A 71,750-nucleotide genomic window follows, 5' to 3' on the forward strand; every position below is an offset into this window, starting at 1 on the left:
ATTGGAATTTTATGTGACAAGGTAGTACATAACAATGAAAGTGATCTTTTCACAAATTACAACTACAGAAATGTGGCATGCATATTAATCCAGTATCATTTGCTCCTATTAACTCTAAATAAAATCCCCAGCAGCCAGCTTCCTCACATATATTCAGCTAATTAGTAAAGCCAAAAGTAACACCAGCCATGTGAAAATAAAAATGTGAGCCAGGTTTTTGTCAAAAACCTCCCTGACCTCCTAAACTGCTACTAATACTAATCATTACATCAAAGGTTAAAAACTACTTTTTATTTAATTTACAAAGTAAAAAGCTTATAATTTTTATTATTTCACATTACATTACAATGCGGTCACAATATATTGTAGCAGCTGTCCTATTCTGTGATGTCTACATTTCTGTAATAAGTGTTGTGCAATTATACACTGTTTAAAGTTACTTAATGTTTATTAAATAACCCTCTGTCTGTTAAGTATTGTCTGGTGATGATCAGTTCTTAAGCTGATATCAAGACAATGATTGAAAGGGGCGAATTCGAGAACTAGCGATCTTTTAACAGCAAACTCTGCGCACACAGAATAAAAGAGTGACAACTTCTCAAGTTCAAGAATTTAATAACAGAAATAAAATTAACATCCAGAGAACATCACTATGTCATGTTGTTTAACAAATCCTCTCTACCAGGCTAGTTCCTTAGCTAAGCTAAGGAACTATGTACATGGAAAAACAAAACAAAAGTGGTTGATCATAATCAGAATAATTCAGTGAATCCTTGTTCACTGCAGATCTGATTCAAAGAGCATGGAATGGAGTTAAATTAGCTTAACTAATTTAGAAAAACATTTGGCATGTTTTCAATCCATTCGCAATGCGAATCCTGAGTTAAACAAAACGTTATTTGATTAAATAACATTTTGTTTAAGTTAAAGAACCAAAGTTCATCTTAAATAATATGGAATGAGCTTAAATCAGCTTCACTTTTTCAGAACAACATTTGGTATGTGTTTCAACCCATTCACAATGCAAATCCCAAATTACACAAAACATTGCTTTGAGGATATAATATTTTAAGAATGATTTGCTCAGTAAAATCATTTAAACTTTATCAACGGCCGATTTTGCGATTTTACCTCCAGGAGCTTTCGCTGCTAACTTTAAAAGCTTCGGCTTTTATTTTACTCATAAGGAGTGGCCGGATAACATAAACATTAATATCCCATCAGTGTATGAAACCTCTGTGGAGATAACGTTTGTTATAACCATAAAACACACTTGAATCATCATTGGCAATAAATGCTAGCAATGAGCTAATTCCGTTAGCCCTTTTGTTTAAAGACACCATGTGAAGGCGTTACACAAACATTTCCCAATGACCATGTAACCTTTCCCTTTGGGTCTCTCTGTCCAACCTGTTGGTGCCTCACGTGAGCTCGATCCACTTTAACCATCCACAGAAAAGAGCACTGAAAAGCAGGGGACACTGTTGGTCTTCCAGCAGCAAGCTAGCCTACGGCTCCGCAGCTATGAGCTAACCGATAGCGTGGTCGGGCAGCTTGGAGGCCCTGCAGAGTCTCTGATCTCTCAGCTTGTTGGGTGAGGGAAGGTGACAGATCCGCGCTGTCTCCAGTCCGCTTTCCTGCAACAGCTGACATAAATAAACAAAAGGTGTGTTGGCATTCTGTACTTCGCGGCTGGTTTGCGCAGAAGTCAGAGTGCAACTTAGCTTTTATCTGTGTGATGATTCTCTGGATTCAGTCAGGTCCTCTGCTCTGCAGAGGACGAGAATTCCTCTCTTTCCCTCTTTTCAATCCATCGAAGCAGGCAGATGAGTTTCACAGCACTTTCTGTGCAGCTTGGACTTTTGAAGCCCTTGAGGCCTCATGGTTCAGTTCTGCCTCGTTTGTCTCAGGCAGGAAGAAATGGTAAAGAAGCAGTTGAAGTGGGGAAGAAATGTGAAGACTGACTACCATGTGGCTTTCAGGGGTGGCTCGTTAGCCCCCATCTCCTCGGGAGCCCCATGGGAGAAGAAGTAGACACTACTGTTCCATGTAGCTTGCAGGAATAGACTGGGTCTTTAGCCCCATTTACACTACCGTTGTTAAACCGAGCCAAGCCGAGACCAGTCTGGGCTTGGATCAGTTAACCAAGCCGAGACGACCGTTTACACACCAAGCTTATCTCGGTTCCTTGGTTGCTCCTCGCCACCTAGTGGCGATCTGCGGTACTACCGCTCTCTGGGATTGAAGGCGGAACCAAGCAAATCAAAATGGCTGCGCCCGTAACATTCAGGATGTTATGGTTGCACAGAGTTGGCTTTTGGGAAGTGGATAAGACAAACGAACGTCTAGCAAGGATTTACAGATGCTGGAAAGAACGACAGACGCTGAGGTTCATCACACTGCTAAGCAGAATCATCTCTGGAAACCGTGTGGCACGGTAAGGAAGCTAGTATTATTATGAATGTCTGAAATTTGTCTGAATGGAGTGTGAATCGGGACGTGCAGCCAGACACGCCGGAAAAAACGCGGACAGTCAGCTGACTGTAAGTGGATGACGCGGTCTGCTCATGCGCTCTTCGTTATCAGATAACCGAGATAAAAAAAACCAGGCCGAGACCTACTCAGGAACTGGTCTGCAGTTAGCGCGGTCCGGTTATGTTTGGTGGGGTCCGGTTCAGTCTGCTGACCATTTACACACAAGAGTTATCTCAGTTACCGAGCTCGGACTGGTCTCAGCTCGGTTAAAAAAGTGTAGTGTAAACGGGCCTTCTGCTAGGAGTGCTCTGACCTTTGTATGTGGGCGAGTGCTTTGGGTTTACAGCAGGCACCCTGCTGAGAGGTGGCTCCTTGGTGGCTGTGAAATGTGAAATACCTTTTGGGTTCCTCCCCTATGGTACATGTTCAGAATTCAATCTGACTTCATTCATTCCCTCATCATGGCCTTAATATCCTGGCACAACATAGTCATAATGGCACACAAACCTTTTTTTGACAAAAACCTGGGACCGGACATTAATTAACAGTTTTGTGTTCGCACTGCTGGCGTAACTTTTGGTGTAACATATTCTACTTTAGGCCAAGGCTATGAAAACACAACAGCACCTCCCAGAGTCACAAAATATAATATGGTGTAACACCGCTATGCTTAATTAATAAATCAAAATCAAAGCCTGACCCTCTTCAATGCCTGGCAGTAAAACGGCAGCTCAGCGTGATCGAAGACCAACCATTATTGATTAAATAAACCGATCTACAGCAACTTTAAGAGCCTCATATCAGAACATTTAATCACCTCAATCAACTCTGCGCTCACATCTGAGCAATCGGCAGGTTTAGCATTCGTTTCTGTGAACACCAACAGTAATACTGTATTCCCAGTGACATTCCAGTCCTGGAGGATGGGATAATAATTAATAAAAAATATTGTATGCCACCACAGAGAGCTGCTGACTTATACATTAATGAAAAAGTAAAATAACGTGGCTATGCATCTTCAGGGGTTCACCGATTTCACGCGTTTTCATCACTACACCGAACTGTTCTGTGCAGAAACAGAATTCAGCTCCATGTGGATGTAGCCTTAATCTCAGTATTAATCCAGCTGCTCTGTGAAAGCTTCAGAAGACTGTTGGAGAACATTATTCTGAAACATGAACCCTGATAGATCACATCGTTGTGAAGAATGAATATTTTATATTTCAAATTCTTCAATCTTAACCTTTTTTGTTCTAATCAGCACCCTTCTCAGGCTCATCAGGGCCTTATGGTAAATAAAGTAACAAGCTCAGGAACTCATGAAGCATCCACTGGAAACTGTAGGATTTTATGTGAATACTTTTCGCAATCCTTTATGTCTGAAATCCAGGCTTGTTTTTGTTTGTTGCGTTGTTGCAAATTAATTCCCTGTTTACTTTTGCTTGGTCTTAATTACTGTTCAGTTTTATTTTGGATTTCTGTTTTTTCTTAATTGAAGGCCCCTTCTGGGAACAGTCCTATCAGCTTTGGTGTTCAGTGTTCCTTAATTCTAACCACTTGTCCCTGTGCACATAAGCAAATGAATAAATAATTAGCTCCAGCTTTTAGCTGCATTGATGGGAACGCAGAAAACAGCGATTGAGGATGTTCTGCTCAAGGCTGAACGAGTGATCACAGCTCAAACATTTTACATGGAAACACCTATTGACAGACTGTAATATATAACAGGAGGGCTCTAAGGTGGATGGAAACATTTTCTAATAGTGGAAAATAATCCTACCAGGTGTAGCTTTGAACAATGAATTCCACTTTCAAGTCAACAGGAATCAAAATGTTATTATGAAATAAAAATAAAAATACAAGTTTGAGTATACAATCTAGGAGAAACCCTTTATCTGGTTTTCATATCTGCCTAGTCTGTGCAGGGTTGTAGGGGATTGGCGCCTGTTTCCAGTAGCTGTCCCCAGATTGCCGACCCTGGGGACGAGTCAGCAATCAGTCACAGGGAAACAGAAACACGGCGGACAAACAGCCAACCACACACTCACTCTCTCCTAAGGGAAATTTGGAGTGACCAATTACATTTAGATGCAGGCTTAAGGACTGTGGGAAGGAGCCCACATGCCCGAAGAGAACTCACATATGCACAGGTAGAAAGGTCAGACTAAAAAAGGAAGTCCTACCTTATAGTCTCTTTAACATAACACGCTTCCTTTGCGTGTCTTGGGTAAAGCAGACCAACAAGTGGCAAAGGAAAGCCAAAGAAGTTTGAACCCTTAATGCAGGGTAACTGTGAAGCGCTTCACTCCCTGCAGGTGTTGGGGGAAATGAGGAAAAAGCGAACGGTTAAGTGAACTGTGTCATGAATGTTTTGTGATGCGTGCAGCAGCAGCTACAGGTAAACAACATGTCACCTCTGTGAGAACAACCAATAAACAAAAACGAAGACCAGTTCTTTCAAACCTGTTACACCTTAAATGGCAGATTAAGGCTTTCTGATCTCTATGTTTTTCTGATCAATAACGTGAGATGTCATGTGTGTCCCATTTTACATTTCTGTCCCACAACCTTTATTCATCTACTGAAGGAAAGAAAAAAGAAAGAAGAAAAAGGGTGTCACATTTTTCTTAGATGAAATATTTCCAATGGGGGAGCATACAACTCACACCACCCGTTCTCACCAACCCAAGTCATCCTTCCATGCAAAGAAGAAGAAGCAAAACACTCCATACATTAAGTTATGGGTGAAAAGACATGGGTGTGAACAAGTATTGAGCCCTCTTCCAGAAATGCATTACTTTATGACAACACTTTTTTTGTAATGAAAGCCTCAAGACGTCTTTTTTATTGAGAAACCAGTCACATGCGTTCCTCAGTTGTAAATTCGACCCATTCTTTCAGGCGAAGTGTCTTTAAATCTTGGAGGTTCTGGGTTTCCTTTCTATGCACACTGACCTTTAGTGTTTTCCTGTACATTTGTGATTGAATACACGTCAGTGAATCAGCCATTTTTTTAGCACGATGTGCACTCGGTCAGAAATCTTAAAGTGGGCACCTGGAAGCAGCTGTATCCATTGCCATTAGTATTTTTTGCAACAGTAAGATTATTTTGCCTTTTCTTTTGTCAATAATGCCAAGATGTGCAATTCTTTGGTCATGAGACCCCTTTTTTATAGACCCTTACTTAATATTAGATCTTGAGGCATTGATCTGTACATAGTAGCAGGAATGATTTCAAAACAATGAGACATTTCAGCTGATTTCATGGTTTTCTACGCGTTTCTGCTGCAGCGATGCACCGCAGCTTAAAAACTCACCTCAATTAAAAATGGGGTCCAAATGGGCAGCTTTTCAGACAAAAACTTCAAACTCATGTTGTTTTCTGACGAAGGAAAGCATCAACATAGAGAGGAGCTGTTTTTGGAAGTGGGCCATTATAAAACACAGTAAATGTGAAACAAACCCACAGGGGACAATAAAGCTGGCAAACAGCAGGTAATGACATAGTGGATGTGCTAATTGTGAATAACATCACGACTTGCACTCAAATTTTAACTTTCTTTTAGACTAATTATGATCAATGGATGAGAATTAGTTCATATGGTTCAGAATATTTTGGTGGAGGATTTTTAATGAGTGAATTTGTTTTCAGCCAAAATTCATTTTCAGCCAAAATTCATGGTGCATGTTTCACTCTGGCAAAGGTAATTTGCTCTGTTACTTTTTCCACACACGTAACTCTGCACGTAAGTCCAAAAACCTCAGTCTTCCTCCAATCTGAGCCCCTTCTCCCACATGCTTGCTGTGTTTTCTGCATGGCTTGCAGCAAAAAACAGTAAACTGGATTTCTTGTTTCTCGCTGGCACTCCTCCATAAAGGTCCGATTTGAGGGGCGCAGGATTAGTAGCTGTCCTGTCAACAGATTTTCCGCCATGACCCGTTGATCTCTGCAGCTCCTCCTGGGTCTGTGTTTGGTCGCATTAAATCCCAACAAAATACGCCGCTGGCTGTAACGTGATAAAATGTGAAACCGGGTTCCAGGGATATGGGGGCTTTTGTCAGACACTGCAAGTTGTGCTGTGGAGTCAGAAACTCCCCGTGTCAGAAAAGAGCTATACTCTGTTTAGTTTAAGCATATTACTGGACATTTGAGAAAGAAACAGACGCTGTAAAGCGTTTTCAGTTTGTTCCGTCAGGGAAACTGGATACCGGGAAACGTCCGCAGTGGTTGGACTGGATTCCAGCAGTGCCGTGCTTTCATGTGGGATACAGTTTAAAGCCCCCCTTACAGAATAATCCTCTCCTCTGTCAGTCAACTTTATCCTAATTAGGTTCAGAAAAGACTCTTATTTTTGCCAGGATTCGACTCGGCACACTTTGTTGGTGTCAGTTTACATGCGGGACCCCGCAGCTCGGTCCCTGATTGTTCTGTAAACCAGACAGAGACAGATGGAAATTGGCCTCGGAGACCGTGCGTGGCACCGGGGAACCCTTTTGAAACCAGCAAACATGACTGGTGTCTTGACCACAGAGCTAATCATAAATCACCACCAAAGCAACTGACGACACATAAATATTAGATCAGTTTTCAAACATTGGCAGAAAAAGCTCAGATAATTGCTTACTTAGAAAGTGGATTTGAAGTGTTTTCGGCAGCAAAAACCCGTCTGCTAAGATGGAAGGCGTCCAACACTGAATCTGGGCTCAAATCCAGCATGTTTATCCCTAATTTCTTCCTACATATTTATATTCAGAGACCTGCTGAAGTGTGCAAAAATAGTGCGCGACGCATGAAGCGTTTCCAACTCTGTGTATATTGTATTCTGACGTTCAGAAATAAATACAAACCTGTGCTGCGTGCACCCAAGGAGCATGGAGTTCTGTTCCTTTACCTCATATCTCTGGTAGAAACACCTGTGGGTGGGGGGGGGGGGGAGAATTTCAAGCTTTCATGCAAAGAAATATCACCTCCTCCACCACAGTACGAGGGATCTGTATGCAAAACGGTTCATTAATGTACAACAAATGGTGAAAACCAGAGTCTGAAGCCTTGAAATATTTAAGCCTGTTAGACGAAACTGGTAGTCTGGCCCGAGACGAATCAGACTCATGGTGTGTTTTCCGGGTGTAAATCCTGAGTTCAAGGCAGTTTATCAGAACAGAGTGTGAAGGATGAGGCCGAACGCCATGATGAGGAAACGTGGTGGCGCGTCGGATGAGGTGGGGAAAAAAAATCCCGAAGAAAGAAACCCGAGGCCAATGGGACCAGAGTGGAGGATTATCAACACAGATCTTCATTACCTCATGAGGGGAAAATAAAATGCTAAATTTAAGATATCTGAGGAAGATGTCAAAAGGCTCCTATACAAGAACTATCAACACTGGCATCCCCTCAGTGGGGGGTTCTCTCTCCACTCCTCTCTGTGAACAGATGAATGCACATCAGGGGAAACCTCCTGATGTTTGCGGACCACACCACTGTCACTGGTCTGAACCTGAGAGAAATATAAAAAATAATAAATAAATGAGAGCTAAAAAAAGCTGATACGGCCGCATCTTTGTCGCCATAACGACCATAATCAGATGTTATCTGCATGCCTGCTGATTGTATATGTAGGTTTAAGTTATTCAAGAAAAAACAATTATTTCCAACCATCACCAATATAAATGGGTCACAGGTTTCTAGGACTTTAACTGAGGTTGTGTACTTTGGTCAGATGAGACTAAAATGAAACTCTCAGCAACAAAAACCTGCGGATGGGTTTGGCATTACACATCAGGTTGAATGGAAAGGAAACTCATATCCGCTGTTGAGACCGTTGGAGGATCTGCAATGATGTGGGCCTGTTTCTCCTCCAAAGTTCTCTTTGGAGAGGGTTTTATCGGGGCAAGCGAGGCTTTTCTGAGAAAAAAGTTCAGAAAACTGAAAATGGGACATGATTAGACCGATTATCAGCACAATGGATCAAACAGATCTGGAAAAACCAATACAGGAAACAAAAGGGACCTTCTGCCACGTCCATTGTGTGTTGTACATTTTTCCTCAAATACCGTTTGCTAACCACAGCTAAATCTGGAGCGCAAATGGAGATAATTTACGCAAAAAAATCCTATGTTATTATTTCTTGTGGCTTTTTTTTAAGGCCAAAAAGTTGGAATGGAGCTGCTTTTTCTCTCTTTAAATGAAAGAATAAAAAATAAAAATTTCAACCAATTGTCTTTGTCCACATAGGCAGAAGAAAAATTGACTGTGTGTGTGTGTGTGTGTGTGTGTGTGTGTGTGTGTGTGTGTGTGTGAGCACAGAAGGGCAGGGTTTCCTGCAGTGCTGAACTGGCACACAGTCACAGCAAAGTGGTGGGAAATCACAGAGAACGTCTGCGTTTCTGTCACTTTTTATTCCGAGCAGTGAGCCGCTCCAGCTCAGTGGGGGTGTTTTCTCTCCTTCCTGGGGCCGGGATGGCTTTGTCATGTAAAGATGTAATGTACAGCGACTGTTTTGCACGTGCACGGCTTACAGACAGGGAGCCGGCGGCCGTCAGCCCAGTCTCTGCCCCCCCCCCCCCCCCCGAGGCGCCCAGAGAGCGGAGAGTGCCTCGGTGCTTTGACACCAGGAGTCCCGCTGATCCACTTTATGTGAACGAGATTAGACAGAAACTGGATCAACAGCAGAAAGGACATATTGCATAGGTTTTGATCAAATTTAAAGAGGACAAAATGGGCACCATATGCATGCATAAACCAGCTCACCCACTCACCGAATGCAATTAAAGTGAGTCAGAAAACAATCCTCTTTGTCTCCAGAGTCCAGATTATGAATCATCACCCAATCTGATTATTACCATGCAAAAATTACCAGCCTCCAGACACACTGCTTAATCTGACACTTCACATCCACGCTAACTTTTTAAATGCTTTTATAAGACCCTCCCTCCTAAAGATATCTTTGACCCACTTATTTTTTTTTTTCTCTTACATTTACTGTGGGGCCCCTAAATATACGCCTCCTGGTTTTTCCTGATTTGAAGAAGAAATGAGACGACGATTAACCTTCTCACAACTTTCTCCACTTTTAATGCTACATATATCACACACTTGAAGCCAAAGATTTGGGAGAGAACAAAGCGATGCAATAAGGCAGCAGAAGTGACTAAATTAGCGGTATGCAGGTTTTTGCCAAAGGGGCCAAATTTGTTAATTTTAAAGTGTAAGGGCCACAGCTTTTCCTTCAGTTAATAACTAATTCCTTTGTATCAGTTTAGCAATAAATTAAGCAAACACATTTTTTTCTGGAAAAAAACAAATTTTTTCTGCACTAAAACAATAACAACAGAGAGTAAAATTGTTATGCAAAAGCCTTGAGTGAAACCTTCTGGATCCAGAACCCTAACAACGGTGCCAAACCTTTGCTTCTTTAGAGTAAAAGCACGCAGTTTCCTAATTTTATTTTTCTATTACTATTTTCTTTTTTAGTAGCATGATATCTGTTTCACTGTGTTTCCTTTTATGTTTATTCTATCAACAAGAATCAAATATTTGTAAAAAAGCTCACTGACGCATTTACAGTCGCCAATTTCCATGAAATTAAAGTGAAAAAGAAGAAAAAAATATACGGCTTCATAAAAGACAGAAATTTTGTTTTATACCTCAGTCCCTTTTAAGACAAATAACGTTTCAGAGAACATCTCACCCCCCTAAAAATAACTAAACGCGTCCATATGCATTGAATGCCTGCACCGGGGGCCAAATTTGTACCGGTCTTAGATTGAGGACGACCCCGCTGTACACCTTTAGCCTAATACACTGTTGATTGAGTTTAGCCGCTGGTTTCTGGTTGGGCTCACGCCTGCCATCAACTTTATTGAACCCGATGAGTCTGAAGTAAAGTTCAGCTGTCATGGTGGGATTCTGCTGACATCTGCTGGTTTGCATCTTATCCTAAGGCCAAAACTTGCAGAGAGGTCAGAAGAATCTCATTGTGCTAAGGCATCAGTCAGGAAAAGAACACAAAACAATTCCACATCCTCCTATTTTCACCATGGACAGGCGTCAAATTTTTTGAGAAAATTTCAAACAACTTTGACTTTCCAGAAACTAAAGGTTTCTACAGCTTGGCTGTAAAGACGAGACAGAAAGTTGTCATGAGGGCTGCAAGGAGGCCAACAGCAACATTGAAGAAGCAGGAAGAACTGCCTGGGCTGTTAAACAGAGGCCTTTGGCTCCAACATAAACATCTAAACCTGGTTCAAATCTCCTTAAAGCATGTGGGAGAATATGATAAGGTCTGATAAAACTAAAGCAGAACTTTGAGTCATAATTTTATCAGGAAGGCTAGAGAACGCCACACCCACAGGGAGACATGGCGTTGCTGACGTTGTCTTTCCCACATGGATCTGGGCTTCTTCAAGGTGGATAAAACCAGTCAGTTTGGACCCAAAGCCTTCAAATGTCTTACCTGACTCCGCCAGATAGATTTGCTCCGCATATCCATCTGGAAACCTTCCGTTGAAGTAACTTTGGGAAGGGGCGAAAATACTGGTCAGCTGATTGGCCTATGTTGGTGATAGACGGGCCAACTGAACCAATCAGATTCGTCGTCGCTCTGTTACGAGCGACGACGAAAACACAACCGCAAGCCAAGCTACTCTTGCTGCTGCAGGTAAAGGCTCGTTAGCTCAGCAAAGAAATACTCTGTAATTCCGATAAACTTGCTCGATAGCCACGCTAACGCTAGTTTCATTGGCTGAAGCCGCCATGTTCTTTAGACTGAACTGACGCTCCTCGTTGCGTCACACCTCAACCCGCCTCAAAGCCAACGCTGATTGGACGTTCGTTTGGTGAACGGCTCCAAATTTTCTTTAACGGAGAGTAGCCAGACTGATCTGCGAGTGAAACCTTGAAAGCTCGCGAGATCAGGATGGTCTCACGAGGCTATCAAATGTCTGCCAGGAAGATGAACAGAGATTTTTTTTCCCGCCATTACAGTACTCACTCAAGCATTCATCCAAAGAACGGAAGGAATGACTTTACTGTAGGAAAATGAAAGTGTTGAACGGGCAGATCTACCGTTACTCACAGTAACGGTAGATCTGGAGAACTGCTGTTTGATAGAGCGGGCCGATATTAACAGATTTAGGATCCTGATAGACCCCTGTTAAAGAAGACTGGAGAACGAAACAGAATACTCCAACAAAGCATCGGTTTAGGAAGGCGCTCACCTATGCGGCATAATAATAATAGTTGGATTTTCCCACACTCAGATTTGTTTGTTCTATTTCTAATAGTACAGGATAAATGTTACATTATCTATGGAAACAAAAAGCTTGGAATTAATGTTTTAATGAGACCATGACTTCTCGTGATTCATTAAGGTGACACAATTAAAGAGTGTAATCAATAGTTATTGTCCGTATGAAATTATAAAACCAAAAGAACTAAAACAAAAACTAAAATGTCGGGGGTTGGGAGTGTTGAGTGAGATAAATATTGCAGGAGTTGTATAACATATTGCCACATCCAACATAAAGTTAGCAGAAGTACATGCCTGCTGCATTCGGTCGCGTTAGATGGAAAGCTGCACAGGGTGAATGATAATTCCGGGTGAGGTCTGCAGCTTTTGCAGTTCCTTTGCATTTCGTTGCATCATGTCTCAGCATGCATCAACAGACAGAGCCGAGATCAGTGAAACCAGTTGGATTACATGATGGAGGGGCTGCTGCCAGCAGGTCCAGCGCATGAGCCGAGCTTCAGAACGCAGAATCAGCTAAAGGAAGACATAAGTGGGAACTTTGGATTTTTAATCACTTGACAGAAAGAGGAGGGAGAAAATGAATCCTACGTCTCAGTCAAACCTGCAGACAACGCTCAGGGAAGTGGGAAGTGTTTACTGGCAAATGTTCTTTTTCTTTCATCACGAATATCACCAGATCTGAGAAACTATTAGAAAAAAAAAAAAACTTTGTCTGGATAATGAAGGACTACAGCAGGGAAAAGGTTGTGTTGCTTTATGCTGCCCCCTTGTGGTTGACTTCTGGGATTACAATTAAAAATATTGAAAATCTGATCATCTCATTATAAATGAGTCTGGTAGTATACCGCGGTAGCTATATTAAGACAACAAATTAGAATAGCTTTTTACGAAAAGGGAGGGGGATATATGGATATATTATAACACTATCCCCACCCGAGCTGTCAACCTCTGCAGCTCCCCCATAGTGACCATGGGCTTGTTGACTGTTCAACCTGAAATCTTTCATTTTAAACCCACCACAATTGGTGATAATACCTAAATGCAATTTTCATTGGTGAAACTTAGTTTTGAAATCAAAGCCAAACAAAGAGAAGTTTATATTCTTAGTTTTCTCAAGCATAAGATCCAAATCTTTTCCAAGAGCCAAATATCTCCCCCATCAACTTCTAGAATAAAAAAATCGTCTTCCTGAATATACTTTAAAAGCATTCATGCACCTGGGCTGGAGCTTTAAAGTGGTGAGTGAAAACCTAAATAAGCTGAAAACCAAATTTCCCTTTTGTGGGACAATAAAGGAATTTCTTATCTTATAATGTTGAAAAGAAAAGTGGGCAAACATTCCTTTATCAGTCAGCTTTATCAGTCTCTGGACAGAAAACAACTCAGCGCTATTTCAGGTTGGGCTAATTCATGGGGTGTGCTTCATTTTTACACGTAGCTTTGCCATTTTGACTTTAACATAACCAGAAGAGTCAATTTTATTTATAGAGCATATTTCAAATGACAACCGTAAACTAACTGTGCTAAGGAGGAAATGCAAACACAGAAATAAAAACAACTAGTGAAAGTTACTAAAAAAGAAAAAAGAAATCCAGCAAATGAAAGTTTATAGAAGTTTAAAACCCCACACAAGAATAAGGTCATGTGGGAAAATCAAAGAACGATAAATAAGTAAATAACAAGGATCGTAAAGCGCGTAAAACTTTCCAAACCAAAATAAATGAGCCATACTAGATGCTTTAGAACAGAAGTTTTGTGTTTTCTTTCTGTAGAAACTGATCCAAGGTCATGCAGGACTGAATCCCAGAGGATGGGACTATAACGCAGCAAGAGCATCATTAAACAGGGAATGTGTGGAACCTGCTTTGTGCTTCTGGAAACTTTGGGTCTGATTCAACTGGCTTTCAAACCTGACAAGGACCAGATCACTTGAGTTTGTACCGATACGTGAACCTCCACAGTTAGAATCAGGCGTACTAGTTCTCAAAGACCAGCAGTAGAAACCTCTGCATTTTAATAACTGGATTTTGTGGCTATTATTCCAACCATGTAGTCTGTCACTGGAATAAAAACCAAGGCTTGTGACTCCTCCTCAGTGAAGATGTGCCGCTCCCTTTCCCAGTCTGCTGACCTCCTCTTGTGCAGCGTCTGGCCATCAGTCATGGTGTCAAGGCTCCTGGAAGCCCGCGGGTCAAACGGCGACCTCACAGGAAACCTGCAAGACAGCCGCTCCCTCCGTCTGCGGCGGCCAGACTCTGAACCTGGTCAACCGCGGGGCAGGCAGAGGTGACGGGACCTTACCAATGAGCTTGCACGGCACCCGGAGGCGGGGGGGGGGCACATTCAAGTGTATCTAAGGCTTCTGAGGAGCCTGTAGGTTTTTTCCACCAGCGTACGTTCATGAAATAAGAGCAAACAAAGAGCTTCATGGTTCAGACAACGCTTTTTATTGGGGAAAATAAAACTATTGAGCCGAACGTCTTATGTAGGCACTTCACATCAACACGAGCAAAACAATGTGGGAAAAACAACCTCAACAGTGTAGATCTCCTTCATCAATATGTTCCTGTGGTTTTGTACAACAGCAGCTCTACCTTTGACTGACTTGCTCTAACTCCCCGATCGCAAAACAAACTCCTACCACCTGACCTCTGGAGCTGGGGTCAAGTGGAGTTCTTCCCTCTGAAACTCGGTCATGTTGCACAGCTGGAAAACCTACCCCCCTGTTCAGAGTGTGTGGGTGAGTGAAAAAAAAAATGCAAAAATGTACAAGCAGGGAGCTAAAAGGAGGAGGAGCGTAGAGCGCAGACGTGTGGGCGTAACAGTTTATGCCTCGTCAGCGCCGCCGCGTGGGGAATGACGGAAGGAAACGCAGAATGTACATGACGGGGGAGCAGAGAGAGCAGCGTTCCCCGGTCCTTTACGAGCCTTTGTCGTTAAAGTAGGTCTGATCGATGCGCTTGCAGAAGGACACCAGGTTGCCGTAGCTCTTGACCCTCTCTGCCAGCTCGGTGCTGGTCAGCCTGGTGGTGAGGATGGTGAAGAGGTGACCGAACACCAGCGCGTCCAGCTCCGTGGCCCTGCAGACACACAGACATGGCTTCTGCTAGAACCGGACGGTTACAGGGCCCCCGAGGAAGCTTTCATATCCCTGGAGCCTTCACATTTTAATATTATTAGGATTTTATCTGACAGACCAACACTGAGCAGCTAATAATTAGAATTTTTTTTTTTTTTTTTTTTACATATAAAACTTTAGAATGGGAAGGATTATTTATCTTCAAGCTGGGTGCAACCAGCTCCTTACTGCTGAGACATGGCCGTCCCCCTAAACTGATATTGACAGTTATTCAGAGAAGAAGCCATGAGGCCCTCTGGAGGAGCTGCACAGATCTGCTGCTCAGGAAGGAGAATCAGCTGACAGGAAAACTGTTAGTGGTTCACGCTTAGATCTGACCACTTCAGAGTGTAAAGAAGAAAAAACGCTGACACAAAATCCCCAAGAGGTCCAGTCGGAGGTTTGCCACAAGCCATGGAGGGGACCCAGCAATCAGGTTTGGCCTACTTCTAACCTGATGCATAAGCAGCACTGCAAATCGCCCTGAGGGAGCTGTCCCCAGAATGAAACATGGTGGAGGCAGCGTCATGCTTCTCGTCTTGTCCTACGGACAGGAAGCCTGGCCAGATATTACCAAATGCCGCCAATTTAATCCTGTTGCTAATGCGATGACCCGGATAACTGAGAATATGCACAGGCAACTAAAAATGCATAACAACCTATCCATCATGTCTTACGCACTCCGCAGCAATGTCCTGCTTTTTGTTGGTGTATCAATTTGAGGCACGCCAGATAATTCCGTTGTTGATTAAGAAATAATCAACTGCTTAAACTCCTTGTCAGGAAACCTTACATGTAATTAACTGCATGTACATTTAAGCAAAGACAGAATAAGCAGCAGAAATGTAGATTTTAAAAGCTTTAGATTTTAATTTTCTGCTCTGCTAAGATGTAATGCTAGAATTTATCCACCAGGTGGTGCTCAAACCCGTTAATGCTGTTTTAATGGAGGTCAAATCCCAACCTGCAAGCAGTCAGGTTACTTTTCAGCAGCCGGTCTGCCATGGCTGCCACATGGCCATGCAGGCAGCAGGGACATGACGGCAGGCAGAATACGTACTGTTTGTTGAAGAAGTACGGCTGAGTCCCCAGCCTCTGAGACAGAGCCTGGCAGCACTGGCTCACATCTTCATAGACCTGAAACACACCAAACAAAAAAGGCAGTTCAACTTTGAAGCAGGAAGACTCTTTTTGAAATAAAATAAAAAAAATTGTGCCTCTGGAACTTTTCCACACTTTGTCAACATTGCAGCCATGCTCAGTGGATTTTGTTCAGATTGTGTCTGATAGGCCGACCCAAAGCAGTGCTTGGAGGAAGACGATATATGGCTGTGAATATCTTTTATAAAGCGACATCTGAAAAGTGTTGCGGTCGATTCTGTGGGGTTTTAGGGTTATGTCTGTGCCGTGGTAGAGACTCTGCACGCCTAAAGCCTGAAATGTTCTTCTGTGCAAACTAGCTCCGGCTCAGGCAGACTAGGTGGGGGGCTGCTGTGAACAGCAGCTGATCAGTCTTCCCACTGATTTGCAGCCTGTTTCAGCTCTGGACTGCGACATTCCCATAGCTCTGTGTAGGTTTAGGGTTGCTGTTCTGCTGGAAGGTGAACCTGAACAAGTCTTTTCCGCCCTCTGGCAGCTTTCCACCCTCCACTGCTCTACATTTAACTCCATCCTCCTTCCCATCAGCTTCCCTCTCCCCACAGCCTGACGCACAGCCTGGTGTGTTCAGGGTCATGTGCAGTGCTAGTTTTCCTGGACACAAAGCGTTGTCCATCTGACTAGAGCAGCTTTTTTCACATATTTGCTGGGCCCCCTACATAACATGTGGCAGACTGCAAATGGAACTTAGGGCTTTACTCTAACAGCGGCTTTCTTCTCACCACTCCTCAATAAAAGCAGACGTTCTTGGAGTGCCCCAGTAACAGCTGTGCTGTCGACAGGTTCTCCCACCTAAGCTGTGAATCCCTGCTGGTCCTCCAGAGTAAGAACGAACCTCCTGGCTAATTCTCTCTTTGCTAGGCCGAACAGTTATGGTGGATGGCCACATCCTGGTAGGTTTGCGACACTTTAAGAAGTAGGACAATTACTGTCTAAGATCCTCTCTGGCCACATATAGAGCTAAACACGGGTCAGTACTGAAAAGAGAGGCAGTTAGAGGCTGTTAAAGACTTCAGACCGGGGCAGAACAGCGCGCGTAAAAAAACACTAAGCCAGGGCTACCGTGAAAAGCCTCTTCAGGTGTTAGAACGGCCTAGTCAAAGTCTGGATCTAAATTCCACAGCGAATCCGTCACTGGACTTTAACACTGCTGCTCACAGAGGCTCAACCATCTGACCTGACTGAGCGTGAGCTAAGGATGGGATGAGACGTCCGTCTCTGGACACGGTTTGGCTCATATTACAAAGGACTTGCAGCACAAGGTGGTATCACAGAATACTGTTTTCACTTTTTTGCTTGCAGAAAGATTTCACAACCCTATATAATCTTTCTTCCACTGGACAGTTGTGCTGTACTTTTGTGTTTGGCATTAGCGTAACCTCGCTATAAGCTACACTGAACCTTGTGGTTGCATAAAGCTTTTGGGGATGAGAATTAGAGGCGCCGGTGATATATTAAAGAATTATTTTTGTTCTTTGACAATGTATTTTGGGAAAAACTGGTTAGTTATAAACTAAGAGCAACATATATGCTCGTGCTCTGTTATTAAGTTTCTCATATAAAACTGAGAACAACGTGTGTTATAACTTGTTTTAACTTGTGGTGGGAACCTATGACAATGTGTTGTGGGAAAGACTGATTCTGTATTCCTTATTTTGCTTATATTTGCTGTATTCTGAGTTTGCAATGTTATTTTGCTTCAGACACTGCTGAGATTCTGGAAACGGTTTTTGTTTTGGAAACATGTTTTGGAAACGGGACGAACAGATCAGCTGAGAGAGAGAGCTGGCCACTCTTGCTCCCATCTGATACTTTGTTTACTAGTATAAAAAGGAGGGGACTGCCCTCAGTTGTTGAAGTCTGCCATGGGTTGTGTGGACGCCCGGCCGCGTGGATTGTGCTCTAACCGGACTGACCGACTTCCCAGTCCTATACCATGGTAAGAGATGGACCATCACGCCTGTTTGAAAGCTTGTCAGCTTTGATGCTTGCTACTTTGCGTGTGTGAAGAGCTTGCTGTTTGTGTTGCTGTATTCTGTGGGGAATAATAAATATGGGCGCTATTTTCCTAATAGAAACAGTGTTTGTGTTCTTATTTGTGTCTTCCCGATACCTTCCGGACCTGAATAAAAATTTCATAAAACAGCCTGGCAGCCAGAGATGTGGACATCCAAGCCTCGTCTGTGGGCTCCTGCTAACCTGCTCGAGCGTTTTGCCTCCCCAGCCGATGGCGTTCATCTTCCTGCGCACCTCCCACTGCTTCTGATAGGCCAGGATTTTACCCAGAGGCCACGAGTACGGGCTGCTGTATCTGGGCCGAGAAATCTACACAAAGAGAAGAAAGAGCGTCTTAGGCTACGTTCACACTGCAGGTCTTAATGCTCAATTCCGATTTTTTTGTGAAATCGGATTTTTTTGCGTGTCCGTTCACATTTCCAAATATATGCGACTTGTATGTGATCTCCTGTGTGAACTGAATGCGTTCAACCTAAGTGTCCTGCATGCGCACTCAAGGACGCGATGACGTCACACGTAGCAAGCGTCCTCAGTGTTTGCGGAAGTAAACATGGATTATAATGCTGGCGGGCATTTTGCGGTCATTAATTTATTTTCTAACTGGAGCTTTCCCTTCATTGACTGCTTTCCTCATTGTTGTCCGCCATGGGTGTCGTCTTTCTTCCCGCTTCTGCATAGCAGGACGCAGAATAGTGACATTAATCGAGTATGGTGACGCACAATTCGGATAAATGCGACCCGGCCGTACAGACACATGTCGCATTTGAAAAGATCAGATACATATCGGATTCAGGACCACATATCTAAGTGGCCTGGGTCGCATTTGGAAAAATCCGATCTGTGTCGTTCAGACTGTCATAAAAAGATCAGATCCAGGTCGCATATGGGCAAAAAAATCGGAATTGGGTCACTTCAGGCTGCAGTGTGAACGTAGCCTTAGAGTGAGCCCCGTTCCAGGCTTTGGTCCCCGAGGACAAGAATGCGCACCTCAACCGCGGTGGCATCGTCGCACCACTGGAGGTACAGCTGCGGGGAAGAGACAGAACCTCGGTGAGAAGCCTGGGTTAGTATCGGTATGCTGGTTCTGACTGTGCTGGACCGTGCGTACCTCAGCAGAAAGCAGCATGTTGTACACCAGCTCCATGTAGGCTTTCATCTCGGCTCGCTGGACATCGTCCAAGGCGTCGCTCAGAGAGTGACCCTGAAAACCACAAACGCGTCACTTTTCGTCATCCGAGGCGCACACTACCGCGCCGAGCACTGCAAAATAACCGAGGGCTGCGGTTCATCACCTTCGCTTTGGTGAACTGCACTATGGGCCCCAGTTCCGACACCACCTGGTTCCCCACGTGGATGAAGGGGATTTTACCTGCGAAAAGCAGAACAGTCAGAAGGGCAGGCGGCTGTGGGGGAGGCCCTGGCCTCGACAGCGGCGTGTGTACTGACCGGACGGCGACATGTATTCGGCGTTCGCCCTGCAAACCACCTGCACCGGCAGACCACACATCCGGAGGTAGGCCTGCAGGAACGGAGGAGAACAGGATTGGTTCGGGGGAAAATAAGAACTAGATGTCCTGACGAGCTGCAGCACTACTCTGCTGCTCCACCACAGCCGGTTCCTTCCTCGGCCTGCTGCCACCTACGAGGCAAGGCGTCAACCGCAAAGTCCTTTAATGTCTGGTTACGGACACCTCGAAGGGCATCATCCCGCTTATACCATGGTTGCTTGCCAAATAAGTAAATATAAAATCAATGACTAATACTTAAATGTCTTTTTTTCACTGTTAAAATCATGTGCTTTTCACTAGAAGCGGCTGACAACAATCAGGCTATTTGACCAGAACCTTTTTATAGGTGTCTTATAACACTTTTTAACAGACAGCCAATCAGAATTGAGCATTCTCCCAGACCCTGGTATTTAACTCAAAGTAATTCTTGTTTCTCCCACTTGTCTAAAAACTTCTCATTCTACCGTGCTGGACTCCTAACCACCTGGAGGCTTTTGTGTCTCCACTTTCCTCCCTCTATTCGGCTCCAGGACTCTTTAAGCAGGACCAGGGCTGGGAATAAACTAGTTAAAGGTGTTGCATAATGCAGTTTGAAAATAAAAGCAACCTTGCTTCGTTGCGGTTCCTGAGGAAATGATTTCTGTTGGAGATCAACATCTATTTTTCCGATGCACTGGGAAAAAGCTACATTAGAGGAGCTTGGAAGCGCCTCAGGGTGTCGTCGGGACAGTCGGGTGATCTTCCACCGTGAACCAGATCCCTCCTGACTTGGAAAAGGCGAAGCTGGGGCTGCGTAGCATGCCCAACTATGCAGGGCACGGCAGTCTCTGCAATGTGGTGATTGGGAGAGACTGCTCGGATGAAATATGTGATGAGGTATAACAGGTCAGGTTTCAGGCACTGGTCCATATCTAGAACATGGTGCACCAGCTGGATGGCCAGGCCAGGAGTTTTTCGTTAGCAGATGCTGAAGCTAATGGAGGGTTCCTGCAGCTTTCCCCACAGAGGATTTAGGATCGCTGTCAGCTGAGCTCGGGACACAGCGTCGTAGCGGAGGGATGCCACTTAGCAAAGATGGATGGAGTTTTAATTACAGATAAAGTGACAAATCTTGGACTCATCGTTTACCCGCAAGTCAGGTTGGCTGTTATTGGCGGCTCAGAGCGAGCTTTTTTTTCCCGCCTGAGACATCAGAGCATGTCGACGGATTGTACTTCAGAGAGCGTCCGGCTCTTGGAGGAAAAGCCGGGACGCTGCATGCTGACACGTTAACGTTTCACACAGAATGAAGATGTAAAATGTCGAAGGTCCGACTTTACCTGGACGGAAAGAGACGAGGCGTGGTCTGACAGCAGGATCTGATCGTCTGTTGTAGAGAAAAGCATCGAGATCAAGAGTCATTGTAGGCAACCGGTTAGGTCGTAGGGCACATCCACGGACTTACCCTTTAAAGGTTGGTACAAGGTTGCGTTCTCAGGCCACGGCTCTGCAGCTGTTAGGAGTCGACAACAGACGTGAATGAAAGCAGGTGGACAGCTAAAGGTAAACATGTAAACAATGAGACTTTCTTCTTCGCGGGAACTTTAAGTGGAATTTGTCCGTTTTATTTCTGCAGCTACAGACCAAGCCCAGATCATCAACCCTCACACGAGGACAAAAGGAACCCTTTTAGTTAGTGGTATTTTTTTTTTTAAGGAAAAAAAAAAGAAAAGAAAAATAAACCAATATTTAACGCAATATTATCTTTGATTCAGTCTATTAGATTTATCTTATACTCAATGCATATGACATAATTAGTTACAAACTAACAACTCTTACATCCCAACATGTCTAAGAGTACAAAATGATCTTGAATACGATCAATTTATTTGAGGGTCCAAAGCTGGAAAGGTGAAGACAGATTAGAGAATGGTGATGGAGTGATGTTCAGACAGATTAGCGTGTGCCTGTCTCTTTAAGGGTTGCTGGTGTTTCATTCAGAGCCTGGCTCCCCTCAAGGTGATCTTTGGCAAACATCCACTCCAGCGTGGCGTGTTTTCCACCTGGGATTAGCCTGTCTCGCTAGAAATAGGGGACCTGTTTGTCTCCTCTGATACCTGATTTAACCTGAACGTCGCAGACTTTGAAACAGACCGATTCCTGGCTTTTTTAAAGGCGTTAGCCCTGGCTTGTTTTTAGCTGATCAAATGCTGCTGATTGACAGCATCCTGCAGCTCTTCAGGCCAAGTTTATCTTAAAGCAGCGCGGTTATCCTTTCTCCCCCACCGTTTTATTAAAGTTTCTGTTAGATTGGTCGCCGTGTTTACCGTCAGGGACCAATCAGAAGCCTAGAATAATGCCAGAGTTAGCCTAGGGGAGCTAGCTGGCTAAGGTTAGCCTAATAACAGGTAGTTGTGGGGCAGCTGGGTGACCGCCTTACCCGCCATCTGCGACACGAAAGCCTCCGCCGCCAGAGACATGTTGTAATACTCTTCCTGTTGGACCGTAATTACAATCTGAGCTGCTTCATGTCACCCTAAGGACGAGTATTCTGCAGTCATGCAACCCTGTCCGCCGACGAGAAACGTCCCCGAGAACCAGAGCTACGCAGATCTTTAGTTCCACCTTTCGCCCCAGCCCACTGCGTTTCTACTTATTTGTGGGTTTGTTTATTCATTTTTTTAGCCATATAATTTGCGGCATTGTAGGAGAAATAGTTACTGTAAATGTACATTACATTGACAACTTAAACAGCTCCGACTGGTACTGAAAGCAAATAAAACCCAGGGGATGTTTTCCAGAAAAAAACATAAGGCTTTTGCATGGAGCCTGTTGTCTTACCTTCAGCTGAGCCCTCAGAAGGTTCCTCTATTAATCTTGTGTCCTCCTACAGATATCTTGGTATAATAACTCACAGATAACATTTTGAAGTAGTTCATAATTTAAACACTGCCACTGTATTGTTGTTGTGCATTAATTTTTAGATATGTGCAAACAGGTCTCTCTTGTAAATGGGAATTATTGTCTTAATGAGGCTAACTGTATGAATAAAGGTTTAATAAATGACAAATAAATAATACAGGCATTATAGCCAACACAATGAACAGGCGGAGGCAAAAATAACGCAATTCCATTCCAAATTGATGTCATGCTGTATTTGTCATACTTTAACGATTTAAATCACGAAATAAACGTTAATATTGGGGTAAATGCAAAAAGCTATTTTTTTATGAGGATTTCATTGATTAAGGGGTGGGGGGGCTACTCAAACCAACCTGGCTCTTTGTAAAACAAAGTAATTGCCCCCTAAATCTAATAAGTAGTTGTCTCAGCTTAGCAGCAGCAGCTAACGTTAGGAGTTTCCGTTAACTGGCAATGAATCAACACTGAGGGAAACTGGCTTGATCTCCTTTGCACAATAGCAGAATGAGTGTAATACTGTAGCATAAACACTCCCTAGAAAGCTCGCCACACACCCATGGCGGCAGAAGGGATGGACATGATGAAGTTAAAATGACGCAGATCAGGTCTCTTGGTTACTCCCTACCGTTTACACCTTTTACAACCTGTATAAAACATGAATGCACTGAATGATTGTTGATCTTTTTTTGGGACACTGTGCACACCTAGAGTGCTGTGAGAAGAACAAGAAAAAGCTCCTGACAGCTCCTGACTCAATCATCAGCAGACTCAGGGACTAATTGGAGTTGAGCAGCCTGTAGGAAGGTAGTGTGGTTTTGGTGTGTGGTTCCCAGTTGTTGTTTTTGCCCAAAGTTGGAAAAATAGCTTTGGATTTATAAGCCTTTCCAGACTGATACATGTCAAAAACGTTATTTTTCAAATGCTATTAGGGTTTTTCAGACAATGTGTTGCTTTACATTTGATTTAAATGTTCCATGAGCAGATCAGGTGACAACCAGGTCTGGGTTAAATTTGTGAAACTGAACTTAGCGTATTTATTTTGTAATGTAGTTTAAACACAGTTAATTCATGATGTAATAAGGGGGAGTAACTGCTTTTCCACAGCTTGGTTTGGATAGCTTTTTTCCCCCTAATGAATGAGATCTTTATTTTAAAACAGCTTTTGTATGGTATTTACTCAGGTTATTTGTATCTGATGTTAACAATTGTTTGATGAAGTGTGACAAAAAAAGCAAAAACAGAAGGATCTGTAAAGGGACAAACTTTTTCACAACCCTTTATAGGTTTCTACATTACCATTTGAGACTCAGGTGGCAGCGCTGCTGCCAATTTATGGTAAATATGGACGATTTGCACATTTCTAAACTTGAATTGACTAAGGGCAGGGACCTACAGCGCTGTCGCTCTCTGTCTCTTACTAAATCATGCTAAACGTTTCCTTTTTCAGGTCAGTCGGATCAGTTCTTTTTTTCCCCCATTAACCAGAAAAATGACAGAGGACTTTCAAGAAAATACTTTCATACTCTCCTCAAATTCAGATGTTCACATACACTAAGGTTATGATACCTTTCAATCATTAGAAACAAAGACATGATGATTGTGTGGCTTCACAAACTTCCAATTCCTTCAAAACATTAGTAATTTCAGGCCCACCAGTGGAGGTATTTTAAGACAACACCAAACACACTGTGTGACATCAGAAGAATGGACCTTAGAAGGTTCGGTTCAGCCCAGTCTACAAGTTCCAGAGGGAAGTGACACATCCATTGGTTTGACCAATTACACGTCAGCATTAACAGCGTGGGGATGTCCAGCAGTCGCGCTGCTCAGACTGAGGATGCAGCGGACCTGTCTTGTGGTCCTGATGAAACTAAAATTGAAGTGTTTGCTCGTGATGACCTTTGCTACATTTGGAGAAACAACGGGGACACTTTCAAGCCTGTGAACACCCATCTTTATAACATAGTGGTGGCATGATGTGGTGGAATTGGAACAAATGGATGGCATCAAGAGGAAAGAACAATATGTGGACATTTAGAGGCAGCATCTGTTGTTTTTACATTCAGTTATTTAAAAAGGAGCTGAAGACATCCCTGCCTAGACCTTTTTTCTGTGAGCTCTTTTTAACTATATATATTTGTTGGAGTTAGTTTTTTCCTCATTGATATGTTTTTATCAGATCTTTTAAGTTTGATGCTTTGTCTAAGTGCAGCCCTTTGAGATTTTATTTCCTGGGAAACTAAACTCAACCTGCTTGGCATGTCTACAAATTTAATTTGTTTGCCCATTCCTCTCAACAAAACAAATGCAAACGGGAACAGCAATTTTCAAGTCTTGCTAAAAGTCTCAAAGGGATTTGGTTTTGAACTTCGACTGGGCCATTCCACCTCATCAACATGCTGAAGAAAATCATCTTCACAGCACGATGCTGCCACCACGAATCCTGCTTTGCATGTGAGCTAAAAAGGTTCCATTTTGGCTCCTTTTACCAGAGCTCTTTCTTCTGCATGTTAGCTTTTCCGTACAAACCGCAAACTCTAAACAGTTTTTTTTTTCTCTTGCCACTCTCCCATCAGACAACTTGTAGTTGCCCTATCAGCAGGTTGCCAGCAGTCCAAGTGAACTGCAGTGGTGCCATGCTCTTTCCACCTGATATGATTGATAGAACAGTGCTCTGTGAGATGTTCAAAGCGTGTGATGTTGTGTCATTATAGGTAACCTTTCACAGAAACACGACAGTTGGATTTTTACTGAGGATAAAAAGTGAACTCTTTACCCCAACCAGGCCAGTTTTGACATTTGGGTGCAGTGGTGTTTACTTAGGTGGCGGAGTAAAGGAAGTTGAATTCAAATGCACGCCGCACGTTTCAGATAACTAAAAATAAAAATATATTTTATACACTTCACAGTCATGCACCACTTTGTTTTGTTCTATGACGCAAAATCACGATACACCAAATTACAGTCTGTGGCTGAAACGCACGTCTTCCCCTGCTTCTCCTTTACGTTCACTTGGCTGCAGTACTGAAAGCTACCAGTCCGGGGCGCTGCTGCCTCATCACAGTCAGACTGGAGAACGAGCTGTTTTGAGCGTGGCCCCTGGGGATAGGCGCCAGACCCCCCTCCCATGACTCGGCACGGAAAAGCAGGGGCAGACAATGTATATTTTTTTTAAGTTGAAAAAGCAACAACAACAACAACAACAACAAAAACAATATATTAAAAAATCAGCGCGCCCTAAATGGCTCAGCGGTTATGACACGTTCAGATTTGTTTTCCTTCTTCCTCTTTTGCTCTGGGAGTTATTGTTGACATGTTTTAGTTTTAGCATTAGTTTCTATGACCCACCGCACATAGTCTATAATCAGGCATGAGTCAAGCATTGAATAGCTGTAGTTGTGGATGGCATTAAGCTTTCTGTGTTTCCGTCAGCCCCTTCCTGCCTCGCCGACACTCTAAACCGCTTCTGCACCGGAAAGTGCCAATTATTGTCTCTGGGCCCTCTGGTCTCCGGTCCCACTTATCAACACTCCATCAGAGGACCATGTGGACTTGCATAGATCTTTCTTTTCTTACAGACCGCCGGGGTGCCACTTAAGTGTAGCCGATCATACGAGCATCCTAAGCTTCAACGGCGAGGCCCTTCAGAGCTGGGACATTAATGGCTGAACTCCAATTAGGAATGTAACTGTGGATTTGGGAAGAGTAGCGGCTCGCATCTACTGCTTCAGATTTCTGTTCCAACAAAGATCGTGCTTCCTAAAAAGCATCACTCTTTGTTAAATAATGTGTCCGCCTTACAATATACCATTGCGGAATGAACGTTTTCATTGAAATTATTTTTGATTTATTAATTGAAGGATTTGGCAGGCTCGTCTTAGTGATCAAATGTCGCTTTCCTTCAACCCTCCAACACACACACAAGACCACACATGATGCACAAACATGATGCACAAAACACGCACATTTTGTCTCTTTATTTTTGTCGTCTAGTTTATCAAAAAACATTTGCACATATAAATCTTCCACAAGAGGGGGTTTTCAAAAAGAAGGACGTACATGAACGAACAAAGACAAACAGTCGCTTAAAGAGTAAAAAACAAAACAAAAAAAAAACAACGCTTCTAAATAATAACTGAAAATAAGTACTGGCTTACATAGGCTGTAATAGCACATTAACGTGGAATGGAAACAAGCTGTTTCTTTAAGGGAAGCAGAAATAATTTGGCTTTAATTTGAACGAATGGAATATTGTGTGTGTGTGTGTGTGTGTGTGTGTGTGTGTGTGTGTGTGTGTGTGTGTGTGTGCGTGCGTGCGTGCGCGTGCGTGTAACCCTGAGAGAATCGGTTGAATACACGCAGTTGTGCGTCACAATAGCTGGTCAAACATAGAGTCGTGCCTGTAAAAAAGCATGATCCGTTTTAATTCTGTATTCAAAGTTTTAAACAGAAAAAAAAAAGAATAATAATTCCAATATGGCTACTTTCCTGCAAACATGCTAAAACATTATTTACACAACGATCCTGCTGGTCAGCCGCTGAGCATTTTGGTCTCGTTTATTCTACCTCTTTAAGCGCCGGCTTTGCTGACCCTTTTTGAAAACGTGCACACTCATAAATTATAGGCTATTTCAACTTTTCTAGGTCGCTATCTAAAAAACCCTGTAATATATGCTTCTTTACCCTGTAAAAAATAAGAACCCTGTTTTCTCCAAAAAAAAAAAAAAAAAAAGACTCAACATCTCATATGTTGGCACCACGCTTATAGTGCGGATCGGATATTATGGTGGGGGATAATTCGTGTTTTGTATCAAAGGAGTGACAGGCCATACAACCGTTAAGGTCACTAGAATACATTCATTGATTATTCATATATGGGGCTGGAGCTTAATGCAGCCTTCTTCAAAACAATATTATCCAGAATACAAATAGTAATAAAATAACACCACAACGCTTCGTGTTGATGAGATTTTTAAAGCAGTTCAAATGTTCCCGGACAGTCAGCTTTGGAGCAACCTGGCCACATTTCAGACTGTGATCCCAGCCTTCACGCTGCTGTCGCTGTTATTATTGTTGCTGTCCGTCGCTTTCTTGTTTTTGCTCCTTCCTTTGGTGTTCGGCAGCTTGTTGTCTTTCTTCCAGCGCATGCGCCGGTTCTGGAACCACACCTTCACCTGCCGCTCGGACAGACAGAGCGCGTGGGCCACCTCTACCCGGCGGCGGCGCGTGAGGTAGCGGCTAAAGTGGAACTCCTTCTCGAGCTCGAGGACCTGCTGGCGCGTGTAGGCCGTGCGCAGCCTCTTCGGTTCCGGGCCCACGTGATTGGGATTAACTGTAAAAAAGATATAGAGTAAAAGCAACAACATTACCAACTATTGTTGTGCACATATTGTTCACGACATTTATGTAAGCAATACTTTCAATATTTATTCCAATATTTATTTTATTACATCAGTGTTTAAATATGATTTATCTAGGCAGTCCTTTTCGGACTGTATATATATATATATATATATATATATATATATATATATATATATATATATATATATATATATATATATATATATATATATATATATATATATATATATATATATATATATATATATATATATATATATATATATATATATATATATATATATATATATACAATAAGAATTCTAGTGTTATTGTTTTTTTAAGAAACATTTAGTTTATAAAAAATGTTTCTCGTTTTTTTATTTATTTGAATCTGAACTAAATGTTTATAAAAAACGTTGACGTAATATTAGATTATTACGACAGCCGCATGTGATTGGAAATGACTGTAGGAAACCATTTATTTAATACTCAGTAATAACAACAACAACAATAATTATTATTATTATTATTATTACAACAATAATAATAATAATATAAAGGTGAATATTTAACCATTATTTTCATTTCAAATCTAAATAAAAGAACTAAATAATAAAGATTTCAACAGACTCTCGTTTACTACTCTTAATCAAACTAAATCAGTGTATCTCAGCCTTATGTAAACATCACAACAGTTATCTCTTTACTCTATGTGCTCGGAGCTCATTTGTGGTTGACTGGGAAAACATCCAAAAAGGGTTTTTTTTCCCCTTCTTCTTCTTCTTCTTTTGCACTTTTAACTTGCAGCGTTTTGTCTGTCCGCATCGCTGCACATCCCCATTCACAGCGGTTAGCGCGCACGCTCTCACACGCTGTACACACACGCACTGCCTATCCGCGCTGCAGCAGGGTCATAAAACTTTATAGAGGCTGTAATTCTCGCCTGCTCTCACTGATGTCGTAAATAATTCCACAGGAGAAAAAAAAGATAGAAGATGCTCACAAATGGAAAGAAAGAAAGAAAAAAAAAAAGAAAGAAAGAAAGATTTGGTCATAGATCTCTCACCATGCGCGACGTGGACTTTCTTCATCCAGGGGTAGACGACAATGGGCGGTTTGTCCTTGCCCAGGCAGGCCGCTTTCCTCTGCACCTGAGCGGGCTTGGCGCAGGTCATCCAGGCCTGGTGGCACTGCAGGTCGCCTGCGGGGAACCTCTCCTTCTCGGGCGCGTCCGCCTCTCTGTACAGCGGGTAGGTCGCAGTGTGGTGCTGCGGCCGCTCCTCCGCATCCTCCCGGCGGTGGCCCTGCACAGAGTGTTGGTACCCGGTTTGTTGTGATGCATACGCAGGCGGAGTGGGCTGCATAGGCTGATAGCCCCCCGCGTAATTGCCACTGTCCTGGGGGTTGTTGTAATACCCCCCTTGGTCACTAAAATTACTGTAATCTTCTTCACAAGGCGGGAACTGCGGCTCGGCGTATTTACAGCTCACCACGAAGGACTCCATGATTGATTTATAGCGAGGCTAGTAGGAGAATACTAATTTTTCTTTCTATCCCCTCTCTCTGTCTCTTTTTCCCCCTCTGGCACCGGGCCATCCTGCGGCTGTCAAATAGACAGACGGGCGCGTGGGTCACGTGCCCCCTCGGCCAGCCAATGAGAGGCGGCACGTTGGGATGTTTATGTCAGACGTAATGGGCTAATTTGGAAGAAGAAAAAAAGTTCATCACGGCACAAATGAAGATTTGCAGCTTGGGAAAATGAACACAATTAGAGTTGGTGGACACTGACAAAACAAAGTATCTATCTATCTATCTATCTATCTATCTATCTATCTATCTATCTATCTATCTATCTATCTATCTATCTATCTATCTATCTATCTATCTATCTATCTATCTATCTATCTATCTATCTATCTATCCATCCATCCATCCATCCATCCATCCATCCATCCGTGGCCCCTCCCACCTTTCGGACTGTAGATTTATGACTCTTTCACCCCGCAGATGGCCCGGGCTGAAAAATTAATCTCGGCCATATTGAGGGGCCGTGGGGGCCATATTTGGCCTTGTGGCGAGTCAAAAGGGCGAACAACAAAACGTGGCCGGTCAGAAAGGTCCCAAAAATAAAAGAAATAAAAGGGATAAAAGGTTCCCAGACAGTGACTAGTAGCTGGCTTTTTGTTAGGGCCGGGGTCAGGCCGGGGTGCTGCAGGAGGGGGGGAGGAGGGGAGGGATGCACTGCTTTGCCTGAAAAAATGATGCTGGAGCAGAGAAAAATGCAACTTTCTTGAAAAAAGAAAAATGCTGCTCCATTATGCTGGACGGGAACCGATCGAAAATATATGCTAAGTCTGAGCCCTCACACGAAGAGATGGTCTCATAATAAGGATGAATGCAGATTGAAGCTATTTTCTGTTTTAAAGGGGATCAAAACTTATTATATTTGGGAATTGAGTATAAATACCGTTTTTTTTTCCCTTTTGTAGAAACTCAGGAGGATTTCATATTTGAAGTGTGGTCTGATGTTGAAGCCAATAACACCACTACTTTTCCCTAATTAAGAAAAAATAAAGAGCTTGGCAGGAGCCTAAAGGACCTCACTGAGGATGTGATGAATATGAAGGTGGAACTAATACCTTCATGAAGGTTATCTACTAATAAGTCATTAGCTCAAATGGACTTATAATGATTGCCTGATCAGATATGTATTCGCTTAGCCTCGTTTTTTATCAGCTTGAACAAATCTGTGTTTTATAGTTATAGCCTAGGGAAACATAAAAAGCTGTTTGAACCTAATCGCTATTCACACCCCTTAACATTATTTTTTTTACATTTTGTCACACAATGTCAAAGTGTTTGGTGGTTCATCTTGAAATCTATATATATATATATATATATATATATATATATATATATATATATATATATATATATATATATATATATATTAGATTTTCTTTTTCTTTTCTTTCTTTGGCAGGTGAAAGAGAATTAATCAGAAGACAAAGTGTTAAATTAGGGCTACTAATCTGACTTTTCCACTGTGGACAAAAAGCCATAATTAAAGCAGTTGAAAATGTTGCCAGAGGCCAGAAACCACGTGGAATAAGGTGGTCAGATGAGACCGAAACTGAACTTTTTGGGCTACATGACGAACCTTCAGAAAAAAACACTGCAAAATAGCCTGAGCACAGCACTTCAGAGGGGACAGGGAAGCTGGTCGGTTGCTGAAGAGATGGAAAAAGCTAAATGAAGGGCCATCCTGGAAGAAAAACCTATCAGGGGCAGCAACAGACCTAAGACTATAGGTTGGAGGTTCACCTTCCCATAGGACAGTGACCGTGAACACACAACATGCGTGATAATGTAATAATGTAGATGAAGTCATATTTTTTGTTTTAAAAAGGCCTAGTCAAAGTCCAGATCTAAATTTGATGGAGGTGGCAAGAATTAATGACCCACTTTCTGCAGATCCATCAAATCTTACTGACTAGTTTGAAACATCCCACATAACATGACAACATGTGAAAAAAGATAAAGAAATTAATTTCTTTCCTCCAAATCACTGTACGTAGGATTGAGTAAGCACAGCAACCGTGGTGGTTGCAGAACCCTGTTTTCTTTTAATGAATACTTAACTAAGTCGACCGAAATGTCACAGCAAATTAGATCTGGTGTAAAGCCATTTTTCTCGGTTAACAAACCATGTAGCTCGATTCGTATAAAGCTACGTGACAGCTCAATGTTGGTGTCACCTGACCAAAGCCTTCCTGTGCCTGACCCAACACCCGAGCAGATTTATGTCACGCTGAAGACCACCGAGTCCACGCAGACGAAAGAGAGAGAGAGCTGAGGAAGGATGAGCTCCTGTGGCCAAGCAGCAGCCCAGCCAGCGGCCGTCCCCTTTCCCTCCCCTGGTGAGGATTTTGATCGATGGCAAGTCATCGCCCATAGACTCCCCTAGAACCCAATCTGTGACCAAGGCAGCTCCACACACATTCGGTTCTACAGGGTATATATAGGCGAAGGGTCTCTTCACGGCTGGCTGCTGATGGCTGCTTGTATCGCTCCGTCGTAGAGATTTGAGATCATTTATCCTGACTGAACGGGTTTTATTGACCTACAAGACGTCCAGTGCGAGTCTGAAAACATTAAAACTACAAACCTATCCTTTGGTTTTCGATATGTTCCCGCTGTTTTAACGGCTTTGGGTGATTGATAGAGACCCGCGCCTGAAACCCCTTTGACATCAAGACCTTATTAATAGGACATGCGGCGTTAATTATGTTGGATGTGTTTAATAACTGTAAACCAGTTAGAACTCATAAATCTGTCTGCGACACAGTTGAAAAGGGATTAGATTTCAGGGGGGGGAAAGGGAAGGAAGAGCTTGTCTCCGCCACACAGAGAGGAGAAGTTGGCTATTGGCCCATGGACGCGTCTAAAAGGGCGGGCCAGGACTTCAGGAACGATTATGGCCGACCAGAGCAACAAGAATCCTGTCTGGGACTGGTTGGTTCTCTCTGGGCACCATGTGTTTGACGTTTATTGTAGTTTACAACAACACACGACGTGCTTTACTTGTTGGGGACAACTTCACTTTGATCCATTCTGCTCCTACTTGACAGATTTTACCAGGACGTTCTGGAGGTTCTACGCTGGGCAGCCCAGAAGCGCCCGCTCCTCACAGAGTTTCCTCTTTGTTCGGCTTCACCGTCACACTTCAGTCATCATCCTAAAACAGATTTCACTCTCAGACTGACCTGGGAAGGGGGCTTGAGCTTCTGGCTCCAAACCTTCTGTGAAAGAGCAGAATTCGCGGTTCCATCAGTTACAGCAGGTCATCCAGGTCCTGAGTCAGCAAAACCTCCCCAGACCATCCCATGGTTTGATGTTCTTTGTTTTCTGTAACGCTGTTGGTTTTTGTCTCAGGCAACGAGATGCACACCTTTACACACCATGCCACTTTTCTTTGGTCAGTCCACAATAGTTTTTTTTTTTTCAAAACCCATCATCAAGATGTGTTTGGTTCATGGGAGACGGGTCTTTGTGCTCTTTTTGGTCAGCGGTTGTCTTCACCTCAGAACACTCTCAAGGATGCGAGCGCGGCCTGCGGCGTTTCAGCTGTTCTACTGGGTTCCTCTGTGACCTCACCAAGGAGTCGTCCATGCCCTCCTGGAGTAATTGTTGTAGGATTTACCACTTTCATGCGTTCTCCATAGATCAGGACATAACTATATTTTATTTTCACACAGGGCCAGGTTTATTCATAGATCTTTTTTCCCCCTCAATTACTGAATCATTATTTCAAATCCGATATTTGTATTCAAGTTATGTTTGTCTAATATATACTTTTTTGATGATCTGAAAGGGTGTGCCTGAAAAGCAAAAAGAGAATAAAAAAAATGGAGCAAATACTTTTTCCTGGCTGCTAGACCTATTTTTAGTAAAAGTAAAGGAGCCAGAGCCGAATGAGAGGCGGTCCATCGCCAGAGTTGCTGGTAAACAAGCCAAAAGCTGCTGGTGGTCTTTTCCCATCTCGGCCTGCCTGGGCCTCAGTCTGGACACGAAGGGGGATCTCGTCCTCCCGAAAGGCTTTTAGCCCCGAGGCGGAAACCTAGCTTTGCATTCATGATGGTTCCCAGCTTCCATAAATGTTTACGGCTCAACATCTGTCCCGAGCTGAAAGCTCTGCGCGAGTTTTAATCAAGGCTGCTTGGATCGAAGTTTGCAAGAGCACGCTGATGATTGGTGCTGTCGGGCTGACTGTTTTGGCTTCAAAAGCCTATAGATAAAACAATCAATTACAGGGCACATGTAAAACACATGTAAATAATCACCAAAGTGTTGATTTTGAATCAATGTAGTGCTCCATTTACACGCTCTGCCATCATTTTTCACGCAGAGAACAGGGTTATTATGAATCCTGTGCACAGTTACATAATTGTCCGTGCGTATGACACGTTTTGGTCAGGATGCCTTTGGAAGTTTATGTTTCCGTTTCTTGCCTCGGGCAATTTTCTGTTCTCTGGGAGACATTTATTCTGTGGCTGTTTACGTGTCACACTAAGTTCCCATGTCTGCTTGAATAAGCAGTTGGTGAAAACTTTATCAGAACCATTTGTTGGTCCGAAGCGCAAAAAAGAGGGCTAGTGTGGCACAGAGCAGAACTCTGAGGGAAGCCCGACTACCTTCACACTAAGCAGAAGGGGAGCTAAAAAAAATCGCTACACTCATCCGTGGACATCGTTTTATGTCTAGTTAATGTTGGACAGTCATCAACTTTATTTGATACACAGAAACACCTTCTTTTTTTTTACCTATTGCGCAATTCCAACCTAAGCAAAAATGCTGAAGTTTCAGCTTGGTTAGTCATTTGGATCAATTAAAAGATCGAAAGACATCTCTTTTTGCTTTTCGATCATATTTTCACAAATGCAACAAAATTGCGAGGATTTTCCTAACCCTGCTGAGAAGGAGGTCAGCAAGTAGTTTTAACCCAACACTGGATCAGAACTCTGAGCCAGTTTGTTGCGTTAAGAGACCAGAAACCTCATCCTCTCTTCACAGGCCGCCATTTTGAACTTTGTGGCGTCCTGATCAGAACTCACAGAACCTCTTCCCCAAGGTGACGAGAGAAAGGATAAAATGATGAAATGATGCCGTGAGAACTGTGAGCGGATGGCGACGTTCAGAGCAGAGAAGCAGTGTGTTCACCAAGGATTACATTAGCCCTTTTACCTGGAGCAGTTAGCACAAGCTAACGCTAGCTACATTCAACATTCCCAAACAAACTGGTCCTGAATTAGTGCACAGTTTTAAATGAAGAGTAGGAATTTTGCAATCCAGATTTTTTTTTTTTTTTTTTTTGCCAATAAAATTGTGATTAAGTAGAGCAAACATCCGGAGCGCCTCACTGGGTCTCATCAGTCTAGGCGTGCCAGCTGGTGCCCTTAGCACACATTGGACCCATCTTGCTAAAAAGCCCCAAGACAAAAGCCATAATGTGAAAGACATTTTTTTTAAATGTGAATCCCAATTACTTGATTAGTTTTCTAGAATATGACTCACTTAGTTTTTTTTTTTGTTTTGTTTTATGGGTGAGGGGTTATGGCTCTATGTCCACAGAGGCAAAGCATTGTCTTTTTTTTTTCTGTCAGCTGCACGGCAAACAATATTTCTGTCCCATATTTTCATGTCCCCTCAATGTGGAGGTGGGCGCTGTGCAAAGTGACATGTGAATTTTATCACCTGTGCCTTCCCTCCACGGTCTTTCAGCTGTCTGCTGAGGCCTCAGTGCAGCCCGGGTTATTGTCCCCCATGCTGACCGTCGCAGCAAAGGGCACGGTGATGCGTTCAAATTCCACGGTAGCATCAACTACGCAGCAATATAAAGAAAACGGCGAGCAGAAGAAGAGAGAAACACTGACACTACTTGTTTTTAAGGAACACAGCCCCTGGTATTTTTTTTCCATACTCAGGAGCTTTGTCTCTCAGGAACAATAAAAACAGCATTAAAACCCAGGTCAGGAATCCACTTTTTCTTTCTTTTTACTTTTTTTTCCTCTCTCCTGGTTTGAGTAAATGGATCTGAGGAGGTGTGTGAGGGCCTTATGAATGTGCACGGTGCAGTCTGATGTGCATCTTGTAATTGGACAAGGGCTATTTCACTTTTTAATGAAAAAAAAATCAGGACAGATTGGTAACCTCTCGTTCAAAATGCAACTGGAAATGGACCATTCTACACAGCACAGGTTTAAAAAGCAGTTTGAGATTCAAGAAACCATTCGTCCGTGGGTGAAAAACACAGATAAAAAGCATTTTCAGTGCTTTTAGGGTCATCTCCAGATCGGCCATTGGGTTGGGGATGGAGGGGCTCACCCGGGGTGCCACTGGGCCAGCAACATATGCCAAATTAAGTTTTTTACCCCCCTTCTTCTTCTCTTTACTTTTCTTTTTTTACACAGCAGGTTTTAGAGTACGTGTTGTTCAGCCAGAAGGCATAACCACCTTTCTGCCTTTTCTTTGCAATTTTGCTCCGAGGAGGTTGATGGTTCAGATGAGAAATGAAGCTTCACTTTTCTGCAGATGCACAAATAACATATCCATTCAGCTCTGACCATTAGCGGCTTCATTTTTCAGGATTATTCCAGCCTAGATTCCCTAAATGGAGAGCGGGAGTCATTAGCGGATCGCACCTCTGAATGGAGCTGGAACTTTGGGTGGGACGCGGGCCCTCTTTGGAGACAACAACAACACCGACCGAGGGGAGCAATGTTTGGCTGTTTCAAAGAGCATTCTTCTTTAAGAATGTAGCCTAGCTGCCGTCGGGTCAGCCAGAGGGTCAGGCAGAATCGTTGACCGCTGCTTCACCGTTTCATTAGTCCTCAGACCGCTGGACAGGCCAGCGCGGGGGCGCGAGCAGGGTGCGCGGAGGGGGGCGAGGGGGGAGGGCAAGCCACGCAGAGTTCACGCGGCCTGCGGGAGCCGCGAGAGCATTGTCCCGCGCGGGTTTGGGGGATTGTTGTGCAAAAAGCAAGCTCTGGTCGGGATTAAACGGTCCAAACTGCGGCGGGTTGGAATCAAAACGTCAAATCAGACTCCGCTGATTTGACGTTTCCATGATCCCGCCATGTTCCTTTGGAAAACGGTCAAACGCTCTCCTGCGGGGAAGTGAATCACTCTCGGGGTATTGATTAACGTCACGCCATTGTTGCCGATATCCATCTCCACTCATGATTCAGACTCTGAATATTGCTGCTGCGGATCCACGCTGCTCATCGTTTATTTTTATTTTATTTTATTGCGCTCATGTAGCTTGGCGTCCAATTTGAAATGAATGTCTGCGCTTAACGCAGCCATATAGACCGCGAACGTGCGGTGCCCGAGACGCAAACAACGTGTCCTCCACCCTGGGAGAAGGTTGGAGATGAATTCACCTCTCATTAGGTAGGTAGAGAGGGGACGGAGGGGGTAGAGAGAGGGAGAAAAGCGCCATTCAGCGGTGGCTTTTCTTTCTGGGGTCGTTTCACTTTTTCATCTTAGACAGGCTGACCGCCGGCTCACCCCTCCACCCCCTGTCCGCTACCGGGTCAAAGCCGAGCTGGGTGCTGCTTTAACCCGGTTTAGACATTAACTGCGACCTCCAAGCTCCCTGGGAGCCGCGCGCGCATCAGGTGGAGCTGCGTGGGCGCACCGGCCCGACTGTAAATGAGGCACATGAAACGCTGGGGTTGGATAAAGTCATCGAAAATGACATGGATTGGATTTCACACGAAGACAGCAATAAATAAATAAATAAATAAATAAATACACGCCTTTAATTCAAACGGCTCGATCCAGTCTGTGAAGCACTTTTCTGCTGATCTTAGATAAAACGGTTGTAATCAGATACAACGGAGATAAATAAAATGAATCATCAGAAATTACATTTTGTATTTCAGTAATAATCGTCAAATGCATTACCAAGACTTATAACGAATTAGGTAGTCCGCATTTTATCCTCCGCGATTTTTAAAGGAAATTATTAATTAGAAATGAAATAGCAGCGGATCTGGTCGTCAATAACAGCGCGCTGGGTCTTGGAGATGCGCTGCGTTTGTCTGGTCGTTGTGGATTGCGCATTTCATGGGAAATAAAATAGAACTGGGAAAAACCAAACAAATGTAAAAAAAAATATAAACGCAAAAAAAAATTGAATGGACTGCTTTTGGATAAGTGGACCAATCCTCCCTTGAATTTCAATAGGAATAAATCTTTCAGAGCCGCGCTTGCGGCGAGCGTCTCGCTGTTCCGCAGCCCTGAGCGTTAAACCCTTGTCTGAAAGAAAATTATAAATAGACATTTTATTGTGACCTTTCAGAGTCATGTAAATACAGGACAGGGCTAAATTATGAGCAGCACAAGATTTTCTGCAGTTTTATTTTATTTTATTATCCCTGACTGAAGATGTTTGCAACACATCGAATGTTAGATTTTTCTTTCACACAAAATAAACCTTCTAAATGAGTTGAACGTGGTCTTAAAGCTTCTTAACAGAATTTGATTGCTTCCTAAAAAAAGTTAAAAACGAGTTAGCATGGAAAAAAAATTATGGTGCAATTTCAGTTGATTGATATTTATTTGGCTGAAGGGGAGCTGCATGAATCTAATAAATGATTTCAGCAGCAGACTGAACTACATGTGGATAGTGGTCTATGCTAACAAATAAAAGAGCAAGCAAAGCTTAAAAGAAGGCAAAACGTGTTGGTCACCATTTATTTTCCGCATATCCGGGGAGGTTTTTCCCATTGTGAATTTTTAAGAAATATTGGAGTCTTTTAGACAATACTCAGCCAAATATAAATTACGATTTACTTTTTCCCACAAAAGAAAATACATTTTGACAAAAATAAAATAAATATTTTAACGTAGCCCAACTGTGTTATTTCTGGTTCCATTTAGTGATTTGGGAATATTTCATTGTCTTTTACTTCTTGTTCTTAAGTTCTGTTTAGTGTATTTGTTCTGTAGTGCACAGCACTTTAAGATGCATCCATTTGTAAGAAAAGTTCTACATAAAAAAAAAAAAAAATTACTGATTCACTTACAATTTAGAACATATTATCCTGTCAAAATAACACACATCCTTTAAATAGAGTTTTGCTGGTCCTACAGGCGTATTAATTTCCTTTATTAAATAATAACGTTGATAAAAGACCCAGTTGTATATTCTTTAGATATAAATACAAGTTATTTAAAATACTACTACTACTACTACTACTACTACTAATATTAATAATAATAATAATACAATTATTAGAATTTCAACCTTTTTTTCTCGATAAAAAACTACAATTTCCCAAAGGACTATTTCCCATACCAGAGCGCTGTGTTTAACAGGAGTCGTGACTGCGGCTGTTTCACTGAACCGTTTCACTCTGGATTAAACTCAGTAAAACAGAAAGTCCACATCTCCGTCAGATTATCCTATTTTTCAATCTTAGACTCAACTTCTGTCTTGAATTATTTAGGACTACAGGTGGATTTCCAAACCCCTCGCTCACATCTACAGTGGCCCCCCTGGGGGGGTTCCCCCGGCCCTGGTTCAAATTCTGGGGAACACCCTCCACACACACACACACACACACACACACACACACACACACACACACACACACACACACACACACACACACACACACACACGCACGCACACATTTCAAACACCCGTCGTCCCTCCTTTTGCTGCAGTCATAACTTGATATTTGCGCCAAATATGAAAACAAATCGCGCACGTAGTAGGCTACTTACTCGCTTACTCGCCGTGTCTTGATCTCGCGTTAAAACACGATGAGTTGGCTTCTGTTAAAAAGAAAGGGGGGGAAAAAAAGAAGAAAGAAGAAAATCCTGTTTTAGAAGCAGGTCGAAGCTGATTATTAGATCCGTTCCTGCGAAGATCCAGAGTGCCGCATTCTGTTGATTTGGGACAAATACCTGCCACAGTCCCATCTGGCCGCCTGTCGGCTTTTCACTCTCTGTTATATTTTGGGGCTTGTCAAACGGCAGCAATAAAACACACTTTATTACCGTCACGTGTTCCGCCTTTTTTCCCCCTCTGCTCCCACACGGGTTCATAAATTATTAGGGCCCTACACCGAGAGCCACTTTATTCGATAATGGCGCCAAAGGAAAAAAAAAAAAAAAGGAAAAATGGGAACAGACCTTTAATCTCCTCTACAAGGGGGAGTGTGCTTTGGATAATTACCAATCTGGGGTCTTTTTTTAGTAGCAACCACTCTTCCCTTTTTCTCGCTTGCTCCGTAGTTAGTTTATCTGTAATCTTTGATACAGCTGGCTTCTCCCACTGTATGAAATTTGTGGATTGTTGTTTTTTCCCCCCCCCCTCTTTAATCAGATATTTGTGTTGCGTGAAACAGACGCTCCCCGTCGGGACCGCGTCGTTCTGCTGGAAAAGCAAGCAGAAACTGGACGCTGTTAGCATTTTTCCGGATGTGTCTGGAATGCAGTCGGCAGCATTTGTTTCCTGCTTTGATTTCCGTAAAGGGGGAGCAATAAAGCAATAAAGCAGCTCTGTAAAAACACACTGCGGCTCCGTGTGTGTGTCGCTGTGTCAAACTGGACACCGCTTTGCTTGCTTTAGAAGGGCTGTTGTGGTGGTGGTGGTGTGTGTGTGTGAGTGTGTGTGTGTGTGTGTGTGTGGGGGGGTAGTCTGTAAAAACAAGACAGGCAACAGTTGCAAACATGTTTCATTACAAAGGCCAATACCCGATGATACACCTGCTTTGGTAACACATATATTGTAACGGCGTCTGCATGCTTGTATGTTTTTTTTGTTGTTGTTGTTTTTTTTTTTTTTTTGACAATGTAGCAAATGCTCCCAAATCTTTAGCAATTGTTCGTTGGTGGCGCTAAATAAGATGGAACATTTCCACTGAATAAAAAAATGCAATTTCTACAGAATTCCAAGCGCAGAACATTCAATAAGAGTGTGATGTGGAGTGTCCGCATTGTGCGTAATTACGCACATTTCAGTGCCGAGTCCATGATGAAATGATCATGGCGCGGCAGCTGGAGGCAGCGGTTCTGTTCGGGGTGCTTTTAAGGTAAAATGGGGAGGGGGAGGGGGGGAAACCTCCCACGAACCCGGAGCTGGCCAAGCCGGATGTAAAGATGGTGCTTCAATCTGAGGCTGGACCAAATCTGCAGAGCAGCAAACCATCCTTGAGTCTAGCGCGCCATCTAGTGTTCATGAGACGCGTCGCCATGCTGAATCCCAAGGCAAGGTGTTGCTTTTTACGGACAGCTGCTGCCTCACACAACCAACTTTTTTTCTCTTACCTGAGGTGTTTGTTACATAAATATCTTCCTATATAAACACACAGCTTAATAAATTATAATTTCACCAAAAACTCTTTTTTAGCAATCAATTCTAAAAGTGGCGTGTCACACTTACATATTATGATAGATGGATATGGCTTTTCAACCAACAAAAACCCAAACTCTGTTTCTCACAAATTAGAATATGTAGGCTATTAGTCTGGAACTGACTAAAATGAATTTCTGATTCAGAAACATTACATTTTGACCTATGCAACCATGGGGAAAGCTGCTGATTGGATAGTTGACCAGCAGAATGTCCTCTTGACATTCTCTAGAACCGGGTAGGCCACAAAAGATCATTGTGAAAGAGGGGGCCTGATCACAGAGTGCTGTGCTATGGCATATATGTGGAAAGTTTAGTGGATAGAAAAAGTACCAAATAAAGAGATGCAGTAGCACCACTGATAAACACCATTTTGGGAGATTTGTGAATTCATTCAATAATTTAAGGGACCATGGAAGACCAACTGAATACAACCTGAATACAAGGCATTAGGAGAGTCTCACTTGGAGAAACGACTGGACTGTTGTGTAGTGGTCCAAACCTCTCTTTTTAGATAAAAGGAAATTTGTCAAGAGGGAGATTAGAGACTCAGAGCTGATTGCCTCTACTAAAGGTCGCTGGGTTAACGCCTCAGCAGAGCCACACGCTATCTGCCTCCATCCTGCACCATGCCGTTGCACTGGTTGTACCAAAAGGAGCACTGACCAAGTAATGAGTAGATTTATTGTTCGGAAAATCAAGCTACTTTTTTGGATTAAAAAATATCATTAGTGTAAAATTAGCAAGACTGACATAAATAAATGCTTAGATATCTCACTGTGTGTAAAGGCATTTGAAAAATACTTCTGAGAAATCTGAGAACCCTTTTTGTGTCATTTTGTGTATTTTATAGGTGTGTTTTTCAGAAATTGACAGAGGCACACTTTTTTTTTCTCTAAATCGCGGTGAAGCCCTATGACAGAAATGCACCCTGGGTAGTGAACAATGTGCTACAAATCAATAAGCTGCCACTGCTCCTTGCTTTACTGGACTGCAAAGCCCAACACCCCCAATGATGCGTACTGGTATTAACCTCTTTAAAGTTAATAGGAAATTTGTTCAAAACACATTCCTGTTTTTTCATTCATAACTTTTCCCTATTTCATGAATCAACTCTGATACCTTTATCAGCATGTAAAGAAAACACTTTTAAAAACCATCTTCTTATTCACCTTATCCCTCATGGGGTCACGACTCACGAGGGGTGCTGGCGCCTATCTCCAGCATTTCAATGGGCAAGAGGCGGGGTACACCCTGGACAGGTCACCAGTCTGTCGCAGGGCAACACAGAGACACACAGGACAAACAACCATTCACACCTAAGGACAATTTAGATAGACCAATTAACCTAACAGTCATGTTTTTGGGCTGTGGGAGGAAGCCAGAGTACCTGGAGAGAACCCACACATGCACAGGGAGAACATGCTAACTACATGCAGAAAAACCCAGGGTTGGATTTGAACCCAGAACCTTCTTGCTGCAAGGCAAAAGCACTAACCACTGCACCACCGTTTTTTTCATGTCCACTTAGTGCACTGTATGCATTTTGAAATAGGTATTTACTTTAAATGTAGTCAAACTAATAATAGCATATAATGTGTGACAACTTTAGCATAATGCAAAGTGGACGCTATTAGTACCATCTTCTAAAATTATTCAGTATAATTAATCTTGTGTCTGACTTCTTGGCTTCCTCTCTATACATGTTTCCATTTTCATCCCTCCTTCCTTCACCTCTTCATCTTGACTCCTTAGACGTCCCCCGTTTCTCCAGTCAGACCGTATATTTCAGCAAGGACAGTTTTCTTCAAAAAAAAACTTGATTATTACCTCCACTACCCTGCCTGCAGGACTTTATCAGGTATTGTACCTCAACCTTGATGATATCAAATATTTTTTTGTAACTCATTAAATTAGACATGTTGCAGATTTTCTTTATTGCCAGTGCTCCTCACAATTTCACGTTAAATATAACCAGTGGTGGATGATGTCTACTTTGATGGACAGATGCCTGAGTGCAATTTCCTCCTAAGGTGAGGTCAATACTTCTAACTTCCCTCTAGGTGACAGTGTGGAGTCACACAGAGTCTTAATGAAGTGGTCCATTTGCTAATAAACACATCCAAGAAAATAGCTTTTTCAGCTGTCTGCTGTAATGGCCACCAAGCAGGAGTCATTTGGCCCCATCAAGTCACACATCATGGGGCTGGATGTCTTCATTCAGAAGGAAATGTACGGCGTAAGACAGCTGTCAAAAAGGTGTGTACAAGATTCTTACCATTCATATTTATATTTCTGTGGCAATAAAAATACTGCGCCTGCACAAAATTCAGCTGTCATAATAAGCAAGTTAGGTATTGTTTCTATGCAAATATGAATCTAAAAGCTGTGAGTCCAAAGTCATGTGAACACAACTCTAATTTCTAAGACTACAAAGTCTCCACTGCTGTGGACACAAATTCAAGTTTGTGAGTACAAGTAGGCAAGTGTTGAAGTGACGTCGCATGGGGGTTTATTCAAATAAGAAGGGGTGGTCTCTGTAGTGAGTTTCTTGTGTGGGAGGAGTTTGTGTAAGATATGATTGGTCAGATGGACAATTTTGGGTGGGGTTTGAAAACGCCATGACGTCGTATTTCATTACTTTCTTCTCCCCACTCCTGGGGAGCTGCAGCATAGCCACCAACTATCATTAGCTAAAATGTTACATAAGGCTGATACTTTTTTAATATGATCTGTTATATTGATTTTATTAAGTTGACTTCAACTCTGCTGCCATCACACGGTGTGGCTATAAGCGTCTAGACTCACAACAAACTGTAGTCGTAAGCACACCCGTTGCTTTTGTTCACTAGCCTAGCAACCAGCCACCACGCTAAATCTGACTACTGTCTGTAAAATGTTATTACGTTGGTTTATTCCCAGACTTTAACCGCAACGCCATGGTTATGCAACTACAGTCAAAGTATAAGCCCAATGATCTTTCCCAGTCCCTTGGCTTCCCAGTTAGTGTCACGAAGTGTACTGATAATTAAGCTCTGCACACACTTTTCTCCTCTTCTATTATACCCCGTCTCATGATTTCAACAACTGTCTACTCATACCCACAAACTTAAATTTGCAATTTCTCAGGCTATATGACAGCTGAATCTTGTGTACAGTATGTTTATTGACACATGAATATGAACCTGAATGTTAGAATCGTGCACTGATCTTTTTGACAGTTGTTTTACTCCACAGTGAATCACGTAGCTATGTTGACGGATCAAAAAACCTTAATGACACGTGCTTTTTTTCTTGTCGTTATACCTGTGTCAGATGGAGTAGTCAGCTGCTTTTAGCCATGTCGATATTGAAAATTCAGTTTAAAACAAAAAATAATCAAAAATCCCCCAAAGGTTTGTAGAACAGGATTAAGAGAACATCTGAAAACAGGAAACTAACTGTCACATTAAGAAATACCTGAAGACCAGGTTTATCAGTTTTTTTATTCTATTGTTTGTAATACCGTTTATTTAATCAGAACAAACATATTTATAAAAAAATTGCATTCTATAAATGCTGAACCAGTCTTCAAAATGAGGTCCAGCCGAATCTCAGGTCTTTTCTCTATCTCACAAGTTCAGACAGCCAGGATTTACACAACACACACAAAGAAGCCTTCAGCAAACATTGTTTGTGGTTTTTCCATCTCTCCGGGATTCAAATTTATCGCTGGTCCCTTTGGTTGCATCCCTGTCTCCCCAGCTTCCTTTTGTCTCTTTGTTCCTGTCTTGCACATTGACATGCACATCTGTTTCCCTATACCTATGGGGACATAATTCCACAGAAGCGCTGCATTCTCCGGCTCATTACCTTCACCTATAACCGTCACGTGCCCAACCTTAAACGCACCATAACCCAGATTAATCCAATACCCAGCTCTCAAAAAAAAAAACAAATACCAATAGAACCCCAGTTTGGTCCTCAGATATAGGAGACTACCATAAATCAGTGTCCCACTTTATGTTTGGGTCCCCATCATGATGTAGAAGTGCACACACACACACACACACACACACACACACACACACACACACACACGCACACATTTTCTGCCGCATTGCAGTAGGCTGTAAATACTGAGTGGCAGTCGAGCTCGACTGAGCAGCACCAGTGAAATACTGTCTTTGTTTCTCTGCATCCCTCCCTCCCTCTGTTGCCCTTGTCGGGAGGGAAAAAAACGAATGCAAAACTTTAAATAAAAAAAGAGAAAGGAAAGAGGGGACAAATACTACTGCGTCTTTGTTTCTCTGAGAGTCAGGCTGGCCTCGTAAAACACAAAGTCAGTGAAAACAAAATTTAAATAAAAAAAAAAATTGGGAGAGGGAAAGCAATCCCAATCTGTCCCTGTCCATCTGTCCAAGAGCATTTTATGAATTAATCTTCTTTCCCTGTTTTTTTTCTTCTCCTGAAACAGGTCAGTAGTGATACAGTAGAAACAGAAGAAAACATGCAAAACGTCAGATAATAGATAACAATCTTTGTGCGTTCACCTTTATGAGTCGTTTTCCTTGCTAAACAGTAAAACCGAGGGTTGAAAACGTGGAACTATATGCATACACCCGCATCTTTATAAATACAGTTAAAGTGCTATGACCTCATCAACAGCTGTCAGGGCTGCACAATCCCACATTCACACACATTCATTATTCAGGGTTGAAGCATGACTTCATCTCATCTCTTTGAGCCTTCTATGTCATAGATGTTATACCATTAGATGTGGAAACGGACCAATTAACACTATAGCTAGGGCACGTTTCATCTTCAGAAGCCTTTCCAGTGTGACGCTTTAGTTACCACGAATCAGTTTGTATAACAGTTGCAAGCCAGTTTAGCACAAAGTATCTAATGTGTGATCAAAAGATGACGCATTAGATATACATTTTCAATACATACAGGAAATGATTTGCTAACAGTTAGACATAGAAATGGATTAAAGTGTCGGTACCTGATTTGATCGCCACCATGCGGGGGCTCCATCCTCTGCTGCAATCTGAGATCCAAATAACAACACAAGTCAAAACGTATGAAATATCGGAAAGAATATATGTTTTCCTCTTTTTTTTTTTGCAAAGAAACAGAAGAATTGGCACAATGGGAACAGATAAATAAACACTGGAGGGGAAGAACACACTTTAACGGCTGCTTGATAGGCTTTGGACTTCATTGTTTTATGCCAAATTAATTCAAAGTAAACACCAGCATGCTTCAAGTTTCAAACTTCAGACCGAAACAGTTAACGAACAAAGCAGCTGCCGGTGAACAGAGCTGCGAAATGTTGACGAAAAAAAACAACCAAATAAGAAAAGGAATTCTTTACCGAGCGTGGAGGCGCGCGGGCGGACGGGCGGGCGTTCAGAGGCGCATTTCTCTGCTGCCTTGAGCGCGCGACCAAAATAATTGACCGCAAGGGCAAGCGATGCACGCGCGCGCGCACACATGACCGCCGGCGACCAATTGCGGTCTGCACACGCTCGTAAAAACCGTTTTTACGAGCCGGGAGTGTGTCGGCGAGGATGTGTGCGGAATGAAAAAAGGGAGGGCCGTTGTTGTTGCTGCAGTTGAGCGAAAGTTCCACATGAATACACACATCTATCCGGGAGATCTAGACAGTTGCTGTTTTTATTAGTTTTCAGTAATGCATTTAATAAAAGGTATTCCAAACAACCCCTCAAACTGCGCACATTTAAAGGCCAAAACACAAAAATACCTCTTTAACATGACAATTTTAACCCAAAATCATGCAGTGGTGTGGGCTGGAATTCACCGGACATGAAAACAGGGTGACAGTAGCCATTCCCTCCAAGCACTGGACCTAAGCTACCTATATCTACTTTATTTTGCTCGGAAATAAGTAATCATCCTGTTTTTTTTTTTGTTTTTGTTTTTTTTTTTTTTTTTTTTTTTAGTTTATAGGCCTACCTGGAATACTTTGAACCGAAGGCCCCACCATGACTACTTTACCCATCTGCAGAGGTATTTCCTTAGCTTTACAATTATACTTTTTGTTCTAACCATACGATTAATGTATAATATTTTTAAATTGCGATGGTAAAATTGGTTACCTCCATCACACACACACACCAGACACACGCATCTATCTATCTATCTATCTATCTATCTATCTATCTATCTATCTATCTATCTATCTATCTATCTATCTATCTATCTATCTATCTATCTATCTATCTATCTATCTATCTATCTATCTATCTATCTATCTATCTATCTATCTATCTATCTATCTATCTATCTATCTATCTATCTATCTATCTATCTATCTATCTATCTATCTATCTATCTATCTATCTATCTATCTATCTATATATATATATAGCCTATTTTTCTTTTACTTTTTTTTCTTTTTTGATTTAATGGATAATTGGTTGGTGAATCGAGAGTTTACTTCATGGAGAAATGCTGTTTTTTTTTTTTTTCCATATTCTCTTACTAAACATTTCCTCCTGAAGATGGCCCAAATATCGGAATTAGACAAACACCAAAAATAAATAAATTAATTAAATAAACAAAAGAAATTCAGTAATAAATCAATAAATAAATCTCCTAGAAGACGACGTGATATTTAGATCATAGCCGAGAAGGAAGCTATCTCTGATCGTCATGTCAATCAGAGTTTGCCCCCGTACTATGGTTATCTTAACTGAGTCATATTGCTTTAAATGTGCGCAGTGTCAGTTCGTTTCGCATGTCAAACCATCACAAGGTATTTTAAGTCATCTAATCGTAACGTCCGTGAGTAAAACATGAGCATGTGGACCGGAGGAAACCGAAAAGCATATATATTAGATGCCATGCTGAAGTTTTCAGCAGCTCCTTTGGGGGATACGAATTTATCAAGTGAACTCAACAATTTTTAGATCAAACTGAACCAAACTAAAGTCTATGACCTGCTGTTATTGGTGACCATTCCAAACTTTCTCCAATCAACGTGTTTTCGTCTCGAAATAAAATAAAATGCATTACTTAAAAAACACAGCAAAACATTTAAACAGGTGTATGTTTCAAATTTATTTATGCATTAACCGGCGAATTACTGATTAGGAAAAGCTCAGAGTATCAGCTATTCGTTCATAATCATCTCCAGACGGCGTTCTAAATCCTACATTTAGTCGATTTTTAATCCTCTCTGAAAACTGTACACCTGCCTCGTGAATGCAGAGGGCTCATCACAGCATAACATTGTCGTTTTATTTTGGAGAGCACTAAAGAAATGATAACCTAATTAAGGTTACTGAAAAAAAAACAAAAAACAAAAAAAACCAAATAGCTTTACATAATGTAAAGAGCCTGTCTCACAGCAAAAATAATAACACGTTCAACCTGGACATTATGCTTTCTATTTGCCCGACTTCCAGCTATTTTTTGATAAGGTTATAGTTTATTCTTCATTTCATTTGAAAAAAATAATAATATGAATAAATTAATGCCTAGCCCTATTTTAGATCAGAAATAGATTTTACAACACTTTGTCTTCTCGATAAACACAGCGTCACTCCGAGGGTAACTAGAATACAACACTGCCCCCTCGTGGTCCCAACGTGTCCCTACATATGAATCATTTCATGTTTCGCTGCCATTCAAGGCCATTCAAGAAAACAAGAAAACGTGCCTTTACATTTTTCACCAGAAATGTGTCTAAAATCTGTTAATTTGATCATTTTGTAATAAAAAAGAGGGGATGACGTAGTAATTGTGGCTATTTTTTAAACATCTCTAAAAAATATAGAATTAAGTGTAAAACATATTCATATCGGCAAATGCCTAGTACAGGCCGAGTGTATATATATATATATATATATATATATATATATATATATATATATATATATATATATATATATATATATATATATATATATATATATATATATATATATATATATATATGGTTATTTACAAATGCGAAACAATGAGACAAATTGATTTTTTTTTAAATAAATTGCTTTAAAAATCACAAATAAATAAACAAATTCAAGAAAATATGGAAACAGAATTATTTCTTGTCGGGGGTCTCCCATAACTAGTGACTTAGCGTATAGGTTTAGCCTATATACGTTATAGTGCGCAGCAGCGGAAATTTAACACGTTCATAATGATTACACAAAAACGTTTTGTTCGTTTTTTTTTAGGGGGTGAGGGTGAACGTCATCTAGTCTATACTCTCTTCACATTGTCTGTATATACGCACAGGGAGCCAATTGGTGGGTTTTGTGTGTGTTTAAAGGCAGCGGACTCTGGTCCTGCGCTCATCTGCAGTCAGACAATGACTTTAACATTTCAGGAGACATTTAAGGCCGAAGAGCTGCAGGGAAACGTTCTCCAATAAAGCCATCTAGTCGCACTGCCTGTCTGGCCTAAATGACTTTATGGTGACTCGGTGTGTGTGTGTGTGTGTGTGTGTGTGTGTGTGTGTGTGTGTGTGTGTGTGTGTGTGTGTGTGTGTGTGTGTGTGTGTGTGTGTGTGTGTGTGTGACTGTGTGTGTGTGTGTGTGTGACTGTGTGTGACTGTGTGTGTTGAGTTGGGTTGAGGCAGAAAGTCACGTTTATTCTCCAAATGCAGCCTCGCTGCTGCTTTATGATCCTGCAGCCTTTTAGAATGGGATTATATGGCCGCCATAAACGAGGGGGATCTGGAGGCGCTGAGCTGACTTTGACAAAACAAGGGGACAGAAATGTGTCTCTCTGGGATAAAACCCAGGACCCGCACCTTAGAGCAGGGAGACACATTGACAAAATAATTTATTTATAATGAGAAACATATTAAAGAAGATTCTTGCTCACTAAAGCATGAAACGTGAGAGGCATCCTTTATTTATCAGACAATAAAAGTGATGGAAATGCGGTGAAAAGCCGATATGTGATCCGGTGCTACTGTTCATATTGGCAAGCCTAAATCAATACTAATAGCATTTTTGTTCATTCTTTGTAATTCTCCTGCAACACCACTAATAGAAACTAAAATGTAGAATGGAAGCAATATTTTTTGATTATTTGTGAGTATAGAGATTGTGAGTTGAACAGCTACACACTGAAAAAAGTAACATTTGATAAAAAAAAAAATCAAAAGAAGTCAGCACATTCAATGTACATCACTAATATTAACTAATTTGATTACTTAAATACATTTGCATGGTTCTTTTAAATATTTTCTTCAACTTCAGAGACAACAGGCAATTTCTGTCAAGTTATATTTCATTCTTCTACCGCTTCAAAATTGCATTTAAAACTTCTCAACCCAGAGACAGCTTCCTTAACATGGGATACATTTAAAACATATTTGCTCTGAAGATTCAATATGAAATAAATGGGATTAATACGTTTTACAGTTCCCCACGCTGCTGCCATTAGTGCACAAGACAACGAGGTTCCGCTCCATCATAACAGACATCCCTGCTGGGCAAGAAAACCACGAGCGCCCTTCTTTCAGGAAGTCCTCTGGGTTATCCTTTATGTTGATCGGAGCTTGTATGTGATTATGGTACGAAACATAAATTAAAATTTAATAAAACTTTAAAACCTATTTTAATAATAACTAATAATAATAATAATAACATTTTCATGACAACCACAGCTAGGATTGCTTCAGTGATTCACTGGTAGGGACCGCCTTAAACAGCTCAGCTAGTGGCAAGTTTAACCAACCATTGCATCGGCACTATTGGTAAAACAGCTAAAGCATGAAACATTAGCAAAATGGTAACACGTTTTTAAAGTGTGTCCATCTAAAGATGGCGGCTTTTGCCTCCCTGACAACCACAACTCAGAGGCGCCATGTCTGAGCATTAAGAGGCTCAGCTTGCAAACAAGTATGGCATCAGACTTAGAGCTGTTGCTAAATGTTAATATATATAATGTGGGTAAATGCTGGCAAATATAGTTTAAAAATCTATACAATTTTGACATTTTTTAATGGTGGAAACAAATTTCTCAGCTTGCTAGCAGGTATGATGCTAGCATTAGCTCTGTTTAGCCCAAAGCATAAAACCTTCGTGAAATATGCTGCGTCTAAATTCAGGGGCTGCGTCCTTCAAATGCTGGTTTGTAGGTTGATTACAGAGACTGTTCAGATTTAAAATCTCCTCCAAATGTGTCCTTTTCTCCAGACTTGACGCATGGGTCAGGTTTATTCTTTGTAGCCCACCCTATCCCATAAGGCCTAATTCATTGCAGGTCGAAGTGGATTATCGAAACTGTGTGTAAAGCTTGATGCATTATACTTTCTAAGACACAAAATGAATTTTCCTTTTTGTATGAAATGATTTTGTAAACATTTGATTCAAACCTAGACACATATTTTTGTTTGAAAACATGGGTCTGTTCTTTTTCTCAAAGGACAGTTGGAAACCCTGTTCGGACGACGCAGCCCCTGACTTTGGACACAGCTATCGTCATACATTTTTAAAGTCGATGGTGGCTTTTGATTTGTTTCCCAGACAACCACAGCCCGGTGGCGCCAGGTCTCAGAACAAGAAGCTCAGCTTGCTAGCAAATGAGCAAATGTGTGACGTTAGCATTAAAGCTATTGCTAAATGTTTAATGCATAAAATGCTAGTGATTACTGGTTGCTAGCAACCAATAAACATTGTTTATTGCTGAAGATGTTAGCTTTAGTCCCGTCAATAAACCCGGCAAAGCTGGATGCAAGTCACCAATTCTTCTCCAACATACAGACTTTGTCAACCACAAGCTTTATTACAGTTCTTTATTTTAGCTATGTTGACATATTTATTCACAATGCAACCCATAGAGCATATAGGGATTAAAATCCACTGATGCCCCATGCTGTTGGAGAAGTTGCAAGCAAGAGTGAAAATTAAAGCCAAATGTAGCATTTAGGCAAAATAATGTTGTATTTTGTGTTGTTAGTAGCGGCTGGAAGAAGTCCTGGCAGGATGTTTTTTATTTTATTTTATTTTTTAAAGTAAAAAAAAAAAAAAAAAAAAGAATATGGTCTGCCATGTTTGTTCTCACAACCAACAAATCTCTCCGAGTGTCAATTTCCCAGCTGAGCCTTACCGTGCTCCAGTGAACACCACGCATGTGATAACCGAGAATAAAATGGTTTACCAACGTTTTTACTAAAATGAGGTCAGTTAATTTCCTAGGTGGGATTTGTTTTAGCCAAAAACAAATGTCATGTGGTCAGAATGTAATATTACACATTACACTCACAAACCTTCATGCTTAGTTAAAATGTAAATTATTCGATTGGCTTGTATTCATCACCCTTCAGAATCCCTCTTTGTAGTGTGAGGTGGGACCGAATCACCAGGTAAACAATGAAAACAGCTTGTATGTGTTTCAAATATCACTACTAAGTCCAGGTGTGACAGCACTAATGTCATTTATACATTTATACATCAGCAAGAGAAGATCAAGAATTGGCCAGCTAAAATTGAACTAGTAAGATAGCAGTGTTTGCACACAGTAGATACACTTCAGCTCCATTAGTCAGTTTGAGTTAACAGAATATTTACAGTGCTTACAGTGTGCCCAACATGGACTGAACCATAAGCACCCTGTAACTTGTTCAATGCATGACTGACACCTTTCTTTTCCTTTCTTGAGTGCCCACTGGTGAATATCAGTTACAGCATTTACCTTATCAAAAACAAGCCCAAATATTTTTTTTTTTTTAGCTGTATACCATTTACATTTCTGTTGACAAAGATATCAAAAACCACAACTAACAAGCTGTGAATTAACAAAAGCTGGTTATCAAACTGATTTGCTGCATAATCACGCTAGAATTTAACGAGAAAAAGCAAAACAGAGACTTATTTAATAAGATCATTGTTGTGTTTTATTTAAAAAATAATCACAATGAGCAGCATATGATGATGAACTTATATATATATAAAAAAAAAAATCCAAGATATATGGAAGAATTAGCTTGTCAAACACCAAGACGGCACGCTGTCGTTTCCTTACGCTGACACGTCAACATTGCCCTGCTGTCACTCCACGTCGGAGGCGGAGCGTACGTACAGATCTAATGTACCTGTCTGAATCCTAGATGGACTTAGGTGAAAATGCTTGCTGTGGTATTTGACAGGATAATCCTTCCAACTTTAAAATAAACCCTTAACAGGATTTCACATGATTATATCGTACCTTCTGATCCAAATCTGAAAAGTTGTGCGTTGTTTTCCCAGAACACGGAAATCCCTGTAAACCATCTAAAGGGGGGGGGGGGGGGGGAGCTGTAGGACTTCTCACGCCACATAGCTTAGCAGTGACTGGTGTGTGTTTATGGTGGAATAAAGGCATGACATCCTATACTAGAGCAACAATGACAATAGCAACAACGACAGCAACAACAAGGAATCTGCCCACTTATGAGGCAACATGCACACTTTAGAAAAACGACACAGGGGGGGGGATTGACGCTCTCTCGATTCTCTCGATTCCTGATTTTAGGGGAGACCAGAGTTGGCTGTAACACACACACACACGCACACACACACACACAGACACACAGACAGACACACACATAATTTTATCCTGATATTGTTTAACCCCGCCCACAAACCAGCCTGCCTTAAACGTAGACAGAAGTTTATCTGTTTTTATCTCACCTAAACACAATGTCACTTCTTTAATAACTTTTTTTTTTTAAAGCTAATTTTAAAACCTGTGGCTTTATTTGTCTACGTTAAAATAAAAGGTGTTGCTTTCAGACTTTTTTGATAGACAAAAGGCCTTTTTCAGGCCTGCTTGATGGACAGCTTCAGCGGTTGGACATGTTTTTAATTGGGTGGCCCGTCTGGACTCATGCCGCAAAGCCAGCAGCGCCACTTCCACGTCGGGGCCTTCCAAGCACATCTGAATTCTTCTGTGGCACCAAATGACAAGTTTTCCTTTTCCTGCTGCGGTATCTCCATCACAGAACCGTCTGTTTTAGAACCTGATCAGAACCTTTTGGGGTATCTTTATAGGCCTTTGTACAAAGACACGACAACGTCTGTTGTGGTTTAGCTCCCATCTACATTACTGATCTGCTGCCACTTGTTTGGGAGATGCCCCTTACCAGACGAGAATAGTTCTTTCTTTAAAGAAAAGACAATAAACTGCAGTGAATGCACAGTTCATATCAAGTCGAAGAATGTTTCAAGTGTTTCCAGTTTTAGACTTGACAGATAGTGTCTTTGCAAAAGTAATGAACCCCTTGAACTTTATGGGTATTTTGTCGTGTTGCAGCCACTAACTGCAGCGTTGTGTTTTTATTGAGGCTTTATGTGATAGGCATTAATGTGAAAGGGAAGGGAAATGATCTTATTACAAATAAAGAACTGAAAAGCGCAGCGAGCCGTTGCCCTCAGTCCCTGTGAGTAAATACTTCAGAGAACAGCCTGCAACTGTGAAAGGCAATTCTTACATTTTGCTCAGAAATTCTGAGCTGGATGTAGCTGTGGAGAAAAATCTAACCCAAAGCATGATGCTGCCACCACCGTGCTTCAGTCTTGGGATGGTGTGTTCAAAGCTTGAAGCGTTGTTTTTTTTTTGTCTTCACAACCTAAACCCTCTTCGAAGCCTTGACCCTGACCGGCCCGCCGCGTTCCTTCGTCTTCAGGATGCTTGCTGTTCACTTCTGGAGTGTTTTGGCTGCACTTAATTCAGGGATTTCAGAGTAAAGAGGTCTGCAAACAAATGGATGTCACTCTTTTCCTATTTGGATGTGCAAAAAAAATCCCCCCCAAAAAAAACAAAAACAAGCCACGCATCATTTTCCTTCCACTTCACAATTATGCACAACTGTGTGTAAGTCTATCGCCTAATTTCCCAATATATACTGAATCGGTGCGTGTGACCGGGGTGTGAATACTTATACAACGACTGCATCCATGTTTAAAAAAACTATTTGTGTTAAGGTGAGAAAAGTCTTTGATTGTGACCTATTTGCTTTTAAGATTTTCAATCATCTTGTGTTTTTTTTTTTTTTACTTTATTTACAACCCAGGGTTCCAGGCGGTTATCATGTGGATGGAAGGGTTCTGCAGCAGAGCGTGGGTTATTTCATACGTTAAGGCCCAATGGCGGTACCGTGTTACAACACATCCTGGTCTCCCCATTGCACTTTCCTATAGTAGCTCCACAGCGTGGGAACAGATGATCGGGGGAGTCGATGCTCAGCATCTTGGAGTGTTGCGTTTCTTTAATCAGCTTTAGCCTCGCCGCCTCTTCTCCCATCCCAGGTGGGGTGGGGGGGGGGGGGGGGGGGGTAAAAGTGAAAACTACATATATACATATAAAACAGAAGGTACTCAGCCTCCCAAGCCATCAGTCATTCATGCTCCTCCTCTCCCGGATCATCAGCTTTTTCATCTTCATCCGCCTGTTCTGGAACCAGATTTTCACCTGTCTCTCTGTCAGATTCAAGAGTCCCGCCACCTCCAGACGCCGGTCCCTCGTCAGGTACATGTTGTAGAGGAACTCCTTCTCCAGCTCCAGGGTTTGGTGCTTGGTGTAGGGGCACCTCTTTTTCCGCGTGGACTTGGCGTGGATCCAGCTGGCTGAAGGGTTCTCTGTGAGGAGAAGCACCAGAGAGGGCACACATTTTCAGTTAGGCCGCTTGTCCCCGCTCTGATCTCCTCTAGCTGCTGCGTGTGTGTGTGTGTGTGTGTGTGTGTGTGTGTGTGTGTGTGTATGCTGCGAGGCTGGAAGAAACACAGAGGGAAAGGTTTTTCCCGAGCCTGCGACTTTTGGTTGCTCAGAGAAAATGGAAAATAAAACCAAGAAGAAAGACCACCTAACTGAGCTTAAAGGCATCACTTTTTGCTTCAAAGTTCCTGAAGTTTAAATCAAAGTCAAACAGAATCAAGTGTGCGGTTGCTTGTTCATCCGGTGTTTTGATGTTTTTTTTGTTGAAAAGGTAACCAAGCTGCAGAGTTACATTATGGGGAAACATCCCGGATTTCTTTATTAGTCTTAGAATAAATGTGGCCTTTTTAGCCACATTTAAAATCAGCCAAGAAGAAAAAGCAACAAGTGTCTTTACACATTTAATTTAACACAGACTTGGGTTAGTATAAAAATCTAAACTAAAATAAAAAAATGCGTTCTTCGGACCTGGCCAGCTCTCATCTTAACGTCACTTCGCAAGTTAATCTTGTTGTGTTTAAGTGTTTAAGTTAAATGTTTTGCTCAAAAAAGTTATTTTTCCCACGGTGTAGCTATCACCTATTTCCTCTTGTAAAGTGACAATGATTATTTTTGTTATTTTATGCATATTCTTCTATTTTTCCTTTTTGAATTCAGGGATCACCACAGAAATAAAGTGAGACTATCTGCTCATCACGTTCATTTAGCTTTGGAGGAAATCATAGAGCAGTTCCACATAAACAGAAAGGCTTAAGGTCCTTTAAATAATGACAGAATGCAGAAATACCAATCTAGAGTAAGATTACCTGCGGAACTGAATGAAAGGAACCAAATATATGCAACTATAAAGCGCGCCATCTACCTATAATTTTACCTTTCTAGGATTTTTTTAAAAAAAAATTTTTTTCTTAGAAATCTACTCATTTCTTAGGGCTTCCATAAATGATCCCGGATTTATTGACAGATAATAACAATATATCTGTAACGCTTATCCAGCTGGACACCAATGGCCGTCCTAGTATAGCTGCGGGTTTTGTAGGCGGGAGGAAAAAAAAAAGGCCTCGTAGAAATAAAGCAAACCCCTCTCCCAGTCAACCTGCTAATCCTTCGGCGACGAGCTGCTAAATAACAATAGCCCCTTAATTATTTCAATGGACTATAAACTTTTATATTTGAGCGTTTACAAGACGTTTATAGGCCTATAAAAGTGGCTGGCTCTCACCTACAGACAGCCCCCCCCCCCCTCCCTCCCTCAGAGCCACACCTGTGTGTTGGCGCTTCTCACAGCTAGACACATTGCTGCCTGCCGGCTTTACCGCGTCTTTACCCGGGTCAGGCTGCTGCGGAGGCGGCGGCGGCGGAGGCGGCGGCTGCTGCCGGCTTTTCCTGCCGTCCTCCTCCTTCCTCGGCTCGGACTTCCTTCCCAGCTCCTCCGCCGTCCCCAGCCGCTCCAGGACCACCTCCGGCGGGCTCGCGAAGCTGGAGTCCTCGGCGCTGTCGTGGGACCGCGGGGAGCTCTCGGGTTTAATCGCGTCGTACGTGGGGCTGGGGTCGGACAGGTCCCCCTGCGCGGGGAGACACGCGGGGAAGCCGGGCGGCACGTGCGACAGCGCGCTCTCTGAGGTCGGGGTCGCCCCCTCCCAGCAGCGGACGAACCTGCCGTCGGACGCCGCGGCGGACGCGACGTGCTCGGCGTGGCTGGGAGCCTGCGGGCCGTAGTACGGGTGGTGGTGGTGGTGGTGGTGGCTCAGGAGGGGGTGCGGATGGAAGAGGCCGGGGAGGGAGGCACCGGAGGCGGCCTGCAGCTGGGAAGACGTCGAGGAGGAGGTAGGCGTGTTTGTCCAAGGAGAGAAGCCGTTGAGGCTGGCTTTGTTGGAAAAATGGGAGAAATCCGGGATGTGTGAGCAGAGGGTCCCCTCCTCCTCCTCCCGCTGCTCCTGCTCCGCTCCCCGGGAAGGCTTCGCGCACCCGGCCGTCGAACCCTGCAAGCCTCCCGGGATGAAATGCGCAGCGTACGCCTCCTCGGTTTGGACACCCATCATGGAATAATAATTCGTTAGCGACATGTTTATTTTATTATTTCAATAAAAAGACACTTAAGTGCGCCTGTAAAACCTTAGATGGGGCTGGTATAGTGGCTTGCATCCTCCCCTAAAATGGTAGTATTTTTTCCTCCTGCCCTCAGCCTCTCCTCGGCTGCCAATTGGTTACCCCGCGGGTCACGTGACGGGACAGTACGCAGCCTGGATGGGGGAATAAATCAAAGCCTTCTTTTGTGTTCACAAATGTGATATAAAGCAGCCTGCTGCAGATGTGACTGAATGTAGCATTCGCGTTAATGCAAGTGCAACTATTGTTTCAAAGCCAAATGAGGAAAAAAAATAAATAAAATAAAAAAATAAAGAATATAGAAAAAAAAAACAACTACTAAAGGCCCTTTTGGCCGAAGTAAGCGAGTTGACGCTTCTGTCTTGAGGTTTTCTCAAGACAAGATTCATGAAAGACGTTGTTCTTTGGAAGTAAATTCCTTGACGTGTCAAGTTTACAGTCACCATCCTTGGGTGGAAGCTGGTGCGCATGCAGCTACATATAAATTGGCTTTTATTTATAGTTCAAAGGTGCGTCTGTATGGCGTTGTAGAAAATAAACACACCTAAATTCATCTTGAATGCATGTGTACGTCGCGGGTGGCTTGCTTTGCGCTTGCTTGTTTGTTATTAATAATAATATATATATATATATATATAAAACAACAACAACAACAACCTCGAAATCATTTTATAATGTGACTTTTGATATAATTTATTGTATAAATTCACATAGACGCAGCCTATTCTTCATTGAGTGGGAAAACACTATCGGTCCGTTGCGCAAAACGTTGCGGCGTTTACATCTTTTGGCCAAATTATGGCGTTATTATCAAATTGTATATATTTTTTTCCTTTGAACAATTTGCTGTGCCTGATCAATAGCGAGTTCGTATTTTAACTAGTACAAATCTGTAAGAAAAAAAAAAAAGAATAATTTCGCTGTTACGATTTGAAATCATTTGTACAAATGTGCGCATGTGTAATTAAATTAATAGAAAACGACCAGAGGCTAATTTCGTGTTTGAAAATAAAATTTAATTTAGAACGAGTCTTTATTAACAAGTAGACAATGGTCTAAGATTGTAAATAAGACTTTTCTTAAGGGCAAAACAATGACGCGCGTCAAACGGCATGCGTCAACGCAGGGCCATCTGCGTGTTTTCCCTTTTAATTCAAGTGTCTCCATTTTTTTTTCGTTCTTGTTGAGGAAAAATCTGGTTAATTTGACAAAAAAAAAAAAAACAACAGACAAAAAAACAGCAGAACAGTGCCTTTACAGTTTATTTGACAATCGGTAGTGATAAGAAAATGTTACAATTCCAACCTAAAAAAATAAAAAAAATCTGTGTCGATATTAATCAGTATTTCTGAGCAGACATTTTGGGAGTTTACAATCTTAAATAAATCAGTTATATTTCAACCTAAAAAAATCTACCTTCGTAAATTTGGTAGGCTATTTACTCACACTGCATCTATTTTGCCACTGAATGTGTTAATTCCTCACTGTTTTAAATTTACATAAGTCAGTGTTTATCCATTTGTATTTTATTAATCAAATCAAAATAATGTCCCCATCAAACAACAGAATACTATTACTTAATCTAGAATCATATATATATATATATATATATATATATATATATATATATATATATATATATATATATATATATATATATATAATTTAACATCAGTCCCATAATCATTTGATTTAGAAGATATTTGCTTTTAAAGGTCCAGTCGTAAATGCACACAAACAAGTTTTATGGAGGCAGCCACACTGATCACCTCTGCTCCTAGCTATTGCCGCTTCATGAAGTCATCTGGTTTGTTGAAAAAGTTTTTCCCTTTATAACCACTGTTAAGACGTGCTGTTAAGAGGACTGCCTGGGTTAAGAGACTCCTCTTGCTACCAACTTCAAGTTTAGCGTTTGCAACACGACTAAGCTAGTTAAGGCACAAAAATTTGTCAAATATTCAAAATATTCTAATTGTTTAAATCTGAAAGAAGGTGGCCTCAGGGTTAAGGACCTCAGCTGGCTAGCAAGTTTGACTTTAGCATTATGGTCACTAAATTAGTAAGGGCTTAAAACATGAATTAAATACTATGTTTTTAGATGTGTCGTTCAGTGAGCCTGCCTTAAGAGGAACCTCCTGTTGTTAAAAGCTTTAATTTAGCACCATCATGTTAAAGGCAGAAACACTAGTGAAATATTATGGTAGCTACTAGGGATGGACCGATACAGGTTTTTTAAAGCCGATACCGATAATGCTGACATCAGTCTAACCGATTCGGATATGTGCTGCTGATTTTTTGGGACCATTTTTGAGGCCGATATTGTTTATTCTTCCTCCATTTACATGATAAAAATTACAATTTTTACACATCAATGTTACACAAGTATCAAAACTTGATTTTAAAATCGGCTAATATTAAAAATCAGCTTCAGATGGCAGTTTGCAAGGTATACAGAAAAAACATGCATCACAACTTAAGGCAGCGCTTTGCTTAATGCATGCGTTACAGCGAGAAAAGAGCTTCTTTAGGTCAATGGGGAGGAGGAGGAGAAAAAACACTGACCACCGCTGCATTGTATGGACATTTTATGTAAAGTTAGATGTTGTACGTGTAGTGATTGGTCGTTATTTTTATGAGGATACACAATTCTCCATTGGAACAAACACATGCACAGCAGTAGTAGCTTGCCAGCTGGAGATCAGAAGTGGCTTTTTAGATACAGAAACAGAAACACGCCACAGTTTCTTCCTGCTCACAGTGAGAAAGAGACAGACTGTCAAAGGTCAGATGCAGCTAAATTAGACCGTTAAAACTGCATTAAAAGTTGAAAACGTAACCCTGTTGTTGTTGTTGTTGGCAGCTGCTCTCTTATATTCAGCATGGATGCTGAATATGCTAACACATCATTATCGGCTGATACGCGTGCTCATATCGGCCGATACTGATACAGGAAAAAAACGCAAACATTAACCAAAATTATCGGCCGGCCGATATATCGGTCGACCTCTACTCTACGAGACAGTGGAAACAGCGGTCTACGAGTGAAGGAGCTTAGCTCAGTAGCAATTTGATTTTAGAATGGGCAAGACACTTTTTCATTCCAATCTGTCCTTTATTCCAATTCCTTTTGTCCATGTAAACGTAGCTAGTGACATCAGTTCAATAAATATTTGTACGCTATTTTGATTCCCTATTTTACTGCTTGCTGACAAATTGCTCTTCCATGGTTTTACTATTATATTTATAGACTTTTAACATCTAATGTCAGGTAAACGAAGAAAGAATCGCTAAATGTATTTCATTGTTATTGTCTGTTTTACCTTTCACCAGCAAGGTCACACTGAGGGAATGCTCTCTACTTCCAGGGAGACTTGATCAGGATGGCAGTAAACACAGAGATTTTTAGGTCAAGTATCGTCCGAAAAATTTAACAATTGGAATAAAAACATACACAAACAAAGTTACAGTGTTATAGAATAGGGCACATGTTAAAAAGACCAGGTCAGAGCGACTCAACCTACTGTAAGAAAAACAGACACAATTAGTATTCCTGTAATGCAGTCCCTTGAAGTCCATAAAAAGTAGAAATAGAGGCTAGTGTCTAGAGATTCAATTTTTAATAAGAAGCCTATTCAGAATATATGGTGCATAAAAAAAGACACTTTCTTAAATTCTGAATATACACATAATTTTAAAAGCTAAATTAGTAAATTGACAACAATAAACAGCTAGGTATTAATTATTGGTGCAGTGAGATTGCTAAAAAGATGATTTTTGGTAAAGACAATTTCTCACCTCATTTGTGACTCTGGGTCTCTGGAGAAAAGAAATGCATAGTCCTGATGCCACTGGAAGAATGATGATGATGATGATGATGATGATGATGATGATGATGATGATGATGATGATGATGATATTAATACAATTATTGGGATTTCAAGCTTTTTTTTCTTGATCAAAAACTACAATTTCCCAAGCGACTATTTCTCAGACTAGAGCGCTGTGTTTAACGGGAGCCGTGACTGCGGCTGTTTCACTGAACCGTTTCAATCTGAATTAAACCCAGTAAAACAGAAAGTCCACATCTCCTCACCTATTTAGTTCCTTCTGGACTACAGGTGGATTTCCGAACCCCTCGCTCACATCTACAGTGGCCTCCATTTAAGCCATGCTCCTTAGCCTACAAATCTATTATGTGTCAATATCATCTAGTTCTACATATCTCCAGACAACGCTTTAGGTAAATACAGGGTGATTGTTGGAGGAAGGCACTGCTTTATTAGAAAGGCCTGTCCCACTTAATCTACAATGTGAAGAACTCCACACACCGTGTTCAGTATTTCCATAAGCTCCCAGATTCAGGCCTCCGTCACTTAATGAAAGCAAAGTGTCCGATCTCTCCATGTGTTGTGTTAACATAAAGGTCCTGGGAAACAGAGATGAAGGTCAATCATCTGTCTTTCTCAACGCTCCGTAAAGAACACAAAGTGTGAAGTGTTTTTCCCCAAGAAAAAAAAAATAGAGAAGAAAATTCATTACACACATGTGAAGCCCTTACGATAAAGGCATTTTTTTTATCTCCAGTGTTATATCATCATCCTGCATGTGTTTGATCTGTACTATACATACAAGTGCTGCAGACACTGCTCTCTCACCATTTACGTTGCGTGGCTGAAGAATTAATATCCTTAAAACTTGTCCACATTTTGTCACATTACAGGTTAAAAGATCAATCACTTTTATTGTGATTTTATCTGATGCACCAATAGCGCATAATTATGAAGTGTGAGAAAAGGGATGTTTTATACTTTACAGATTGAAATATCTGTCCATCTGTTCTGTGGAGGCCTTAGAGGTGTGATCATTAGAGCGTTAGCCATAAAAAAATATCACAAAGATTAAGGAATACAGCAGACAGGTCAAGAAATTTTAATTCTCAGCAGGGTGAAATTATTCATCAGTATATTAAACTTTAAACATCCCACATAGCACTGTTCAATCTATGATCAAAAAATAGAAAAAAAAAATCATATGGCACAACTATACACCTACCACTGGTATGGGCATCCACCTAAAGTGGCAGGCTGAAAAAGAGAGCATTGATCAGAGGAGCCATGTGGCCAAGAGCCACATGGTTTCTCTGGAGGAGCTGCAGAGATTCACCAGTGAGACAATAGAAACCGGTGACAGGACAGCCACTGGCCGTGCACTCTGCAAGTCTGGCCTTTTAAGGAAGAGTGTCAAGAAGAGGCCAATTGTTGACAGGAAGTCATGAGAAGTCCTGGACACAGTTTTCCACAAGCCATGTAGGGGACAACACAAACACGTGAAAGAGAGTGCTCTGGTCAGATGACACCAGAGCTCAACTTTCTGGCCTGCACAATAGCACAATACATCAACCTTAGTGGATTGCCCTCAAAGTGAAATATAGTGGCAGCAACGTTATGTTGTGGGATTCTGACTAAACAGGGACATCAAGTCTAGTCTGAACTGAAGGGGACCGTGGATGGAAATAGATAGAGGGCAATAAAGGAAGGAAAAACAGTTAGAGGCCACAAAAAAGCGGGACAGTGACCCCAAACATATGGCCAGAGCTGCAGCGAACAGTTCCGATCTATCCATACTCATGTTTCAGAACAGCCCAGTCAAAGTCCAGATCTTAATCCATATGAGAATCTGTGGCAAGACTTAAAAACATTGTTCAGAAATGCTCCGTATCCAAAATGACTGGGTAAAAAAAAATTCAGCCTCTAGATCTGCAAAGCTGTTAGAAACCTACCCAAAAAAAAACACCTGCAACTCTAACTGCAGCAAAAACACGGTTCTATGTTTGAACCAGGGGACGCTGAGTTCAAACGCATTCCACTTTTTTTTTTTTTTTGATTGTAAGGAACATTCCAAAGCGGACATCCTTTTTTTCTTGCGTTTCACAATCATGCACTGCTTTGTTCACCACAGTCATGGTTGGTAATGTGGGAGACAATTCAAGGGTTATGAATACGTTCTCATGGCTCCATAAGCAGTGATCGTGCAACTAAGGTGCAACATGTGATTATTTCAGTAAAATCGAGTCAGAAACACAGCAATGTTGGAACCCTAAACAGGTTGTGTGAAGAGGGAGAAAACTACAACACGACGGTGCTTGGCAGAAACGAAACCACAAAAACACACCAGTGTAAAAAAGTGACAGTAGTGGAGGGGGTTGGGGGGGGGGGGGGGGTTTACTGTCGGCCATTGAGCTGAATTCCTTTAGTTTCAAGCAGACGCAGCATTTCTCCTTTCATCTGCCTCTCGTTCCTTTGCGTCACACACAAGCACGCCCTCGGCTGCATTCCTGCTTCTCACACAGAGCCACTGAATGGACAAAGAGAGCAGCAAGCAGACTGCCCAGATTGCCCCCAATAAAAGTCATCAGGGGGAGGAAATGGAGGTTATGATGGCGGGGTGTGCTGTGATTTGTTTGTGGTTCAAGGTTTATTAGCAGCCTTGGACTCATTGTGTGTTTTCTGCTGTCTGGAACCCCCCGTTGTTCAAAGTCAGGAGCCAACGACCGCAAAAACAAAAACAAGAAAAAAAAAACGACAAAAAAACAGGACCAGAAGGAAAGTTGCTCCTCGCTTTTGTGCAGTTTCTGTTCTTTAGCGGTTTGATGGTTCAGCTCTTTGTGGTTGAAAGTTAGAGCTAAGGCCATAAAAAGGCTGCTTGATATCTTACCTTTTACTTTACGGCTTATTTAACGGCGCCTCTGGGCATACTTACCTTGTTTCAAAAGTGATTGTGCATATCCCCAACTTCACTTTAAGGCTGCATAAAAACACCTCAGTGTGTGACCCCCCGGCTGCTGCCCAACAAACTTTCATTGAAAATAAAATATGGCTTGTTTAACTGACAAATTTACTGTTTATTTTGTAGTTTATAAAATGTCTTCACGGTTTGCGATTCTGTGTAACTTTAGGGCAACCAGTATAACTTGACTGTTCCATTAAGTCGTGTTGGTTTGAGAAAAATTGTTACTTTAGAAAAAAACATTTTTACATTACTATCGAAAACTGTGGAATTATTAAAGTGCAAAGAGTGACAGTAAGCAAAGAGAATCAAATAAAAATGGATTAAAAAGTACACACTGCTCAAAACCACATCATGTTTCATTAGGCAATAACTGCTTGATCTCCATGCTGATGCCACATCATTTCATGGAAAATGAAAACTATTAACCCACAGAGGAGTTACTCCAAAATCACAGAGAGAGGGAAACTGAAAAACCGATGCGGCAGGCCAGTTCAATTTTCTGAAACGTCAGTGCAGCAACTCAAAATGGTACTTGCTTGTTTGTATGGCCCCCACGGCCCTGTATGCATGCCTGACAGCGTCTGGGAGATGAAAAATGATGCCTTCCAGTTTCTGAGCAGTGTATTTAGTATACTTCAAATACATATTTTTTTCATGAAGCTAGTTGGAAACACCTCTTTTTTTCTCCATGTATTTCACAGCCAGGAAAGGAGTCTTTATCTTTCACATACAGTGACTACAGAACAGAAGTAGGACATCAACCGGACAAATTTAGAAAGATCGTACCTTTATTTTGAATTTTTTTTTGTTTTTAACTAAATCAATGGTAATGCAATACCCGGTGCCCCTACAGTCAGTATGTCACGCAGTAGCCTTTTGCCAACAGGATGGCACTTATAAGGTTTCATAAGGATGACTCAGAGCGAGGGATCTTGGGCATTCCTCGTAAAACAATCTTTCTAGATTGTCCAGGAACCCCAAAAATCTCACGGTTTTTTAAAGTACTCATACGACCATGTTTTTAGAACAGAACCAGATTCACAGATCCTTCATTAAGCCTAAGAGTGGGCGAGGGGTGCTTTTTCATAAGTATTGGTTTTCATGCCAAGAACAATGTTTATTGCTGAAAAGCTGTGTCTCATCTGACCAACGCACACAGTTTCAGGTAAAGGGCCAACACTGTTCAGCAAACTCCACACATTCAGTTTTGTGATGGAGAGAGGCCATTTTTTGGTTGAAATGTAAACAGGGTCTACTGGTTACTATTAGGGAACCTAAGAAGACACTCTTTACTGTAATTGTTTTTTACTTTATATGGTGGCAAAATAAATATGGATCCTTGTACAGCCTAGTGGCTAAAAGAAATGGACCCCTGTATCACGTCATAGTTATACCCTAAACAGGAAGTCATGGATTATTAATCTAACTGATGCTGTAGCCTACTTTGTATTGTTCAAATGTGCTTCACTTACATTTATTTTAAATGGATCAGTGAGGATGCCAGGACTGTGGAGCAATTGATTTAGTTAAAAAACAACTACTTCTTAATTTACCTCCTTATAAATCAATTTTCTCAAAAATAAATGTATTTTAATACTTTCTACACATCTCCACTTGTACAAATCTGCACATGACACCACAAAGAGCATTGGTCGGGTAAGCTGAGGCCACGTTTACGTGTCGTTTTCAGGTGAAAACTGAACAGTTTGGTTGCGTTTGTACTGTTAATTTACACGACAATCGACAACGGCACAGTTTGAAAACGGTTTCCAGAGCGTAACGGTTCGGAGACGTCCAGTTTTCTGTCGAGTAAGCAGGAAAAACTGAATTCTTCTCGCAGGGCCTCCGTGGCTCATGCGCAGTATGGCTGAGATCAGTAGAAATGAATGCCCACTGGCACAACATAATGACTGCCTATAATTTGAAAAACCACAGCAGAGTACTGTTTCTGCTGCTGACTCTTCAGGTAACCACGGCTATAATTAAAAGTCACCTTAAACAACTGTTGAACCTTGCGTCTGTCCGTAGGCAAACCTTTATTCTGTAACATCTTGAACGTTTATTAGTTGTGGCGTGTTTTAGAACATAGCACCATTAATGGCGCGCCGTTGGAATCACACTGTTTTCAAGTTTCTACTTTTGCCTTGTAATTAGAACGTTGTTGTGTAAACGTGCAGAAATGGAACAAAAGTCTTGTTTTTAACGGATGGTTCTTGTGTAAGCAGGGCCTGGGTGTGAGGCAGTTACACATCTTTTGGACCCTTTAGAATACTTCTGTAGATGCATCTTTGTCCATGGGGATATGCTTCTAATTTCCTAACATTTCATACTGTATCCAGGGAGCTTGGAGTCCAGATGAACATCTTGGAATCCTTCTAAATATATTTCAAACTATGTTATTGTTCCTACATTCAACTAAATTAATTGTGCTTTTGACTGGCTTGACGTTTTGAAGTCTATATTCATTGGTTCACTGGTTCATCCTTTGAGTTTTGTAGAGTTAAGTTGCTTTGCTAAGCTAGAAGTACCATTTATCAAGACAATAGTAAAAAATAAGAAGAAAATGTGCTCCCATTTATCACTCAGTTTTATAAACATGTCACTGAGCTTATTGCACCACAAGTGGCTGGTGCCCGTCAATACTGGACAATCTGATTGGCAGTCCCTCACACACAATTTGGCTCGCAATATACGAAAAACAATTAGGCCTGAGCGAGGACTTTTAAACAATATTTAATTTGTGTATGTTGTAAAAATGTTTAACAGTGTCCAGATTCTAACATCCCCCTCATTCAGTGCAGAATTGAAACTTTTCGTGATGACCATGTTCATATTATGTACACCCAGCAGCACTTGAACATGGTTGCTCCCCCACCGGTCCGTTTAACTTCTCACAGCAGCTTACCACTATAAACACGCTCTAACGATGACTCAACTTCAGAGTTTAGCTTAACCATTTATTCTAAACACGACAGAGAAATAATCACGAGTAACAGTGCCTTAACGTCATATCTGAACAAGAATGTGTCATCATGAAGACGTTATCTGTTTTACGATGTGTAAATCCTTGTGAGAGCCTTAAGTATGTAATTAAATGCACAGATCTAATCCACACAGTACAAATGTTCCGATGCTCAATCCCACTTTATCAGTTGAACCAACTCTTACATTTAACACCCCAAAATAATGCAAGCATTTAACAGACAAGTTATTAATGACCGTTTAAATCCCCTTTATACTGTAAGTTCACATTCACCCATCTTCAAACAAATCAGATGGCAACTTGGTGTAAAATGCATTGCCCTTCTAATTGGTAAACAACTGCTCTTTGCATTTCATTCTTTATGAAACCAACTGACGTCTTCATTTGGGCCAGCCAGTTCAGTAAAAGGCAAACGTTAAAGAAATTTGACATCAGCCTGGTGGGAAATTGCATTGTCCAATAAATATCTGGCATAGGGGGACATCTTGTTCTGTCCTACAACAGAGGCCAGTAAAACAGGGTCCTCATCTTAAAGTCCTAATTAGATACACAACAGATAATGCGTCCGATTTGATACGCGCTCGACAACCCATCGCTTGAAAGAAACGCACAGAGAAGACACGTCTGAACTAAGATGACCATAAAATAAAATAAAACAATGTCTCTTTGAGGCCGAATGGGACCATATCTTACACGCATAGTTACACGCTTGCCTCTTCAGTCAAACATAGTAGAACTGGTCACAGAGCAAACAAAGTGTAGCCAACATTTGTGTTGCTTTCTCAGAGAAACAGTTTGGCACTGCTGGACTGAATATCTCTATCACACACGTTAAGAACTCATGAAACAGCAAAACAAACGGTGTATGAAAAGTAGGCTACCAGAAACCTCAAGAGGGCGACCCTAAACTAAACTAAAGGCAGGTTAACAATTAAGACGGCATTTGTTGTTCACTTTATGCCCTTTATCGCAGCCTGCAGACTTTATTACAGAGTCACATTTTGGACTCCTGGAAGGTGAGACGCAGGAGACAAGGAACAGATGGTGGCAGGAGTGCATTGGGTGGTTGGTTTTACAATGAGAGGCGGGGTGGGAGGATGTGTTGCCACTGCAAATCACTGCTTCGAGGGGATTTTGTATCAAGAAAATACAGTAGATCACAAAGAAAATCTTAGAATGCTGCTTATTAGTAAGAAGTCAAGGTCATCATAAGTGTTTGTTCTTGCTGGCTTTAGAGAAATTGGATTATCATTCTCTTATGAGGGCCTAGAAGGTTTAGCAGTCAATAAACAATCATGTGAACAGATAATCTAGTCTGTGACCAAATTCCCATTAAAGGCATAAATATTGACAGTTTTCTTTTGATTACGCTTTCAAAAGGCCAGAGCTTTTTGCGTTTCTATTTTGATCCACACTTCTGGGCTCTCCGAAGGTCTTTCAAGTTTTTTTCTTTGGTGTTTGGCTGGTTTTACTCCCAAACATCTGCAGAGGAATGGTAGCTTGTATAACAAAATAACTCTGAGATTCAGGCAAAAAGAGGTACCTAAACACATGGACGGACCAATGAGCTATCAAACAACTTAGCAGGAAAAAAAATTCTAAAAGGTGCTGGTCATTCAGTCCGCAACCCACCTTAGCCATTGAATACATTTGCATACAAAATGACTTAAGTATGAAACGGGGGTACAAATTAGTTCATTTGAAGCCCCACTTCATACTTACGCCATTTTAAATCAACAGGGTTGATCTAAAAGGTCTAAAGTCTAAAAGGTCTGCTGCTTATCTCACCCCTTCACAGTTTTATGCCTGCATTTGGGTCATTTTCATACCTGACCTTTCTTGGTTTCACATCTTCAATAAATAAAATCTACCAACGGAAGGACCCCGGAGCTTTTTTTTTTTTTTGATAAACAGTCCTAATTGTTTTTTCGTGAATCAAGAATAAAGAAGAATCAAGAGTCTTTATTGTCATTATGCGACCATCTAGAAATTTTGGTGAGAGACTGGCTCAGAATTCACATATACCACACAGACACAAATCAAGACGTAACGTTCAAGTTGAAATTATTCCTCATCAGTATAGTCTGCACGTGAAATAAAATTGCACAAGAGAATGGCGCATTTTCACTATTTGTCTCCATAATTCATGAAAATACACAGCTACTGCTAGAAAAATAAAATGTTTTTCGGTCTTGAGTAAAAAATGAAATCAAAATACAAACATATAGCAATGTTTGAGTCCAAAGTTCCCATAGTCACATCTGCATGAAATGCAAAAGACATCACAGTCGGACACACCATTTGTACATTTATAATAATGATGTGATTTTCCAAGGGCTATATATCGTACGGCCAAAAGTATTGGGTTATCCATCCAAATCACTGAATGACACCAACCATATCCATCACTAATATCCAGCACCTACAGGCATGCAGACTGCTTCTACAATCATTTGTGAAGGAACAGGAAGCCATCTATGCAAGAAGGCCTTTCATAAAATATCCTTGCTAAAAGTCTATTTCCCAGTCAACTGTAGGTGGTTCTATAACAGGATGGAAGCGACTGGGAATGGCAGCGGCTCAGCCATGTTGGGAGTAGAGAGGTCACCGACTTTCTGCAGAGTCGAATTTCAAACGTCATGTTGCCTTCAGATTAGAGCAAGAACAGTGTTTAAAAGAGTCTGGGTCTGATTGCATTGTTTGAAGTATAAAGTTTGGTGATGAGGGGATTATGGTGTGGGGTTATTTTTCCAGCAGTTGGGCTCGATCCATTAGTTCCAGTGCAAGGAACTGTGGATGCTGCAGGACCCCAAGACACTCTGGTCAATGAAGCTGCTGACTTTTTAGGAGCAGTTTGGGGACTGGCCCCTTTGCTTCCGACATATGAATGCTCACCAGAGAAAAAAAAAGTAAGGTCCACTGAGACTTGGATTGAACAGATTTCCTGAGGAGAAACTTGACAGGCTTCCTTCAGCCCAGTAGAACTATTTTAAAATAAGTGGAGACACTCACACCTTCCTTCATTGTTCACACACACACACACACACACACACACACACACACACACACACACACACACACACACACACACACACACACACACACACACACACACACACACACACGCCTCACCATGTTGTGCTCCCTACCGTGACGTCAATGCCCATACAGAGAAGTCTGTTTTCATTGGCTGGCTCTCAAACCTATAAATATATGGATTTTTGTTAATATCCTTAAAACTCATGGACAATTTGTATTTTTTTAAGCTATGTCTTTATTTATTTTACATGTGTTTGTTCATTCATTTCGTGATGAAAAAATAAGAGGGGCAACAAACAGAAACATCGATGAGTGTTGGTCATTAGGCCGCTTCGCCTCTCTGTGCCTCATTAGTTTTGGTTGTTTTCGACTTTTTCGGTCAAGGAAATTTCTATCTATAGAGACCGAAGACCTATATAGATGCATTCGTAAGCCACATAATAGAGAGATTAAGAATGAGCAATCTAAGCAACAAAAACGTTAGACTAAAAAGTTGGTTTAGTTATTAAAAAAAATACAGTAGCGCTCCTGCCTAGTTTTCCTTTGCGGAATTTGACAGTAGGCTGTACGACATCGGTTTAAAAGGCAACGCGCAACAATGTCTGACAGGTGGCAGAAAGTCATTTTATATCATCTGCTTGATGCACAAAACTGTACTTTTAGGGCTGTGATAAATAAAACCCACCAGGAATTCGCTTGGTTTTGCCGGGGTTAGATCCGTCCTGTTTTCTGACGGCCTAACGCGCGCCGGCGTATCAGAACCACAATAAATGAACATAGAGCGTAAAACAAAGCTGTTTTGTCAGATAATTTAATCTAAGTAAATGTAATGTCGGATTTAAGAACATCTCATCCGATATAGCTAAATTATTTTTTTTTTTAAAAACCTTGACTACAATGAAGAAGAAAAGGATGCACCATGGCTGAGCGGCATGGAGGATGAGACGAAATGGAAAGAAAAAGGAAACGTCCCCACAAAACTTATTTAGCCTTCATTTTACTACAACATAATAATAATAATAATAATAATAATAATAATAATAATAATAATAATAATAATAATAATAATAATAATAATAATAATAATAATAATAATAATAATAATAAAATAAAAGGTGGGCCCACTTTCGATATAAATACATTTTGAGCAGATTTGTTGTTAATGCGCGCTGCTCCATATTTAGCTGGTCGCTAAGGCCGCACATTGAAGTTTTAGGCCACAAAGTGACCGAAGCGGCCAGAAAAATGACATAAAACGTCCAGAGCGACCACCGACCCGGTGATTTCAGAAGAACAAGGCCAGCCTACCTGTTCGGACGGCCGAGGAGAACCGGCGTGTTTGTGAACTAACGGCGGCTTATTTCCCCTGTCACCGAGACGCTGACTGCCAAGTCCATCGGTAAGCCCCAGCTCCGCCATAAAAGTTTAGTCCCAAAAAAAAAAAAAAAAAAAAAAGAAAGGGAAAAAGAGG

General features: G+C 41.7%; 3 protein-coding genes across 7 annotated transcripts; all 3 read right to left on the minus strand.

Moving 5' to 3' along the window:
- Positions 1–14,147: 14,147 nt before the first annotated feature.
- mtx2 (metaxin 2) lies at positions 14,148–22,107 on the minus strand. Its single transcript, XM_036126549.1, has 10 exons — positions 21,943–22,107; positions 20,968–21,015; positions 20,843–20,889; positions 19,462–19,534; positions 19,308–19,384; positions 19,124–19,216; positions 19,003–19,041; positions 18,199–18,324; positions 15,902–15,978; positions 14,148–14,803 (listed from the first exon to the last, which is right to left on the minus strand). Exons 1-10 carry the CDS (start codon positions 21,980–21,982, stop codon positions 14,644–14,646), a joined length of 780 nt encoding a protein of 259 aa, XP_035982442.1. The 5' UTR covers positions 21,983–22,107; the 3' UTR covers positions 14,148–14,643.
- Positions 22,108–26,373: 4,266 nt separating this feature from the next.
- Positions 26,374–46,193, minus strand: LOC105933370 (homeobox protein Hox-D4b). 4 transcript variants are annotated; one of them, XM_036126292.1, is made up of 5 exons: positions 46,058–46,193; positions 45,686–45,723; positions 39,066–39,116; positions 28,837–29,074; positions 26,374–27,756 (listed from the first exon to the last, which is right to left on the minus strand). In XM_036126292.1, exons 1-5 carry the CDS (start codon positions 46,176–46,178, stop codon positions 27,452–27,454), a joined length of 753 nt encoding a protein of 250 aa, XP_035982185.1. In that variant the 5' UTR covers positions 46,179–46,193; the 3' UTR covers positions 26,374–27,451. The 4 variants fall into 4 exon arrangements, with proteins under 4 accessions (XP_035982185.1, XP_035982187.1, XP_035982186.1 ...); XM_036126294.1 differs by lacking the exon at positions 39,066–39,116; XM_036126293.1 differs by lacking the exons at positions 45,686–45,723; positions 46,058–46,193 and adding an exon at positions 39,249–39,616.
- Positions 46,194–54,722: 8,529 nt separating this feature from the next.
- Positions 54,723–57,570, minus strand: LOC105933313 (homeobox protein Hox-D9b-like). 2 transcript variants are annotated; one of them, XM_036126729.1, is made up of 2 exons: positions 56,624–57,570; positions 54,723–55,283 (listed from the first exon to the last, which is right to left on the minus strand). In XM_036126729.1, the coding sequence occupies exons 1-2, from the start codon at positions 57,423–57,425 to the stop codon at positions 55,039–55,041; spliced, it is 1,047 nt and encodes a 348-aa protein (XP_035982622.1). In that variant the 5' UTR covers positions 57,426–57,570; the 3' UTR covers positions 54,723–55,038. The 2 variants fall into 2 exon arrangements, with proteins under 2 accessions (XP_035982622.1, XP_012728242.2); XM_012872788.3 differs by having other exon boundaries at positions 56,687–57,557.
- Between the last annotated feature and the right edge of the window lie 14,180 nt (positions 57,571–71,750).

This window comes from Fundulus heteroclitus, chromosome 22, assembly GCF_011125445.2.
Source record: "Fundulus heteroclitus isolate FHET01 chromosome 22, MU-UCD_Fhet_4.1, whole genome shotgun sequence".
Taxonomy (NCBI): domain Eukaryota; kingdom Metazoa; phylum Chordata; class Actinopteri; order Cyprinodontiformes; family Fundulidae; genus Fundulus; species Fundulus heteroclitus.

Excerpts from the sequence above, each read along its gene's own strand:
- LOC105933313 (XM_036126729.1), bottom strand. The coding sequence starts at position 57,425 with ATGTCGCTAACGAATTATTATTCCATGATGGGTGTCCAAACCGAGGAG. Across the intron at positions 55,284-56,623 it reads TGAGAAGCGCCAACACACAG|AGAACCCTTCAGCCAGCTGG; the intron begins GTGTGGCTCTGA and ends TTCTCCTCACAG.
- LOC105933370 (XM_036126292.1), bottom strand. The coding sequence starts at position 46,178 with ATGTGTGCGCGCGCGCGTGCATCGCTTGCCCTTGCGGTCAATTATTTT. Across the intron at positions 29,075-39,065 it reads AAGACACGGCGAGTAAGCGA|GGCCACCGCCGGGAGGATGC; the intron begins GTAAGTAGCCTA and ends CACTCTGTGCAG. Across the intron at positions 27,757-28,836 it reads GAAAGTCCACGTCGCGCATG|TTAATCCCAATCACGTGGGC; the intron begins GTGAGAGATCTA and ends TCTTTTTTACAG.
- mtx2 (XM_036126549.1), bottom strand. The coding sequence starts at position 21,982 with ATGTCTCTGGCGGCGGAGGCTTTCGTGTCGCAGATGGCGG. Across the intron at positions 21,016-21,942 it reads TTTCGTGTCGCAGATGGCGG|CTGCAGAGCCGTGGCCTGAG; the intron begins GTAAGGCGGTCA and ends GACTCCTAACAG. Across the intron at positions 19,217-19,307 it reads TGCAGTTCACCAAAGCGAAG|GGTCACTCTCTGAGCGACGC; the intron begins GTGATGAACCGC and ends TGTGGTTTTCAG.